General features: G+C 34.9%; 1 protein-coding gene across 1 annotated transcript; it reads right to left on the bottom strand.

The window, feature by feature from the left end:
• Positions 1-22,175: 22,175 nt before the first annotated feature.
• Positions 22,176-52,417, bottom strand: LOC145681343 (uncharacterized). The gene is made up of 4 exons (XM_081752999.1): positions 52,296-52,417; positions 46,633-47,212; positions 45,151-45,870; positions 22,176-22,322 (listed from the first exon to the last, which is right to left on the bottom strand). Exons 1-4 carry the CDS (start codon positions 52,415-52,417, stop codon positions 22,176-22,178), a joined length of 1,569 nt encoding a protein of 522 aa, XP_081609125.1.
• Positions 52,418-72,089: the final 19,672 nt, after the last annotated feature.

Below are 72,089 nucleotides of genomic sequence, written 5' to 3' on the forward strand. Positions count from 1 at the left end.
ATATGAAATTTAGAATTCCTTATGCAATAATATATTTGGTCTAGGAATTAATTCGTGCGGGTGGACAAGAGATAGCGCAACGAACGGAGCGTCCCACAGTTCCGTGTATCCACACATGTGTTGCAAACCCCTGTCATCGCGTATCGTTCGTAGTATAGGGCAGTGGATTAAAGCGTCAACAACACCAGTTTGTAGTTAAGTGAACATGGCGCAATTTGTGCCTGATGAAGTGTTTTTGCGGGGTGTCCTGCTGCATTACTTTAACATGCAGAAAAGTGCGACTGAAAGTCATCGTATTTTGGTGGAAGTGTATGGTGACCATGCTCTAGCTGAGCGAACGTGTCAGAAGTGGTTTGCACGGTTTAGAAGTGGTGATTTCGGCTTGGCAGACCAAGAGCGAGCTGGACAGACAAAAAAATTTCAAGACGAAGAATTGACAGCATTGCTCGAGCAGGATTCGTGTCAAACGCAGGAACAACTTGCAGCAGCATTAGGCGTTGATCAAACAACAGTCTCCAAACGCTTGAAAGCCATGGGAATGATTCAAAAGATGTCACATTGGGTTCCACATGAATTGAAAGACAGAGACGTTGAAAGACGAAAAACCATTTGCGAATTGCTGCTTCAACGACAGAGCAGAAAGGGGTTTCTGCATCGAATTATTACGGGTGATGAGAAGTGGATCCATTACGAGAACCCTAAACGAAAAAAGGCCTGGGTGAAACCAGGTGAACCAGGTCCATCACAACCAAAACGAGATATTCACTGTGCAAAGGTTATGCTGTGCATATGGTGGGATATGAAAGGTGTGGTGTACTATGAGCTGCTGCAACCGGGTGAAACTATGAATGGAGAACGTTATCGACGACAATTAATGCGTTTGAAGCAAGCTCTGGCCAGAACACGACCAGAATGGGAGAACAGACATGATAAACTTATTGTTCAACATGATAACGCTCGCCCACATGTCGCAAAACCGGTCAAAACCTATTTAGAAAATGTCGGATGGGAAGTTTTACCCCACCCGCCGTATTCACCAGACGTTGCTCCTTCGGACTACTACTTGTTCGATTGCATGAACAACGATTTGATTGGACAGCGGTTTACTTCTTCAGAAGATATCGAAACATGGGTCTCTGACTGGATCGCTTCCAAGGATGAGGACTTCTTTCGCCACGGAATCCGTACATTGCCTGACAGATGGGCGAAAGTGGTGGCTAGCGATGGACAATATTTTTCTTAAGGTATTTATGTATTTTGTGTTTGTACTACAGCTTCAATGTGTGCGTACCAACCGCACGAATTAATTCCTAGACCAAATACTAATAAATTCGCAAATGTCTGTCTATATGCAGTTAGAAAAAATTAGAATAAAAATATGGATGATTAATTTGCTTCATTTATTTTAAAAATATATTTGCTTTCACACACTGAGAAAAAAATTGTAGGTGGCGTACTTAAAAAGATAGGTTACATAGGTTACATACTTAATTCATATAGTTTTTGGACTTAACGTACAGCAGACGTATAACTAAAAACGCATGTTTTATAATACTTTCTGTATAAGTGTTCCATCTATACGTACTTTTCATATGAAACAATGTAGACGGTCAGGATCTCACATACAAATGAACGTATATAACATATAGCTGACGAATGTAACATATGTATGTGTACATAATATACGGAAGAGTATTACATGTGAGCCATCCTGCAGCGACATGATGTAACACCTAAGGGCAATGTGTATGTAGCATATAGATAACGTGTGCTCCGTATTGATTTCTGTAGAAGCAAGAAGATACCGTATATTTGTACAATATACCGCTGTCCGGAAAACGGATCTTTCTCAGTGCAGTTTATTATAAATATTCTTCCTTTGCTGTAAGCATTGAACAAATTTAATACCGAACCTCAGTTCCGTAAGTGGGGCTAATATTGACCACTACCCTGTTTATTAAACAAACATTTACATTAAAAGCAGCTGTACTAATTACATTTCGATTTAGCAAGTGCTATGCTCAAAATCTTGTCTTTTATTTTTTTTATTTTTATTTATTTTTATTTTGTTTCTAATTATTTTTAAATAAATAAGCAAAATATATGTCATATGACTTGAAACGAACTCATTCCACCAGGATCAAACTTGGCATGTTGCCAGACCTTGAACTGTTAGACAAGCATGTAAAATAATATGCTGTGCAGGCCACTGATCCCCGAGTTTTAGGCCATCACGCGTGGGGCGTGGACTTTTCACACTTTCTTGAAACAATTTAAATAAATATTTGTTTTAAAAATCAATGATGGGCGATTGTTCATGTAGGAGATGTTCTCGTCTAGGATTTCTAATGTTTACCATAGTACGTGCATATTAAGAATTAATTTGGCTAGTTTTGCACGTACTTTATAATTATAATCATTTACGAAGCATTATAATATTTTTGCAACGTTGTATTATTACCTTCCTAAAAACAAATGATGTAATAATGTTATTGGTTTTACATTACTTGTTGTTTACTTAAAACTTCCAATCATTTTATTTCTTTTCTACATATACATTTTTATTTTACTCTCTATTTTTATTTATATTTCTTTAAACATGTATTATGAATAAAATTTTATAATTTTGTAAAAGTATATTAGGTATGATATCTTACTTGATGCTAAAACTAAAAGATATCATGTTAGCTATGCAACTATTTTCTTTTACCTGACCGACTTCCAACTTGAACCTTGAATCTAGCGAACCTATATATTTCCTGAAAGGCTAAGGCTTTGTCGAGCAAGTGCCAAAAAAAATTCAATTCCTTGCTCGGAAGTGACCCCACCCCTTCAAGGTTGGAAATGTATAGAACAACTTGACCTATATATATATATATATATATATATATATATATATATATATATATATATATATATATATATATATATATGAAGCCGCGGTGGCTCAGTGTTAGAGCGTTCACCTCTGGTGTATGGGGTCCCGGGTTCAAACCCTTCTCCCGCCAAGTGAACTTTGTGGTGGACAAACACCGCGTGCGTGGGTTTTCTCGGGGTTTTCTCGTTTCCTCCCACTTTCTTCATTCCACCATTTCATTCATTTCTCATGATCACCGTCTCCTTTAGCCTAACCGCCTAAACGTGGGACGTAAAACACAGATTTCATTTATATATATATATATATATATATATATATATATATATATATATAAGAAAATACTACGCATGACTAGTAGTACGTGAATGTAATGTGTACTATTCAATTACATCAAGGTAATAAACCCAGAAAAGTGATTATTTTACTATAAATATCCTATATTAGTGAACATCATTATCACACCGTACAGTGATCGTGAGACAGTGTGAGTTACGTAGCCCTCACACCTTAAAAACAAAGGCCAAATCCTGGCAGCACCATCTTGCCAGAACCGTGAGGTATGAGTTACTTGACTCTCACACATAGCCGAAAACTAAATCCAAGCTCCGGCAAACAATATCCATCCGGAGCCTTTACCCTCTCATTACCTGGGCCTTGTCGTGGTTAGAGAGCTTAAAACCTGAGGGGTAACCAATCGGGTTTATATAGCTACGAAGAAAGAGTGTTCGAAGTTCAAATAACCACCACTATTAGTTTTCCCTACTTAGTATAACTCAAAATCTATAAACGTTTCTGCACCGTGTTAACTATCAAACAACTCGTCTAGATGAGCAGTTGACGAATATATAATGAACGTACTGATGTGACAACATATAAAGGTGAAATCCTGGAAAATATAGAAATTGAATTAAGTACACCGAATGTGTCACATCTACCCATAACAATGAGTCACATTAGTTGTGATATCAAATGACTTATTGTTGACTGGACATTAGATATGCTTTTCTCGATTTTATATGTTCACGAATATAGGATATTTATAGTGAAATAATCATTTTTGGGTTTATTACCTTGATATGGGATATAATTGGGTAATGCATATTACATTCTTAATCTACTAGTCACGCGTAGTACTTTGATATATAGGATACATAGATCAAGTTGTTCTATATATTTCCAACCCTGAAGGAGTGGGGTCACTTCATGGCAAGGAATTGAAGCTTGTTTTGGAACTTCCTCGACAAACCCTTTCAGGAAATATATAGGCTGTTTCTAGATTCAAGGTTCAAGTTTGAAGTCATCTTTAGTGAGTAAACAAATCTTCGGCGAATGATATGTTTTACTTCATAGTTTTGTTTACCTTTCAATATTTTGCCTATTTTCGCATCACAAATATTGACTTATATCCAATTGCAACAGAGATTCAAATAAAAGTGTTTAAAGTTCATAAAATTAAAAATAATTGTCCAACCCCCTTGCAAGGATAATTTATGAGGCTCAGGAATGAAGTAACAGAAGAATAAAATATTGAAACTATTGTCAACATTGATTAAAGAGGAAGATCCTTTTGTTATTCGTCTCTTCAACAGAAGTTTAGAAAAATCTATCGAAACATAAAGAAGATTAAACATGTAGAATGATTATATATGCTTGCTACTGCAAGAAATATACAAAGGACGAAAACATTTCGACACTGTTCCAGTTCTTTTCATAGATTCCTCCTCTTTTCCCCTGCCATTTTTACACTACTACTTCGAATTCAAGTAGTTTTCCATTCTGGTGCTTCCATTTATAGTACGTTCTCCAAACCATGACTATAGGAAAAATACGACCTGTTCCCTTATTTTGACACACTTTTGATGTTGTAATTTAATACTTCCCTATATAATTAACATATTCTGTTAACCTTATGCTTACATTTGAATTACGTATGTGATATTTTTAATCATTAACTTTGTTTTTCACTCATGTGTTAATCTTTAAAATAAAAAAAACAGTTAAAAACCATATTTCAGCAGTTAATAGAGTGTCTTTATAATTAGTGGTTAGTTAAGCTACTCCATAATCTGAAGTCTTCTCAACTGAGAGAATATGGTTACCTGATACTAATTTAACGGAACATGGAATATAAAACCCTCTGACGCGGTCAACAGACATTTCTAGAGTCCTTTGAATTCCACGGAACTAACTTCTGGTTAGTTTGTTCGTTCCTAACCTTCTCTACCTCCACGGAACTAACTTCTTGTTACAAAAGCAACAACTAACAGTTCGCCAACAAATTCTTAAAAAAATATATTCATTCTTAATAAATTTGACCATTTTTCGATTCTTTTTTAATGTGTGTATCAAATTGAACATGTAATTATATGTTATAGCAACTGTATTTTCTTTAACTTGAATTTGGTGATGTAAAGTTACTGTTAGCATATAGTACAAAAGTTATGTCAGCGTTTGTGCCAGTGCCCGCAGCCAAGTTCAAGTCGCGCTGCAAACTAGTTTTACATGAACGATTACGTACACAAAAATGGTCATTTTCAAGACATGACTGATGAGTAACTAAAAATGACAGCAACACCACATTACACACAGTCACTAGTAACAGGGCCGTGCCGTGGGCGTGGGGCCAGCGGGGCGACGGCCCCGGGTGCCGAAGTAAGGGTGGCGAAAAATTCGGTAGAGAAAAGGAAAAAAGATAGGAAAATTGCTTGGAATATATGTATGGGAGCGTCGTCGTATACTCTCGCCCGGGGCGCTGATTTTCCACGGCACGGCTCTGACTAGTAATGACATTTTGTACGAAACTATTAAATCTTAAAGTGTGGAGAACAATCGGTAGTTGAGATACGGGCTCCACAAACTGTGTTTTTCGTGGTTCTTGGCTGGCTTACTATCTAACTCACTGATATAAATGTTTGGTATGTTCATAACTAGCTAGAAGTACCGACGTTCGCACATTGATAGAGATAAAATTAAATGAATAATCCGAACGTACGTAAATTCTAAGATTTTTTACTAAAATGTTACAGCATTTATTCTTCTCGTGGTGCATATTCCTCCTGAACAAAAATGTATGTCTCCTAGAGAAAATGTTCATCCGTAGTACGGATAACTTCCCCCTCCCTGTAGATTTTTTCATGAGGATACAAACAGGAAACAACTCTCATTTTGTAGACAAAAGTACTACAATTAAGAATCTTGTTAAAGACATTGATTTACCAAAACTCCATTACATAGTGTCCGTTCCTGTCCGTGTGTGTGTCTGTCCGGAAGACAGAATTATCACAAATATTACTTGATGGATTATCTCCAAATTTGTTCATTATGGAGAGGGTCGAAAGTTAGGAATTGAATCGATTGCGGAGAGAATATTCAAACCAGCATTAATAGCAATAAACAATTACCAGTCTTTACTTTGATCACTAAAGAGATAAAATGGTAACATATACATATGGAGAAGTGGTTTTCTGAAATCGATTAAGCATCTGAAGAGTACACTTTATCTTTATCCTTTACTCTCTACTAAAACCGGAAGCAGTAGAAGTCAACTACAACTTTCGGTATCAGTATCGATCTACGCAGACCAAAAATGATAAGAGATATCGAAAAGCATTTTAACCCTTTAATTGGCAAGCATTGATAGCATTACCATTATAATTGTTGAACAATTTTATGGTTGAACCATGTCTTCGTAAGTTTTAAAGTACTTTTGTACTTTGGTTACAAACTACAGGATGTTTATTTCAAAGCAACATTGCCATAAAACAGGTCTTATGTGTAGCTACTGAGCAGCATTGCCCTATTATGGTAAAATATCATAAGAATATGGTAAAATATTCTCAGTAATTAGCGCCAGTCTCGTTGAAATGCTTTCCTACAGGGCAAGAAATCACAAATAAGAAACTAAAAAAGAACGTAGGAGATAAAGTTTCTACAATACTGAATTTGACTGTACCCTGTTGACGAAAATTAGAAATACCTAAACAAGCGGCCCGCAAATCATGCATATAAATATTGTATGAAAACGATAATGCCAATTAAATGATCATTGAAGTTATAATTTTTGGGATTAACGCAATAGAATGCGATGTTGCTTGAGAGCAACAGTACCAAATAAAGGGTTAAAAATAAAACCGATTTACTCTTCTAAGAATAGGAAATATTTTCTGTCTCAACCCCTATTTAACCTTTTCGGCCCTGGCGGTACACTATATTTCAAATTTAATATACTTACTCTGGAAGATTCAAATGGCTGATTTTTATGTGTTTGCGTTCTTTGAAATTATCTGAATCATTTTCCGCTATTTCCCTAGTGCTTTCATCTATTATTAGGAAGCTACGCACAATACTTGTAGGCTCTACCACGATGGGCAAAATTCAGCCATGTAGGCTGTTTAATTTTTAGCGAAATAATAATTTGCAGTAAGCAATTGTTCTGCTCTTAGTGATCCATTTCTAGTTTCTAAATTACATAGAATACAATGATATTTTCTATTAATGCAATTTTGCATTTTCAAACATGTTTTACATAAACGTGTACGTCTCATAATTATGTAAATATGACAACAGCAATCAAACTGCCGATTGTATTTCATTTGTTAAGTTTAAAAAACGCAATAATGCAAAACAAAAATAAAAATCGATGAGTAAACAAACAATCAGGGCTGAAAGGGTTAAACTGAAAGTTTCACATATAAGCCTCTTTTCGATTTAATATTAATTGCTATAGAATAAAAACTGTAATAGATAGCGAAAAGTTGTTTCCTATGGCAGAAAATCGACCAGTTTTGGTTTTAAGGCTGTTCGGTATAGAGTGAAAATGGTCGTAGATAGTAAGAATTATTTTCTGCAGTGAATTAAACATCTTAAGAATACAGGGCGTCTCAAAAGTCCCTTGACCTAGGGTAACTCTGTTACTATCAGAGTTACAACAAAATGTAAGAAAAATGTCTGGAAAACCGTTCCCAAATATGATGTTTTTAATCTAGTGAAGGAATGTTTTAAATCGGAAGAGCCGTTTGGTCTGTATGCGTCCAATATTAAATGCGTCCAATGTTAAATGAAAATGCAATGTTGCCATTCACCTAGTCCCACAACATAAGTGAATGAAGTTACTGTCTTTTAAACTAACTTGTCGATAGCTTTTGAGACACCCTGTATATTCCGTTTTCACTCTAATCGCTCCACTACAATCACAAGTGGTAGAAATTAGCTACAATTTCCGTTTCAATACTAATTGAATAAATATCACGTCAAACAAACCACTTCTTTACATGGCATGCACGTGTCACTAGATATAAATCTAAGAAGTAAGTCCATGTTTGCCCCTCAAACTCAGTATTATTATATATTATAAAGTAGTAGTGACGTCTATACCCTATCCGAAGGGGTAGTTTGTGATGGTATAATTATATACGTATATAGGAATTCCAGTTTCTTTCTAAACAAGCACTATAAAATGACCTAAAACGCCTTACTCTTATGCAACCATATATATTTTACTATAGTGTGGGTTGCGGTTCATTCCTACGAAACCATTAGCTTCACTCTTCTTCGAAGTGAAGTCTGTAATGCGATTACTAATGATTTAATAATGGATTACTATGACATATTAATGGTTTACTCATAATATTGTAGTTAATTATTTAAATATTTGGAGATTATATAAAATCCCATTACTATACATAAAGTTACAACTGATAATTACATTTTTTATGATAAATGTTCAGAGTAGGCTACATTTCAAAGGAATAAAATATAAAATTTCCAAACCCAAAATAATGAAATGTCATAGATTAATTACTATAACAACGAAAGAGACCAGTAACTGATGACCCAAGATGAAGATGTCATAATACCGAATGCAAATGCAAGTATACTTAAACGACAGATAATTCCTTGAACACATTAAGACATCTTATATATCTTCTATTGCGCAATTAAAAAAATACATATACACTTTATATATTATATAATACACAAATAATAAATGTAGGCTGTTTAATTTATATATATTAAACATATATATTACTTTGCATAATTTAATGCCTACATAAACCCTTAGGAATGTCAAAATCCCTTCGTCTTCTGTCCTTCTTTCCCTATATGAGCACACACTGTACCCATTCACATCTTCTGAACATATGAAGTGATAAATCGTCAAACAAAATAACTTAACCATCCTACACACACACACAGACACACACATGTTGTTGCAGCTCCAAGATTTAAGAACACTGGAATTCTCTAAATGGCAATAGTATATGAAATATTTAATGGGATTAGTTACTACTCCCAGGAACGCTACTGTTCAAATGTTTGACCTAGAATGGAAGAAAAGAGTGGTGGGTATTTCTCTAAGATGTCAAGACAAGACTTTCGAATTTTATGCAACAGTTTGACTTCAGCAGAATTCTATATGAAAGGTTCAGAAGGAAGAACACAGGGATACGTAAGGACATAGCATACCTGTAGGTGGTACCACCGAGGTACTATCATTTCTAAATAGTAATAAATATATATTTAAAAGACCATAAATTAACACTTTTATTCTAAAGATCTTTTTATTTTAATAAATAAAGCTACGATAATTGAAGAGTTAATGTTCATTTAGAAGTGTTTTTGCTTGTCATTGAAGTTTACCGCTCCTTTTCATCGCCGAAGCTTTGTGAAACATGGAGTTACAGTTTAAGATGAACATTATTCACCATAATGCTTTCAATGTTCTCTCACTGAAAGTCTAATCTGCGACCACAACTATTAGACCTCGGACGCGGAAAAAGGAATTTGTGCACTTTTTGTTATTGCTGCTAAAATAACTAAACTAGAGATAATTACTATTTCATTATTACTCAAAACTCTGTTCAAATAAAAGACATAACTTCAGCTACCATAATTCAATATTCAAGCAATAGCTAGTAAAATTGCTACGTCTCCAATGCGGTTAGAGAGAGCCGTTAATATACCGGCGTTATAAGATCGGACATTCTCATAATAAATAACTAAACAATATGATACTAATCCTAATCCATCCCAGCCAAGGAGGATTCTAATTAAATTAGGAGAAATATTTAACAACACTATATACAGAAAGAAGATTATATTTGGTAATACTTAGAGGGATTAAGTTATAAGGTGTGGCCATTGCTGCGGAATCTAAACAGAAAAATATCAAAAGCTTAGAAAACTTGAAGCAAAACTACGATGAATATGGGATGAAAATAAATGTTAGACAGACCATCGTAATGGATATTGAAACGAAACGGTTTCTTTTAAGCACAGAAGTTAGAAGGAAAGAATATAGAACAGGTGGCTATTCTGGCACTTAAAAAGATATATTAGCGAAAACATCAAATGTTATGCGAAATAAAAGCATAAATAGGAAAGGTGATAGAAGATTTTAGAAGAAAAATCTATTTGTCGGTCTTTAAACCAAGAATTTAAAAATTACTTTTCAAGTATCTCGTGCGGAGCGTTGTAACTCTTCGAGGCTGAAAAATTAGGCCTCGACAACGATAAAAAAACAAGGGTATATGATGCTTTCGAAATATGAGTATGGAAAAATAGAAAACATTGAGTTGAACGGAAAACGAAATGGAATTGCTATATACCTATATTACGTTAGGAGTGAACAAAGCTGATTTAATTAAAAAGAAAATTGGTTAGGGCATTCAACAGAAGGAACTAAAAATCTCAAAAACAAAGTAAAAGACTACAATCGATGGAGCCAATAAAATGAACAACTGCTACGTGAAGATAGTTGAGTAGCATGAACATGGAAACTTCCCAGTTTGCTGCAAGGGACGTCCAAAGGCTGGTGAAATATCTATCATAATAATGACATTACATTTCCACAGTTCACCTATTTGCATAGATTTTTCCAAATTTTCTAACACCGTATTACTTTCTCACTTAACAGTCTTATCTTTATTGCAGAATTTTTTGCGTCTCAAAGACAGTCTTATTTGTCGAGAGTAATCACTTGCGCTACTAATATATGCTTTATTCTGGTTGACCTTGGTGAAATGCATCTTTTATGGTTATGTACAGTCTTAAAGAATGAAGTTACACCAAAGAAAAATAAAATGATTTGTTTCTTTTCCTTCCTTTGCTGCATCGTAAGTGCATACATGTGGGTGCATAACCTGTCCCGCTTCTTTCTCTTCACAAACAAACAAAGAACTAACGAAGAAGAAGACATATCTAAGCAGAAAAGTTTGGTCATGTCAACATCACCTGGTACTCGCTGAGTCAACAGTGTTCACTTTCACTGACGATAGCAGAAGAAACACAGCTGAGTAAATTTAGTAAGGACTGAGCAAACTTTCATTATCCTCAACCTGAACTGGCCTTCCATTTCTCACAAATAGCTACCTTACATTTTCATGAGTGAAAATGGGATACACTTTCTTGTGAGATTAATGATGCAACTACAAGGTATCTACGAAGTTTGAAAGAAAAGTAAGAACACATTACCACCACATAACTTTAAACCTTCTCGTGTATATATGGTTGGAGCACAAGCTTTCAGCACAAGAGATCCGGGGTCAGGTTACAAAGTTTTTGTTCTCAATATGTCCGGATAGAGGTTCTCAGTCTTCAAAATATTCTTTACAGTATTCTGTGGAAGACAGACGTAAACATCAGTAAGTCTCATGCATTTCTTAACACTGTTTAAGTAATAGTCTCTTTCCACTTGGGCGCAAAGCTGTCTATCGTCAATTGACCTTGTTTTCTAAATTTTTATCAATTTTTCAAATGCATTAAATACGTTTTAATCTGCCTGATGATCTTCACGAGATTTGCTGCAGCTTTCTTCTATGTCAATGCCTTTTGCGAACTGAATATTTTGATATTAATGAAATGAAATGAAGTTTCTAGTATAACGCCCCATAATGATCCACTGAGCATTGGGTGGCGGTGATGAATGCACCCTTCGGGCACATCCACATAATGAATATTTTATCAGGTTCAGAATTATTACCTACTTATATGAATAAACAGTCAAACAAATATATGCTTTTCTCCAAAATTAAAAAAAAAAGTAAAATATTCAAATCTAAAGTTGTAACCTAGCGTTAATTTGCCAAAAAAGTGATTGAGAAAGAAGGACAACCAATATTTCAAATATTAGGTTTATAACATACAAACCGTAGGTTGATACATTTAATAACAAATAGGAAATAGTTACTCCCGAAACAGAAAGTTCAATTTAACATATAATTTTAATACTTTTTCAACAGGTTCTGCTTTACAGTTAAATACGGAAAGGCAGCATATGAATAATTCACGTATGAATATAAAGTAACTTCTTATACTATGAATGAGTAGAATGACAAATAACTTAACAAATTTAACAAATTCAGATTGATTCCTTCTACTTCATACTTTCGAAATTTCTCCAATAAGTGATGTACTAACATGCTCGATTATTCTCACAATCATTCGAAAATTATAACGTTGTATATAACACTTGAAACAGTTTCCACCACCACGCCAAACATTCACTAGCCTCACTTACATACATTATTTTCCAATAACCCATAAACTTTAATTTCAAGAATCTGACTATAAAGTCGCTTCGTATGGACTTATCAGCCACGAGACAGAATTCCCTGTTTTCTTTTGCCGGTTATATTGATTGCTTCCACTTTTGTATTCAACTAAGTGTTGTTGGCTGTGATAAAATTTTAAACGGAGAATCTTAGTTCGATATAACTCCGGTATTGGTGCTGTTCCCAGAGGTAAAGCTCTATAAAGATTACAAACATTTTTATCAGATCGTTACAAAAGCCCGTTTGGTACAAAGAGGGAAAGCGCAGCTACTACTCAGCCACTCAAGTAAGCGCTCTAACACTAAGTCACTCGATAGTGATACAAAACTCTGGATTGGAATAAAATGGAGACAGGGATTTAGTATGCCAAATAAACGAAATAGCTGCATAAGATGGGAGAGGAACGGAAGTGAAAAGGGTAATATATATCAAAAATAGTTATTCATGATAAGTTTAGTACACCTCATATTGTGAAAAGGTAGAAAGGATAAATGTATTGGTTTCCAAGATATGACCATTACAGTAGTATTACAAACCGAAAATTATCAGAGGTGTTAGGAAATTTAAGAGTCCCTATCACTGCGAAATTAAAATACCGCTAATTTTACAATAATTATGTGATATCTTCAAATAGACAAATGATAATCGAAAAGTGGATCAAGACCTCCCTAGACGATGTTATTTTGCATGAGGTACCGTTATCACGAGTCAACTAGTAGCTTTCCGTTTGCTGTTATTTAGAAACGCTAGATTGGAATAAGTGCCGATTTTCTAAGTGGCTGGAAATCTAAAGCATATAAATGAGTCGTAATAACAGTATCTCACGCAAAATAATATTGTCTACGTAGATCTTGTTCCACTTTTTTATTATCTTTTATCTATTTGAAGATATTACGTAATTACTGTAAAATTAGCGGTATTTTAATTTCGCAGTGATGAGGCCTCTTAAGAAGTGTTATGAAGGACTGGAAATAAACATTGAAAAAACAAATCATTGCTGATCTGAATGAAATGGTGTTTGAATGATTGGAGAGATAAACGAAGGACTACTTTCAGATATTAACGAAGGTCTGAATGTAAACAAGAAATAAAAGCGAGGAAGTTAATTGCAAAAGTAAAGGAAAGTTTATTTCGTACGTCATCAAATAAATAATGACTAAAAAGTCGCATCAAATGTTGCAAGCTGAGTAAGTTAACGGAAGATATGGTTGTTTCGTAAGTTATACAAACTAATATGAACATGTTGAGTTGAGTTAACTTTACCTAGGTAGTTTAGCGTCCCTTTCAGCAACGAGGCTACATGAGACGTGGACCTACTGATTAACGTAGAATCCGAACCACATGAGCTCCCGCCGGGAATCGAACCCGGATCTCCCACGTCAAAGGCGCGTACTAAAATGAACATATCTGTGTTTGTTGCGTTAAAGATGTTAAGTCCAAAATGATGTAAACGTTTGAACTTAAAAACATTTTTATAATACTTTACGAAGAACAACTTGTGCAGAGATTAAAAACACTCAACACTTCGCCAGCAGTATAAAGCGCTTAATAAACTTTGTCTTTTAAGACTTTAAAAAAGCAGAAAATTTCCAATGCCAATCTTTGTCAAATGAATACGATTTATAATTTTGGATTTACCACCTTTCTCGCAGCAAACACAGATTATCATTTTGAACATATCTGCTTTAAATAGAAACAAAACGATCCGAAAGAAATATTTGGGAAAAAAGAAAACGAAATTAACAGAGATAAAGCACATCAAAATTCGGGGAAGAAATGTTAGAAGTTATTCCATTAGAACAGAAAATCTATTGAAACAGTTTTAACACATTATAAGAGTAAAGAAAGAATTGTGTGAAATAAAAGTCATAGGAAGTAAAGATAAGAGAAACGTGAATTTAAAAAAATGTATAAAACAGTAAAAAAAAATAAGGTTTTCATGGGAGACGGACTCCAAAGAAGAATCATAAGACTAGCACCTACCTATTCAGGTGAAATCAAAACCACTGTAATGCGTGCAATACTGTCCATTGGGAATCGAACCCATGAATTCCTGCAGAAAAGGTGCTCGTGAAGGAAACTCAACACGAAGTAAAGAAAGGAACACAGAAGTAAAGACACAAGTAACGAAATAATTTTAATGTTTGTATGTTCGTAATTGGTATCGTACAAAAGTTTATTTGTATAAATTATATATTCTAACTATTTCACTAATTGAATTGTCAAGTATTTTAAATATTTTCATGTAATACAAAAATCTGCTTTTTTTCAAAGTGATAATCCTAATCTTGAGCCACAGAGTTAATTAATAATGATTAAACTTCAAATGATAGTAAAAGAAAAGCGTCTTATCCACGTCTTTTAATTTTCTTTTCATTTTTCTCCTTCAGCGGTCGTAAATATATCTTGAAAGTAGTCATTTTGTTAACAAGGAAAGTTAAATGAAACGTTAACAGTGCGATAAAATTTAGGAACAGTTCGTGGTTATGATGAAAGTTAGGCGGAACGGTAGCAATGAAGACAAGAATATATAAAACTCTAAATAAGAATATATATAAACTCAGTAAGTGTAATATTAGTGTCTGGTTATCATGGAATTAACCAATTTTACTTGCTTTATTGCATGAAGTAAGAAGGATGTCTCTGCGAGCATTACACGTAGATTTCTTCACCCAACGATATTGCAGCATATACGACTATGACACAGTTTGAGTTTTACATAAAGTTTATTTTGAGACATGCAATGAGGTTCAATGATTAAACTTTTCAGTTTTCATCTCCTTATGTCCAATATTCAAGTGCCCAAATAGAGCACCGTGTTTCGGTAATGATCATGTCACAACAATATATTTAAAAAACTACAACTCAGTAACTATTTGTAATATTAGCCTAGTTTTCACGAAACCAACTTTTTGAGTATATTACTTGTAAATTCCCCTCCCCACAACACCCCATACCACACCATGACTTCCCATTTGGAACATTCCATGAGATCTAATAATTAGATTTTCCCATTTTCACCTCCAGGAGTCCAAATAATGCACACAATGTTGACGTCACAAAAATATATAATGGAAATCTCAGTAACTGCTTGGAATATTAACATGAAATCTTCACTATATTATCCCATTTTACCTGTCCTTTCATACAAGATGAGAATTGTTTCAGTAGGGTTTTTATTGTATTTTACCCTACCCTATAGCACCCCAGAACCGCACCTTGGCATTCCTTAAAATTTCTACATACATTTTCTCTAGTTTTAATACTTAGATTTTCCAGTTTTCAACTATTTACATCCAATCCTCCATTACAAAATGATGCAGGCACTGATTGCGTCATAAATAAATATACGCCGTTATATCTTAAGAACTGTTTACAATATTAAAGTCGGATTTTCGCTAAATAACCAGCTACACTTCGTTCTCTTTTAAATGAGATAAGAAACGTTTCACTGAGAGTAATAATTGTAGTCTCTTCTACTCCACGGCACCCCACAACTCCGCCGTGAAGCCCCCATTTTTTCACAAATTTTTTTCGGGATTTACAATGAGTTCAAATAGTAAGATTTTACAACTTTCACCCCTTTATACCCAATACCTAGCATCCCAAACTCGGCCGTTTTTGGTCGAAAAATGGTATATTTTTAATCGGAATTTGCAGCGTTTTCTTAATAGTGAGCGTCGCACTCAGTAAGGGCTAAGAAGGGCCCTTTTAGATGCAGCCAATAAAAATTAGAGAGCGGGAACTTGTGTCTATGGTATTCTAATTTTGTAAATTTTACGCAATCGAAACATGACAGGGACATGAATTCAGAAATATCTTGGATAGTTTAAAAAAAAGCATGATATGCAGAGGGATTCGAACTTCCTATGTATTGCGCTCTCGGCTATGACCACCAGACGGTTTCATAATGGCTTCTGGAAACCGAAATAGAAGAAGTGAATCTTCCACAGGACAAGCACGTGATCTTCAATACATATTGTGCACATACACTCAAAAATTGAAGTTTTAAAATTCTTGATTAAATCCTCCATCATGGTATATGAATTTTGAATAAATTGATGGGTGTGATGTCTCAGGATTTTATATTCCCTCTGGCTGTACACTTCATTTCATTATTTTCCCCTTTATCATCCCATTTCATTTTGCACGTCTCCTTTAGCCTAAAAGCAATAACAAGGGTACATTAAGCTACAACTTATCTTTTTAAGAAATACTTAATAGAGTTGGAATACTATATTTTTACAGTTGGCAATATTGAAAGTAATATGTATGGCTTCTTATTTCTACCACCAAGTTAAGAGTGGGGAATGATGAGCCTTGCCTCAACGGACCGAGTGCAACGATACTGTAACTTGAATTTCTACAACATCGGCATTTCTCAAATTAAAAATAATCTCCAGTAATTCCCATTACCGGCCGGAAGGGAACTAGCAGGTGAATGCAACAGAGTGACGAGTTGTAAAGCATAGACGCAATGAGGTAAGCTTTATGGATTGCATCGTCTCAGTTGAAGCGAGAATTCTAAATTCACAAGTGTAGCCAATGCTCTCAGCGGAATAAGGAGACGGAACTCTAATGCTCATTAATGCAAGCTATCAGAAACACTAATCCCTGTCAACTGCATTTGCATTCAGGGTTAAATTAATTTTCTGTAGAATATTGGAAATTGGGAGTGTTCTCTATTGATGATTATTTAACACTACGTTGATCAACCAGTTTAACTCAGCCTTTAAACAATGAAGACGAAAACTCTACAGAATTTTCAGTTGCCACATTTCCTTTGCACAAAGCATCCACAAAACTAATTGCATCCGTTATAAACACGTCTAATCTGCTTATTATATGAATTAAAAGAAGTGAATAACTTCTAAATATTTTATTTACGTGCTTCTTTTAATTAAGAATGTAATAATGCTTTTCTTAGCTATTTTCTGCATTTCTTCATTCCCTTTGGATTCCACTCGAAACGATTATTTCCTCCCCCTTCCAGAAATAGAGTATGTCACTGTTAGAAGTATGAGCGTCAGGGTTAAGGAGAAGATAAACAAAAATAGATTCAATCTCCTACTTTACTTTAAAGCAAAGCTATTTAAAGCAAACATCATTGATACACCGTTAATAAACAGCATTTGATACTCATAATGATTATCATCTTGATCACATTGACCATGATTACACTTGATATTAACTTAAATTGTTGTTAAACCAAGATTATTTCAACCTGTTGATAGTTACATATAAACATCGATCACTTTTAGTATTCAGTAAAATTGTCACATTAGGAAACCAGGGGGTAGGGTTGCCATATTACCCGATTTTAGCGTGTACCACCCGATTTTCAGGTCCTATATTTGTCCCCCGTTTAATAATCTTTTAATCACGAAAAACCACCCGCTTTTTTGGATTGGAGAAAGATCTAAGACTACTTTGTTGATAAAAAGTGGTTATATTCACAACTCAGTTGTTGAAAGAATATTTCCTCTGCTAAATATCTAGCGGACAGTTGACAGAAACAAAATGAACATAGAAACTGTCAAATTACTACTACTGTTTTGTGCAATATGAAAGACGTATCATGCACAGAATTTTATTATAAGATTTTATGCAATCGAGATTTTTTTTAAAGAAAATTAAATGGAGAAAAAAAATATGTAAAAATGTGGCATAATCATACACATTTTGGTTCAACTCATGAATACTAATGTATGATCTCGTGGATGCGTATTTCTTTGATGACTATTCTGTCAAGTTCAGCTGAACAATTCTATGTTTTTACTTAGCCTATGTGTTCACCTAGTCTTTATATATTCAGAATCGATTGCATATTGAATTACTGTACCCTTTAGCATTTTGTTTATAATCAGATTCATTATTAATATTTTCAACAAACTTAAAAGGTTCGTTACTGAATTCTCTATGTCTGTCCGTCTGTCTGTCTGTCTGTCCATCTGTCTGTTATTTGCGGTTTTTACAATTTTGAACCCTGCATTCGATAGAGCATCAAAAACTATCAGAGAAAGTGATTAAATTTTTTGGGTCACTCTTACCATTCCCGAGATATTGGCCAAAAAATGCCGACTTCCAGAGATTTAAGGAGCCATATCTCGGGAACCGTAAGTCATAGAGAGATCACATTAGTGTTGATCAATGTCTGAAATGATGGTAAATAGTTTGATACCAAATATTAATTGGTGGCCACTGGCCAACTGGCCACTGGTTTGGCATATTGGTACCAAAATGTTTATTTTTCTCTCAGGTATTGATTAACACCAATATCATCTCTCTATGACTTACCGTTTCTGTGATATTGGCCAAAAAACGGCCAATTTCTAGATATTTAAGAAGCCATAGCTCGTAAACCATAAGCTGTAGAGAGATGATACTGATGTTGATCAATACCTAAGAGAATGGTAAATAATTTGGTACCAAATAGTAACTTGTGGCCACTGTTCAACTGGCCACTGGTTTGGCCAATGACCAGTTGGCCGGTGGCCACCAATTATTATCGTTACCAAAATGTTTACCATACTCTTAGGGATTGATTAACACCAATATCATCTCTCTATAACTTACCGTTCCCGTGATATTGGCCAAAAAGTTGACAATTTCTAGATATTTAAGGAGCCATATGAAACGTGAACTTTAAAGTGAAACTCGATATTGGTGTCTATTTCGAATGAATCTAACATCCTGAGCATGAATATGAGGTTCAAGTTGCCATTAGCTCCCCGTAAGTACCTCGCTTAATGATACCTGAAGATTCACTGTGAGCTGTCATCTAGTAGAGTAAATGTTATCTACCAGGTATACTTATAGTGCCCAATCGAGGTAAAAGCACCTCAGCTGCGAAGAGAATAAACATCAACAACAATATGCAGTATAATGTAATGTAATCTTTGTTGTGGTGTCCGTGGCGGTATAGAACAGTTCGCATTACATTTTCTTATATTTCTTGGATGAAAAGTTTCTCTCATTGAAATCTCGATTTCAATCAAAGGGTTTATTAAATTATATTCTTGTTGATGGTTGTTCTTTTCCCAGATGAGGTGTTATCACACTGATTGGACACTGCCCTATAGGTATATGTAACAGTAATTTTTACATGACAGCCCACATTGAGGCTTCAGGAACTCTCAAATGCATGCCTTACCAACGGGGAAGAGGTTCATGAACACATTCCTATTTGTAGAGTTCTGAAAGGTAAACCAATAGCCACTGAGAAAGAAATGCAATTGAGTTCTGTTCTTAAAATTCCTTCTGACAATGCGGAATTTTTGGTTCGGGCAGAAAAGCAATTGGTTGTGGGTTCCACGAACACCCCCTTGGTACCATAAGAGTTAATATCTATCTTACTAAATTAAGCTATAGTGTACAGGGTTTGTACGGAAAGTCGTAGGACTGAATTTTTTAAAATATATATATACACAATTTTGACATATCGACTTAAGAGTTTTCAAAATATGCCCCTTCTGCATCAATACAGCGTTTCCAGTGACTTTGCCAATCATTGAAGGCTTCCTGGGAAGCACAAACTGGAATAGTGTTCAGTTCCCTAGTTACGGTCTTTTAAATGGCCTGGGCCGAGTCGTGGTGCTGTCCTTTAATGACCCTTTTCAGTCAGAGGAAGAGGAAGAAGTCTGCAGAAGCGACATAGGGCCTGTAGGGTGGGTGGGAACGTTGTGTGATGCCATGTTTGGTCAGAAAGTCCATGACAGCAAAGGGGGTGTGGCTCGGGGCATTGTAGTGATGAAGCTTCGATGATCCAGCGATTGCTGGACGGACGCGGGCGACTTGTTTTCAGAGTATTTCAAATACTTCCATGTAGAATGCAGCACTCACAGTCTTGACCAGGCAGTACAAACTCTCTGCGAACCACTTCTTTGCAGTCAAAAAACATCATCATCAACAATTTCATTTTCGACTTGCTCATGCGGGCTTTTTTCGGGCGACCCATGGCATTACTTCCATAAGCAGTCTTAATCATGTCATGGGTCTCACTTGTAGTTTTAACCAGTTTGACGCACAATTTCACCGCGTAACGCTGCTCTACAAATAATTCATTGTGGAGACGACAAAGCACCTTGAAAGAAATTCACGTTAAACTCGATCTACACTCCCTGAAAGCTTAGAGACGATTGAGAACTGGTGCACTGGTAGTTAATACCCCACCACCACCCATCCAGCGCAGTAACATTCAACTCTTTCGGCGGAAAAAAATCAGTCCTACTACTTCCCGGAAAACCCCTGTATATCACTTTATGTTTTCTGCAATTAACATAAACACTATAAAATTTATGTTACAATGTTTTCTTTTTTAAAAATGGACTCCTTTTCTTTAAATACCTCTTCAAGATGTTCATTACAATACAAAACAAATATTTATCATGGACTGGAATTGTTTTTAATGTTATATATCAATACATGAGGCAGGAAATGATGAAACCACCTGATTGCCCAGCCTGTCCTACCACAACGGTATGTCGCATACTCGGTAGTCTATTGTGTGTACGTATGTTCAGTGTCCTAAGAATGTGTATATTCTTGGCTTTGATCCTTCATTTGTAACTGTCATTTTCAGTTTGATATTGATTACACTGGGTAACAAATTTTGACCAACTTTATGTTTATCTGATTTCTTTTCTTTTTTAATATCGGTGGGTGGTACTAATAACGTGCATAACATTAGTTTTCCAGAAATGTCAAAAATTGTCTTAAAATTCGTCTTTAACCCTTAGAAATCGGGTAATTTGTAGACTTTTCCCTCCATTTTTCGTCAAAGCGTAATAACTAAGAAACCATTTGCCCTAACACAACCGCTTATGTCTTGCTTTTTAAGCAAAGGAACAGGCTTTTAAACTGTGTAAGTTTATTTGCAATATTACATGTGAAAGGAAATTTATTCAACAAATTTTGAGAAAATTCTTAATATTTCATCAAAATTAAGTATTTTTATTTCAGCAGTTGGCAACACTGTTTGTACAGTTAGTCAAATTACATAAGATATTTTTTTTGATCAGACATTGATTCTGTAAGTTTTAAATTGGTATTCACGAGAGACACAAAATGTTGGGGACAAAAATAGAAATTTGGTTATGAAATCAACTGGATCGTGACAAAGAAAAATAAAAAAAAGTCATTTTTCATTTCCGTGTAATAGTTCCTAACCTTTATTTACAACTAAAATATATTACATTTCTAACACTTTTCGTACGCAGAAGAAGGGAATATTAAATGGCTCTTCTATATAAGCCGCAGTTTTGGCCCGGTTTTGATTTTTATCGAGAAATTTAGAGCTAATTGCTATCTTACAATATGGTTCACTGAAGAAATTATGCAGAATTAACTTAGTCACTATGGAGTACAAACACAGCGTACAAAATAATAATAATTAAAAAACTTAGCAAAAATATATCCATTTTCACTACAAGCACATAATGCATAACATTTTAAAAATAAGCACGCTTGCTTTCTCGCTTGTGGGAAGCTGATTTGTCATCAGAAATCAATGTTCAAATGTAATCAATCTCCCATCATCGCGGTGTCCCAACGCCCTTGGTATCTTCTTTCCATTTGTTCAATGTATTGATGAACATTCATTCTTTCCATTGTTTTCACTCACATCTGCTAAATTTGGACGGAAAAAACAAAAAATGCAATTTCAACGACATTCTGTAACCCAAATTGCGATATAGGTCAATCAAAGAATCTATTAACTCCCTATAATTTTCACTCCACTCCTATTTTTACCAAGAACCTTGCACTACCGTCCTAAAAGCTTCCCAAGTACTTCTTTCCTCTCGAGTCATTCTATTCTGAAGTTCTTCAGACTGAAGCATCACACGTATCTGTGGGCCAGTAAATACGCCAGCTGTGATTTTAGCGTCCGTTAACTGTGGAAACATTTATAATGCTCTAACAAACTGTTTTACAAGTTCTAATTTTATGTGGAGTGGTAGCAGTAAGATTTTTTCTCTTTCAACTAAAGGTTCATGTATGACATTGTGAGTGCCAGGAAGTAAATGTTTCCTTTCTGGCCACACCTTGAGTGTATAATGACAGTCAGTAACTCTGCTATCCCAAAGGCAAAGAAAACACGAATATTTAGTATTGCTACTCTGAAAACCTAGAAGAAAACCGATCATTTAAAATCTCCTCTAATATCCCATTTATATTTTTGATACTCAATCTTTTCCAACAATAATTTCACGTTTTCGTAGTCTTCCTTCATGTGAACTGTGTGTGCAAATGATACAGAGGGATTCACATTTCCATTGTGCAGAAGAACTGCCTTCAAACTTCTAGATGAACTGTCTATGAAAAGACGCCACTTCTCTGATTGATGTGGGAAACCGATAGCTTCAAATAGACCACTAACGTCATGACAATAACACACACACTTCCTTCCATTTTGAAGAATTGTGAAAAAGTCTTATGCCTTTTCCTATATTTTGATATTTTACATGTTGGAAGGAGAAAATTCGACTCATTTAAACGTGAAGCAAGAAGTTCTGCCTTTGATTTGGGAAGATCTAAATCTCTTATCAAGTCATCAAGTTCTTGCTGATTAAGCAAATGTGGTTCCTTTTTCCTGGTTTCATGCGAAAAACTAATATTAAGATCGGAAGATTCCTCTGGCTCTCCTTCCGATGACAATATCTCTGGTGGTTTAGGTACGGGAAGTTCGTCACTGTGTGGAACTGGAGCAATGAATGAAGGTAAACTGGGGTATTCTATTTTTCTCCTATTCTTTCTGTTTTTATAGTGTGTCACGTCAACTGAACAGAAGTAGCAGTCATTGTAGTGATTAGTAGGCTCTCTCCAAATTCGAGGAATGGCAAATGGCATACACTTTCTGGTTCCCCGCAACTAACCTTCTAATGTAGAGCTTCAACTACCGCAACACACATGAGGAACCCAATGTTTGTCTTGATCACCTACGGGCACTCGAAAGTAAGCTTCATATGAGCACAGAACTTTGTTCCAAGCACAATGTTATATTTAAGTTGTTTGGGGCTTATGTAATATTCACAAACATAACAAAATGAGTCTGCTGACATTTTATCTTCCACACAGCACGTAGTAAAATTAAATCAAATGCCACTGATATAATATAGTTACCACTATAGTTACTCGATACTGTATGCAACTGTTTTTTTTTTAATATTGAAGGGGTAGGAATTGGCAGGTTACACTTTATTAATCGATTTTCATTTCAAAATTGATAAGTGTCTCCTAACCCTAGCCATTAGAGGGTTAAGCCTTCTCTTCGGCACAGAATTTGCAACTGGCTATCCAAGTAGTGTCATATAGAAATTTACTGACTTTACTTAAGTAAAAGTTAATATTTCTTGTAAAGGTAAGGGGAAAAATAAGAAATAATATTTTTCTAGAGAGTTATTTTCATTCAAAATAAATGCTGTATTCAAAATTTATAATCATTGAACGCATATGTTATAAAACGGAACTTGCTAATTAATCCACAAGAGTTTGTTCTGTGTTGTCAACTATGGACAGCCGAAGTAAAGGCTAAAATTCTTTCTCTAAAATGGCGCTCTTGAACAAAAGACGATTTTGTAAAATTCCTTCCAAACAATCGACATTTGAGGAAAACTAACACCAAATTCGTAATTAGCACGCCAAAATCATTCGGTAAATGTAAAATCATTAAGATAAACAATTTCTTGTTGAGCAGTGTTATTATAGAGCAAAAAGGATAACAGCGATAAACGGCTTTTTAACATGATCCCAATATCCAAGGAATAACTTCCATCTGTTATCTTACTTCTTTGTTCAATTCATAAAAATATTGTGCGTTAACGTATGTTCGTATAAAATATTGTGTTGATTCCTACTTTTAAGAAAGAGTTACACACAGTTGTAATGAGGATAAGCATTTGAGACACACTGTACTTAGATTTCCGTTTATTCAACGTTACCATTTTGAATAACTTGGTCGCTGTCGTCTGGAGAGAAGAAATGCTGGAGACGGGTGAAGCAATCGTCTGCTGAGCACCAATTACTTGGTTTATAAAGGCCATCGAGTTGAATCAGCAGGAGTTCAACGATTGCAATCAACAGCTCTCAACCTTCTACGGGATTTCCTCATCACCTCCCTCAATGAACTCTGTTATTTAGGATTTTGTCCCTACTTTGTTTTTCCCGTATGGTCTCAAAGATCTCTGCGCTATTCAGCTGTCATGTTACAGTCATATTGACTTCTGTTAAGATTGTATTAACTGATCTCATTCTTCATTAATTCATCCAAGCTTAAGCAAGTTTGTTCTTCGACTAAACAATGAATTGTATGTATATCCATTTAAACATACCTTTCGTAAATCTTATCCAGTTCTGATTAAATTAGGCATTGTTTTATTAAGACTTAGGAAAATTCTGCTATACGAGGGGTAAAGTGAAGCCAAAGATGAAACTTTCATATTTTTATAATAATATCGATTTTTACGTCTAACTTTCGTCAACATAATTCAATTTTAATGCAGTACGTTTAATATTTTCTTTGAGACATCAAATCACCTTCTCATTTGTAGTTGAAATAGGTCAAGAATAAAAGGAATTTAAAGACCAAAATTAGCCCCAAATTTCAAGCTTCTATAAGTAATACTTAGTATATTAACAAGATAATTTTCCATTTTGCAAAAAATATTCGAATTTATGAAATATAATGCGTATTTTCATTGAGATTGGCAATCATGTTCATAGATTTGTGAATGTGTCTCTTTCAGAATATACAAAAAAATAACATATTTCATACTACGTTTCGTGAAAATCGTCCAATGTTCATGTAACACACATTACATGACGTAACACATGATGTGACACGTAATACATGACATAAATCAATTTGCAGCTACATAATAAATCTCTAAAATTACAAGTATTAGAATGTTTGCGGTATGAGCATTGTTTTTTGCATTTTAGTCATCGATTTCAGTTTGCTAGGACATTTGTAAAATATATATATATATATATATAAATATAAATATATATATATATATATATATATATATATATATATATATATATATGTATGTATGTATGTATGTATGTATGTATATATATATTTCCCTATGGAAGTATATACTGTGCCTAGGTATACAAAAAAGCCTCTATTTAATTGAAAAACTTGTGTTGTTTATAGTTTTATAGTTTACATTTCAGTAAATGCTGATGATGTTTTATCTATAAACTAATACACATATATACTATATACTGTATATAATTATTATTATTACTGCAGTTTTTTTACGAAGTTACACTTAAGCAAGTAAGAAATTCGACATACGAAAGATTCAACTGAACTTACGTCAAATACTAAATGCTTCTGATACACATTAGTTATGTAAAACAGAAGTTACTGTGCAAGAAAAGTACAATTCGGTGGGTTTCTTTTCTCTCAAACACCAGTATCAGTACGTAACAATCTTAAGACCATCGAGAATCTTACTTTTTTCGTTATTCTTATCCTATAATATAAATCTATGTTCGGGCCGCGGTGGCTCAGTAGTACAGCGTTCACCTCTGGTGTTTGGGGTCCCGGGTTCGATCCCAGCCCCCGCCAACTGAACTTTGTGGTTGTCAAACACCGTGTGCGTGGGTTTTCTCGGGGTTCTCCCGTTTCCTCTTACTTTCTTCATTTGATTCATTACACATCATCACCTTCTCTTTTAGCCTAACCGGCATAATCGTGGGATATAAAACTCTAAGATTTCATTTCATTTTCATAAATTTATACTTGGTTCTTTTTTTGCTTTCTCCTTGGCCATATTTATTATGTTAATTAATTCCAGTTATTCCTAATGTTTTCTGTTTCTTTATGTTTTAATAGTCTACGGAAATTATTCTTGTGTTTATAATCCTTCCTCATCTTCTTTTTTCCTTCCTTCTATTTATTGCTTTAATATATTTTCGGGTAGAATTACAATAGTACAAGTGTTTTCCAACATGTAATATGCGTACCTACCTTTGGTAGTACGTGAGCCACTTTTTGTGTATTTACGACTGATGCTCGTATTAATGTGCTTGGGTGGTACGCCAGTTGAAAAGCTTGAGAATCACGGCTCTACTATATCTTCACGGTTTCCACATTCAAGGAACCCTATATTTATACATATCGTTGTTCTTAAGTTCAGAAAGAAATTTGAACAAATACAATCTAGTACTATCTACGCCATTTTCTGATAGTTTCTTTCTTAACACAAATGTAAGAACTAACGATAATCCACAAATGTTTGATGCCCTTGATTCACTTCCAAACTTCTCTACTTGTTATAATCAAAGCTTAAGGATTTCTGCTTGTTAGTGAAGCTAACAACTTTACGAGTAAATTTCCCACCCGTTGATATCATTTAGTTTGGTATCTTTAATTTACTTCGATATATATTCTTATTAAACCGTGAAGCTGCATCTTATTCATTGACAGATACCAAAAAATAAAAGACTTCATACTCGACAACTATTAATCCAGTGCCGACAGCTAAATCAAAACAACTTTTCCCAGTTGGATAATTCTGTTTAATTATAATAATCTTAATTTGAGTTAAAGTTTTCCAGTTGGCTTACTTTTAGTTCTTTGTCTCTTTCCTCTCCGATGACAAAGAAAGAAAAAAGGCATCTCATCCAATTAGGAGTTTTCTGCTTTAATTTATAAGTGCGAGGAAGCGAATTACCAGAATGAATGTCTGAGTATATGTGTATGTGTGTGTGTGTGTGTGTGAGAGAGAGAGAGAGAGAGTGTGTGTGTGTGTGTGTGTGTGTGTGTGTTTTAGACAAAATGTAATTGAAACTAAAGTTTGGGTTTAGGCTCGAATCTCGTTTATCAAAAGGACTTCCAACGGTCTCGCTTGTTAACAGTTGTTTGGAGTTTGCAACGGATTTACAACTTGCATCATTCATAGTTCTTTTGTTTTTAAAAAAAGAGTTTCTAACTACTAAAGATGTTTGTAGGAAGTTGAATAATAGAGGTAAAAGAATACGATGTAAGTAAAAAATTATAATCATATGTGAGCATGTTGAAAATCAGGGAAACATTTCTGAATTTCTTTACTCGCTGCTCGCTATTTCCGTGTCTAAGTACTGATAGAATAAAATTAGCTGAACATTGTCGAGATGGTACATAGTAATATTTAGTTCTAATTTGTGCCATGTATAAGTAGGATAAGTCTTATAGAGATGGATGTCCGTCTATTGATATGTGTCAGAACAAAAATAGTTTTCTGATAAATTTAATCCTCGTATTTGTCCCTCCCTTGAAACCAGAAGATATAGAAATCGACTATTTTTGGTATTAATATTGATCACAATAAGAACAAGAACGGTAAAAGATAAAGAACTTTTTTCTATAAACTCAGCTTATCACCCGTATCTCTCCATACAGGTCACAACCACGGGGAGTCTACTGAGTCTGGGTCCCTCAAAACTTCCTAACTCAACATGCAAGGTATCTCAAAAGTCCCCTGACAGAGGGTAACTCTGTTATTATTAGAGTTACAACAAAATGTAAGAGGAAAAACCATCTCTAAATATGTTTTCAATCTAAATTGAAGTAATTTTTTAAATAGGACGAACCGTTTGGGCTGAACACTCTTTATGCGTCCAATGTTAAAAGAAAATAAAATGTTGCCATTCCCCTGGACCCACAACATAAGTGAATGAAGTTACTATCTTTTACGCTAACGTGTCGATGGTCAGCCCATTTTAAACATGCCTCCTTTCACCATATTTTTACAAAATGTATCCCGGTTCAGGTAAACGGCAACATTGCATTTTTATTTAACATTGGGTGCATAAAGACCCAGCACTGTTTTCAAACGGCTAGTCCTATTTGAAAACTTCCTTCACTTTAGATTGAAAACATCATATTTGGAGATGATTTCCCCACTTACATTTTGTTGTAAATCTGATAATAATAGAGTTATCATATGTCAGGGGACTTTTGAGACACGCTGTAAACTTGTACATTTCTCAATAAACCTATACTTTAAAATGGTGTAGCACAAAAGTTTGTTGTTACACTCTTAATCTATATTCTTTCTCTTATAAAAACATTCTGGTATCATTTTTCTCACTTTTTCTGAAAATATAGGTGGAGGTATTTTACAATTACTTATCGTCTTTTTGGGTGCAAATTAGTACCAGCTCAATACTAGGTGGAAGTAATGGCTTGTGGTATTTGACCCGCTCCCAAAGCTTAGCTCCCCCTCTACAGAAGTTTCTGGATGCGCACCTGCTCTGTACTGAAATCAAAAGTCTTTGAATACTACTGCAACTTTTGGTTGTTCAATACTTATCTGATGCAGCAAGTACGGAACTATAAAGCAATTTTAACTTATAGGGCAAAAATAGTTTCAATCTCGGTTCCAATCCCTGAATTAAAACCAGAAGTGAGAGAAGTTATTATTTTGGTGATAGAACAATAATAGTAACAGATAGAAACACATAAAACAGACGGTTCATGGATTCAGGTTTTTTTTATGTGGATTCAGGGTTCATAAAACAAAGGGTAATTTCCTCTCTTAATATTTACTGAAACCGAAAGTGGAAAATTTCACTACAACTTCCATTTTGAATATTGATTTTCAAAGTAAAAAAGGCAAGATATGATGAGAGGTACTTAATTTTTATTTATTTAGTTTTATTTTATTTATTTTTAGAGGCTGAGTCACATCTTATATCGTGTCGATCCAAAATATTGAGAAACCGTAAGATGAGTGCCATATATTGCATGGAAGGGAATAATTTGTACAAAATGTATCATGAAATTTTATAATCTTACCAAACTGTGTAAGTAAACTTCCAAATGGAAGTTATCTTTTTATCTGCTTATTGTTGATAGATTTCCCCAAGCAGTGTGATAATTTTCAGTTTTCAGTTTCTACCGTTAAGTTTTCAGTTTCTATCATTAAGTTTTCAGTTTCTACCGGTAAGTTTTCAGTTTCTACCGTTAAGCTTTCAGTTTCTACCGCTACGTTTTCAGTTTCTACCGGTAAGATTTCAGTTTCTACCTCCAAGAATCAGCAGCGAATGAATTGTTGATGTGGACTGCGACATACTAGAAAAGGTTTAGCAGGAGACAGACCATCGACTTGAGGTGTGCCATGTTAAGCGAGATGCTCACATAAGAACACTTTTGATATGCTTTAATGAAACTTTGACACTTTACCTTTCTTAGTGCATGTCTTACGATAGCATATCGTCCCTCCTCAGGCAAACGGGTGTATCTCTTTTTTTTTTTTTTTTTTTGAAATTTTTCAAGAGACAAGTTTAAAGGCTTTATCAAAATTTATTCTATCGTGTTTTGTTAAAATTTAATTTGATCTCATAAGTTACATACCTGAAACGAAGAAAATCAAAACTAAATTTTGAAAGAAGAGAATAGAATAAATAATGAAAATAGATTTAAACTTTTCTCCTGCAAGAGCTAAGAAAATGAGATACGCCCTTTTGTCTCAAGAGGGACGATATGTTTTATTAGATTTCACGGAATAAATTTCTAAAATCGGGTCCATCATTTTGAATTACTCTGTACTTCCAATCGGCCTTCTTTCTTCAAAGTAAGCGACAAAGTATCACAATCATACAGCATAATAGGCATAATTATCGTTTTATATGTTTCGAACTTCGAACTCTTCAACAGAATTCGTTAAGCCGAAAGAATTTGGACTGGATAACAACACGAATTCACAGTTTTCAGCGTATTTGTTGGTGGACATGACCTGGTCATTCGTTACTAACTAATAGTTTTTATTTTCTTGAAAGACTTTATTTATATACTCATCTAAATATGTGTAAACAATCACTGTTAACTATTAGATTGTATCTATATTTGTTTTTCTTTGTGTTAAGGGTGACACACACACTTCTTGTAAAACAAAGAAACATTTTGTTGAGGGCGGAAGGGTTAAAGTGTTGAGCACATGTCTTCATAGAAGAAGAAGTGTTTTATTATGATAGTTATGGAATTATGTTTGTAAATGGGTTTAGGTTGGTATCTTCAATTATTCAGGTAGAAGTTAAAGATATGTTATACTTGTACTAGAGAAAAGTGATTATTAATTTTAATAATTAAAACATAGTATAATGTACTAAAAGAAAAGTATAGAATAACAAATGGCGCAGTTGGTACCTTTGTTCATAGTACGAATAAATTGGTTACATCGTACACTGCAGTAGTTTTCACACAACCTTTGAAAACAACACATAAAAAGGGAATTCAACAGCCATAGCGTGGAATCTGCCCTGGAAACGTGACAGGATTTTCAACCAGCTGGATAGAAGTTTTTCACATAGAGAGTTTTTTTTTATTCTTCAACTCCTTTATTACTATTTCAAATGAATGTTCTTCTCTCGTCGGGAGGAGATGCAACAAAATGCCAGGTGTCAACAATAACAGGTGCAATAATAAAAACAACACAATTCATCCAGAACAATGAACAAACTCTATATAAAAAAAAGAAGATTGGGTCGAAATAAATTTTTAGAGAAACGAAAAGAATCATCAAAACATTTCCGTGCATCAAATGTTGGGAAATGAAACATGTGTTTTCAAACTCGGATGGCTAGTATGTGTTTTACAGGTTGATTCACACATTAAATCTGAAATGTCAAAACAGTTCATTTCGTTGTATCTGGAGAAAGATAAAGAAATACATAAATAAAGAAATACACATGTAGATCAAAAGATAATGATTCTATCCAAGTAATCTTAAGCACGCTCATATCATTCGACCTTATGCATTTAGGGAGGGTCAGAAACTAAGGTTACAAGGCAGCAGTGGCGTATTTACGATTTTGTTTCGGGGGAGGCTTTGCTAACTTTCGGGGGGCTTTGCCTGAAAATGTGAAAATTCTGCAAGATATTTTATATACTTTACTATAGTGAGTAAGATCTCGGCCCGGAAGCCCTCCTAAATACGCTACTGCAAGGCAGATATTTCTGTAGTTTCGTCTGTTATAGAGGAATGAGGACTATGTGGTAATTTTACTACACGGAGTTGGCAACTGTGCAGAGTTTCAGTCACCCGTCACTTACGGCGGTAGTTGTTTATAAACAAAAATGCTGACTTGTATGGAGAACTAATCTCAGGAACAAGTCCGCTCAGTTTTTCGATTTCTGTGGGTGAAACATGTAACCGCGGCTGAAATTCACCGGCAGTTGGTAGAGGTTTACGGAAAGAGTATAATGTCTCGTAAGCATGTCTCAGAATGGTGTCGAAAGTTTGCGACTTGTAGAGAAAACGTCAGTGGCGAGGAGCGTAGTTGCCCGAACCAGTACAGCATCAATGATTTTAAACGCAGCTGGGACATCATCGATCACACCCCTACATCTCGAACCTTCGTTCAAGTGATTGCTCCAAGGGAATTTCACCTGTTCACTTGAACAATGTTCTCTTGAAGAAGCACCTAGAAGACTGTCACTTCTCTTCAGACGAGGAGATGAAACACTTTGTGGAAACGTGGCTAACTACGATAGGACATAATTTTTAGCAGGAGAGAATGTTTAAACTCATCCCACAATGCGATAAGTGCTTCTACCGATATGGGGAATACGTCGAAAAATAACCTAATGTATTTATTATTTGTTTTCTGTATTAGTTATAGAAATAATATAAGTTATATACGTTTCTCTGCAGGCTTTGTAATCTTACTTTTCGATCACTCGTCATACTTATCCAACTTCGTTGAAATTTTTTGTGTGTTTTCTTCCAAACTTACGAAATAAGTTTACTGTTTGGAATACTAATCCATAAAGAACAACAGAAGGAATTGATCATAAGTTTCAGCACAATTAATGCCACAGAAATGTTACTTGCCAATGACTCAGAAAGTGCCGTTGCCGTCTATACGGTTTTAACTTGCTGATGTGTAGTGATAGTTTCTTTTAGCTTTTTTATGCCAGAATTCATTGCCTCCTAATTGATGTAGATTCATAGTGCACCAACAGTGCAATTTCCAGGGCCGGATTTAGCACTTTGGCGCCCCTAGGCCCAATAATTTTTTCCGCCCCCTAGTCTGGTTAAAGTTACTTTCCTAAAAACCTTTCTTAAAAAATTATATCAGGCCTATATGTTAATTGCTTAAACATCACTTCACAGTGCCAATACCATGCGTACCGCTCAACGACATCCCTGCAGCCAGTTCTCCAGTGTTTGAAATCAATGTTGTAACGAAGTTAATGCATAATGTTGAAAAATAGTTTAACTTTACCATTATTTGCTCCAATGAACTTCAAAATCAGAATGCTTTATTAGCCTGATTTTTTTTAATCAATTCAAAAAATATGTTAAGTTATGGCTATTTATTTTTATTTCTAGATATTTTTTATTTTTTCTCTCGGCCGTGCGCCCCCTGGGAGCTTGCGCCCATAGGCTCCGGCCTACCGGGCCTATTGGGAAATCCGGCCCTGGCAATTCCTTACCCCCATCGGGAAGTGAACCCAAAGCTTCGCGCACGAAAGGCATACTAGTTAGCCACTCGACCTTGTGCACGCTCAATATGTCTCATGGAACAAGAATATTAAAATATGCTAAGCTTTTCAGACTATCTCGACGAATGGGAGCAACTACCTCTAAATGTCAACTCTTCTAACAGACAAGCTGACATTTTTCAAAAGTGATTAAGTTAGAGAAATGGCTTTTTCTTGGAAGATGAAATACAAGCAAAGGTTGAAACAGATCGCATCTCTTTTGTGTTACGCCTCCATAGCGAGTTTTGCATGAAAGATCTCATTCCACCTTCAGACCTACGCACACAACAATGCGTAGGAAGGTTCTTTAAAATGTTACAACATTGTTTTCAGCAGGATAACTGTATTAACAAGCCTCAGGAAATCATTAAGATTGATTGTTGTTGTTTTAAGTTAACATCCGACACGCTCAATAGAGGTTAGCGGCTTTGTTGCATCGAATAAAAATAATCCAAAGAGAGAATACTGAAAAGTGTGAAGCGTGCTGGTATTGTTTAATACACAAGAAATGACCTTTATAACGTAATTACGTTCAGATTTCCATAAAATTAACAAAGTCCCCTGAGGCACTAATAGTTTTCTTACGTAGCTATAATGTAGAACGTTGATGTATAAGCTGGACGTTACGAAAGTTGCATGTAACTGTTACGATTCAACACAGTGGTGCCCTCCCCGTTGGTCTGGTGGCTATCACGTACACCTTTGGTGTAGGGGGTCCCGGGTTCGATTCCCAGGTGGGAGACACTTTGTAATTTTAACTGCCTTCGAAGTTTCTGTGTTCGTGTCTCTGTAGTAGTAGGTTAGCAGAAAAACGAGTTAAGCTAGTATAATAAGTAAAAACCTAGTAATAAGTAGTTAAGCGAGTTAATGAGGCACGTTCAGTGAATCAGGGGTATCTGATTCGATCCTAGCTCGCGCCAAGTGAGTTTTGTGGTGGACAAACACGTGCGCGTTTTTAGATGTTCTGTCGTTTCCTCCTACTTTCCTCATTCCACCTCTTTATTTATTTCTCATCACCACCGTCTGCTTTAGCCGACATGGTGTAACAGTCGAACGTAAAACTCAGATTTTTGTTACGACTCAAGCCAATACAGTATCTGACGAGTGAAGAGTTCACCTCTGATGCGAGATATTCCTCGTTCGATCTCCGATCATGGGAGTTTGTGGTGCTTAATATAGTAAATTTTTCGTGATTCTTCCGTTGCCTCCGACATTTTCTGTCACTTCTTTTGTGATCATTCGCTTTCATTAATCATCCATCCTCTTCAGCCCGAATGCTATAATAATGTAAAATTAAACTTAAAGATTTCGTTTCTGTTTAGATTCAAATCTTGATTAAATATTGAGATTTAATTAGGATTAACTAATACTCTAGCTTGGCACAAGATCTTATTTCCAACACATGTAGCACCTGATTCAAATAAAAAGTATAACGACTTTAACGTTCGGACTCATATTATAATGTACTGAGTGTGCCAAAACTAACCTTCCACTTATTACATTGTTTCATGTTTTAGATCTATTTTTTTTCAAACAATAATTACGAAACCAGTCCTCTATAATCTTTTTCTAAGTTTTGAAACGTTATTAAGTTATGCCGTCGTATAGCTATCAGCAACCACAAACAATTTAAATCAAGTGGTAAGAAAGTGTATGCTAAAGCTCAAATGCAAGTGTGAAATTGTAGAGCAGGTACATATATCATGGCAAAGAGCTTCCAGGCAATTATAAAGGTAACCAAGAAAGTTCTGACGGTTTTTCACCCACCACATTCGAACATCGATATTTCACCTAAAACGTACCTGAAAGATGAAAAGTAGTCCTCATCAGCATCGACACCTTCTGTCAATGTTCTGGAAGGCCATGGATTAAATCGGTGGGCCGTGAAGCAAAGAAGATACCAAGTGCTTTTGCACCTCTTCTAGGGATTTGAACTGGCGTCTTGTAAAATGATTGTCCAAGGAAAGGAGCATTTGATAATCGGACAGTGCACTGTTCAGAAAGTATGGCGGTTACAATAGTGTTTCCTATCCAAGACGTAGAATGGTGTCCTGGTTCATCCTAGCCATGTGGGGCTTAGCGTTGTCCTGTAACAGAAGGACCCCTTTGCAATTCAGAAATACTGGCTCCAGGATTTAGATCTTTTCTTTAACACTGCTGTTCAACTGCTGCCAGTGCACAACTGCTTCATGCTCTGCAGCGGCGTTTGACCCCAGTTTGAACTCGTACAGCATACACGCCCTTATGACGCTGTGTGGATGTCCTATGTTCACTCTGTTCTTACGCAAGTTCACGGTGTAACTGAACTGCCACAACCAGTTAGTATGTTGGATATACGCACACCAACAACTGATCTTCGCCTTATCTCCATTCGAATTCAATTCACGGTGTGAGGGGCAACGGAACATACATCTCCACAAAAAGAGACAAAACTTTCTTGGTTATGTTTATACTTTACATTAAGAATTGAAGAACTCAATTCCAAAAGAGCCTAAGTCAAAAAAAGTAAGTTTTTCAGGAGACGAATATTTTGTGTGTGTTTCCATCATTTTATTTCTGTAAAAGAAAAGTAATCTACATGAAACAAACTTTTCGTAAAATAACTGAAATAATCATCTATAGCAAAAGTTTTATAAGTGCTTTTAGGCATGAGTCAGAAAATAACTTCAGAGAATACCGCTGACTACGGACATTTTGGAAAACAACGTTGTTTTCTTTTGCTACAATTAATTTGACTTATGGAGTTTTGGCATGAAACCCTGTTCAATATACGCAGATGCTGAAATAGAACTTAATAGAACCAATATTTCAAAATAGACAAAAATTGACTTAGGCTCTTTTGGAATCCACTCCTTCAATTCATATGAAAGAATAAGTTCGGTAGTTAAGCTACAGAAATCTGGCCGTTCTAAGGCTATGATAAGATAATCGGATGAAAGCGTCTCTAAGATTTGTGAACGGACGACAGAAGTGTATAGGATGTAGTACTATCGACTCCATACAAAGAAAGTTCTTGCGAGGTCTAATGCAAAAATTTAAATTGAAAGCATACCTTCCACGACTGGTACATGGTCGTTTGGAAAACAACGCCAATCGTCGATTACAATTCTGCAAACTGATGTCAATTCGGTTTGAAGTCACTACTTCATAAGATAATGTGGCCAAATGAGGCTTGTCTCAAATTGTCTGGTCGCGGCAACATGCATAACTGCGTGTATTGAGCTAATGAAAATACTCCTGTTACTATTATTTGTTAATTGAATCAACCTGCATCACACTGCGGAGTGTATTTTTACGCATTAGCATTTAGCATTTTTAGATTTTGATCTGAAGCTCGTTTGGCGTAGGGGCAGTTTTACCGGGGCCCTTTAGACCTGAGTCCTTCTTACGTGGCTCTATTTGAAGCAAGAGTTTTTTTGAATCGGGTCATCTTTTCATCTTTTCGCGGGGCCCTCTTGACCAGGTTCCTTTTGACCTTTGGCTCTTTTGACGCGGGGTCGTTTTAGCTTGCGACTTTCTGGCTTCGTTCTTTCGTGCGGATGCGGACCCTTGTGACATGGAATAAACGAAAGTTACGTCTGCTAGAACCACTTAAAAGTGTAAAGAAAAACAGCCTTATGCAACCCATCACACAATCCTGTTGTGTGGGTTGCATAACATTCTAGTGTTTGAGACTCATAAAGACTACAACCAAGATTCTGTTAGTTTCACACTACTGGACCTTATAACAGTGTAATTTTATTGCATCCGCTTGCCCGTTCGTCCATCTCTTACTCCATATGATAACTGTAGAATGAAAGCGAATTTTCAATTCTTTCTTTTTTGTAATGGAGATCTACAGTGATTTTCTCTGTGCTCAGGTTAGACATTTTTGAGCTTAAAATGTAAAAACACCGGGACCTAAAATATAAACCTCAAAAAATGTTGGTGAGGTTAAAGCCTCACAGTAGGTGGGAGACACCTGACACCCGGTAGCTGAAAAATCGCCTTTTTTTCCATGGTCTCCTGAGAGCAAGGACTCAATTTTCCACTGTCTCACGATACGCTATGACCCACGCCCCGTCAACTCATGGTCTTTTACGACCTCCATGTTAGGGGTGAATTTGTTCCCTTTTATGAGCACTTTTAAGGGGGTGTACTCGTAGAGCACATTTTAGGGGGTGTACTAGTTCCCTTTTATGATCACTTTTCCACCCCCTACGAACACATAGAAGAGCAGAGATAACACATAAGAGTACGTAACACATAACAAAGGTGTACTCGTTCCCTTTTATGAGCATATTTTCCAACCCCAGCAGAGACTATGAACACAGGGGTGTACTCGTTTCAACCCCTACGAACACATAGCAAGGTACGAACACATAGCAGAGCAGATAATAAACACAACCACCTCCAGTTTAGGGGTGTATTCATTCCCTTTTATGAGCATATTTTCCAACCCCTATTAAAACACAACACAGATTACATAGCAGATCTAATACGGCTTATTTTCCAACCTTTATTTTACTATAACAGAGACGGACATAGCACAGGGGGGTGTATTCATTTTCTCCACCCCTAATTGAACATAGCAGAAATTACATAAGATTCATTCCCTTTTTCAACCCCTACGAACATCAGACTACGTAACACACAGCAGAGCAGATAACAGATAAGAATACGTAACATAATAAGGGTGTATTCATTCTCTTTTATGAGCATATTTTCCACCCCTTTATTTTAACATAGCAGATTTGTTCTCTTTTTCCACCCCTATTTGAACATAGCATATAATACATAAGTACTCGTTCTGTTAGAACCTTCCCTCCTCCTTTCTCATCCAGGGCTTGGGACTGGCAATGGCGGAGTTAAAAGGTTAGGTTATTCATTTTGTAGACATTTTAGCAGAGTTTAAAAAAAATAACGACGTCTGGTTATTCACACACATATAATCTCATGTCAACCACCATCACGCATACATGGTTTACGGAGAACTTAATCTCGCGCCAGTGACCATCACACATACATGGTTTACGGAGAACTTAATCTCGCGCCAGTGACCATGGTTTACGGAGAACTTAATCTCGCGCCAGGGACCATCACACACACGGTTTACGGAGAACTTAATCTCGCGCCAGTGACCATCTCAGAAATGAATAGAGCATAATATCATTAGCATCAATAGTGGTAAATGAGAATTTGTTTAAGAAATTGCGTAGTGAATAACCAGACGCACGGCATGTTAGATATAAAAAACAATAATGTCCACAAAATTGAGATAAATCACCTTGAATTCGTCTATTATTCCAAGTATAATACAGACAGTTTCGTTTTAAAAACCTTATATGATGTTGTATATAGGGAGGTATACCATAGCTATCGAAATACTCTCCCACACACATATTAGTTATATAAACAGCAACCCAATGTTCACCAGGCTTATCACTAGAATGTGTATTTATAATTATGGCTGCTGGAAATGTATGAATAAACAGTGGTAGCTCATCTGCAGCATATACTCCAATAAAATGATCTTTAGGCAGATTTTGTTGTAGCGCCTCATAAAGTTCAATTGTATTTAACATTTTTTCCCTTTAATTAATATATATTTTTCTCTGGAAATCAATTTCTAATTCTGAGGAGAATTCACCGTAAATAATCGCTGTTACAGGAGATGGCAGTGCTTCTTTAAAATGTACCTCTAGGCGTACACTTCCTTGCCGTTGCGGACTAGTATGAAATGCAGCACTTGCGCTTGAATCAGGAGTTAAATCAAACACCAGTAGAGTATAACCATTAGGATATTCGGCGAGTGAAATATTATTACCTTGATTAGAATAATAAATACCTGAACCTGTAAATAACGTGGAATATGCTTGTATATATAGCTTATTATCAAAATCAGGTTGTAGTGGTTTGGAAGGCACAGGCGTTCCATCAACATACAATGTAAAAAATGACATATTAAAATGTTGAAAATTGAACGGATTTGTCTGATAAGTACCATTAAAAGCAGTATTACTAACAAAACCAATAATAATACGTTTAGGCACTATGCCTGAAAACAGATCTGGAAGTGTACTATCCATAATTCCTTGTGGCAGCGTTTCAGTCTTCACCTGCACTTTTGTTATATGATATTTTACTCTAAATTTAGGATTTTGTAATACTTTATTTTGTGCTATTTTAACGGCCGGTGACACATCAACCTTTTTCACAAGCAATGTTGCATCTGTAATTACAACTTTTCCATCAGCATCTGCGTCACCCATTAGACAAAATGTAGGTTTAGCTGGAATTAGTTTAATACGCAGTTGTACACCATTCAGTAAAAATTTCTCCTGATTAAATATATCAGCATGAATATAACCCAATAGTTCAAATGACTGACTTAAAGTAGTGAGAAGAAAACGTTGTTTAAATCCTACATTACTATCGGCCACACTGTCCATATGTCCTGCAGTATCTTTAAACCACATTGATGTTTGAAGATGCGTTGATTTAGCTTCAGCATTATAATTTAGTAGTTTTTCAATATACGATCGATATGGATATGTGTGTGAAGAGTAGGAAATAAGTTGATTATTTAAATATAATTGCAATTCACTGAACATTGCATTGAGAAAATCATTTACAGGGCCGATTTTCTTATCGGCAGAAGTTAAATTAGAACCATCTGATTTAGTAATTTTACCTTTAATATAAAACATTGTGTGCGATAAGTCAATATAGTCATCCCCATGACCGGGGACAACAAATTCTATTGGTGCATTATCAGCTATCGAAGCCACAGGCTTATATGGAACTATTTTATTACCTATAATACTGGTTTGAGTGGGTAAACCAGCAAATAAATCTAATTCTGATTTCATACACTCACACTGCATTTTTCTCTCTATTAATATTCACACATGGTAAAATTTATAATACCGTATTACGTTTGCGAAAATGTAATTTTACACATACACTGCCATGTTGGAAAGGAAGTGGATTACCTGTACTATCTCTTAAATCAATAATAATTTGATCAAATTGTTTACGTTGCACAGGGACATAGTGAGGATTGTCAAAAATATGTACATTATTAATACCATACTCTGTAATATTTGTATTTATAATTCGTAACAATGGAGCTATGGTGTCACCCACCATTTGTGGCTCTACAATGTCGCTGTAAATATACATAAGTGTAGGTAGCGATTTTTGTAAATCAGGTGGATAACGAGCATGATGCACAACTGCAATATCTTCTTGTTGTATGTGATCAAAGCCTAGTATTCTGGCTAGTTCAGGAGATAGACGTACTTCTATACGCCTCTCTTGATCTTTTATTACTCTACTGACTTCGATTCGTTTTACTGATGCTTTAACTTTTAATTGTAAATTTAATATATCACTTTTATGATTAATTTGAGATAGAATATCATCAACATTATAATAGTGTCCTGGTAAGATTTTAGTTATGTTCCAGCTCTTTGTATTCATGAGACGGTAATAAATATTATTAGTATATTTGGAAACATTCTGAAATGAATTTGTATAATGTACTTCAACAACTGCCGTCTCCCACTCACCTTTCTCTAACACCAATGGATGATATAATTTGGTAGTATAACATGACAAAGTATTTTGTGGAAAATACTCCATAGAACTGTTACTCGGTAATGTAAGATAAAAGCTAGTCTGTTCCATATTAATCAAAAATATCACCCTTCCTTTTCTTTTTACCACCAGTCGTCTTTGCAAAATGAACTTTTCTTCGTTTTCTTCTTCCAGATCCTTCCAACACTTGATTTATTTTATTTTGAGCTTTAGTTTTTAAATTATTTTTAGCTTCTTGCCAACGTGATGTTAATGCTTCGTCAATAGGTCTATTATCACTTAATACATCTCCAGCTACATTAATTCTTGTACGTAACAATTCTTTACCAACAGTTTTTGCTCCTTGTTTAATTAACGGAAATACACTTCGAAATAAACCACCTAAAAAACTTCCAATACCATAACCTTCTTGATATGGTGCACCCCTATACACGCTATAACCACTTCCTGCTTGATGCGTATAGTATTTAAAGTATGGATCATTCATTTTCCTATATACACAAATATAACAGTCGTTTATAATATTGTATTGTGGCTAAATGTTTTTCAAATGCGACACAGGAATCCATGAATTAAAGGAAGGGGGGTACCCCCGCCAACGAACAAGTACACGTTTACCTTTAGCTTCTAAAATTTCGTCTATTTCATAAAGTTTCGGCAGAGGCACTCCTTGTAATTCCTCTTCGTAAAATGTACCATCAATTACTTCACCATTTAAGTCCTCCAGCACATAAACCACTTTCTTTTCCTTATGTATCAGCTGTTTTATTTTAAATATTTCTACAGTCCACTTTTCCTTGTACCCTTTTTCAAAATGTCGTTTTGCTTTAGTAATGCGCACAGTATCACCTTTTTTATATTTTGCAGTGTTAGTATGAGGCATTGGTTTTATTAATTTATTCCAAACTTGTTGAAAAGTGTCCTGGTTCACACTGGCGGGTGGTAATTGATGAGCTCTATGCGGTCTAGAATTATATGCCTGAACAAGTTTCGATAGCACATCTATGTATCGGTAAGTCTTCTTGGCTGTAAAATATTTCCACATTCGTTCTTTAAGAGTTCGATTAAAACGTTCCACTACACTTGCCTTAATATCGGGATTTTGTGTTGTGAAGAATTTAATATTTTGCTTTTTTAAGTATAACTGAAACGGTTTATTAACAAACTCTGTACCTTTATCTGTTTGTAGACGTAAGGGTCTACGCCGGGTAGATGCAAATATTTGCTTAAATGCTTTTATAATGTTTTCACCAGTTTTTGTACGTACAGGCACAGCCCAGGCGTAACGACTAAACAAATCAATCACTGTTAAAATATACCTATTACCATCATTATACTTTTGCAGACTTTGCATATCGTTTAAATCAGCTTGCCACTGATCGTCGATATTGAACACTAAATAGGGATTACGTGGAAACTTTTTACGTACTGGCTTATGCAGAGTATAAGTCGACTGTTCTTTTACCCACTGTTGCACTTTGTGTAAAGGAATAGATTTCTTCACAGCTCTCCATAATGACGTTGCGGTTGAAAACGAGGCAGGGTGTGAAGGGTTATAATAAATAGCGGCCAGCTTCTTCATATTTTATAATCACACCATCTGTTGACAGCTTTACGTTTACGTGGTGGCTCCTCCTCCTCCTCTTCTTCTTCCTGTTTTGGATCAGCGGCAGCGGCAGATGATGTCAGCTTACGAATATATTCTATACGTTGTGGGTTGCCTATATACTCTAAAGGTATATTGGATTTTGCTAACAGTTCAGCGAAGGGTTCCCAACCTGTAGGGGGAATATTTTTCTTGCGATACCTGACAAAATCTGCTATTAGATCTACTATATTAGCTCCAGGAATTAATTTATTATAAATATTAACATTACCATTGTCATCCCAATGAATGTTGGAATTTTGTTTTAATCTACGTAATAAAGGTCTTGCTTTACGCAGACAATTTTCGGGGAGAGTAGATAGTATTTCATCGTCCTCCTCCTCCTCCTCCTCCTCCTCCTTCTTCTTCTTAGTACCAACACTAGTTGATGTTGTTGCAGTAGGTTTTTGCACAATGTGTAAATATTTTTGTAACACGTCTTTATAGCGTATCCATTTTTCTTCAACACTCATATTTTTATTATTTAAAATATTTTTCATCTCATCATCTAAATTAGATATAGTTTGATATTGGTGAAATTTTTCTGGTGCAATTAAAACAAGCTTTTGTGCATGCTGCATAATTATTTAATTAAAGTAGATAGTATACCTCCAATAATAGGTGCAAGCAAAGCAGTAAGAAACCCACCTTTTTGTACAATTATTCGTTTTTTCTTTTGTTTTAATGATGGACCTTTTTTCGCTAAATACCTCAATTCCTTTCTATACCTTTTTAATCTATTTTTCTCTTTTTTATTTAACGGAACATTTCCCTGTAATACGTTATAGGAACATTCACAAATAGAACGAATTAATTCGGGATCAGCATTTTGTAAAATTGCTTGGCGTACTTTGGGTTTCGCCTTTGCTAAAAGTTTTAGTAAATGTGCACTCTCTTTGCTAATCATTTTTTTTCTTTTTGTAGCTATTATACTAAAATTGAGTATTAAAATATATCAGGTATTGAGATTATTTTTTTACCGGTACATAAACATAATTGTAAGAATCTGAGGGGAAAATTTTTGTTCGAACCCGATGTTCGTCGGGAGTGCTCTGTTTTAAATCAAAAACCAAATAACTATGAGGATCTCGCGTTGCGTCCTGATAGGCCTCCTGTACAAATTTTGTGTTACCAGGATATAATTGGCGTGCTAGATAGTTAATTTGAGCCTGGTCTCTGGGGTTTTTAAAACATATTATATAATGGCAATTTAATGATATGTCTCGCATACCTTTAGCTTGATGAAACATATTTTGTTATAAAAATAACACTTAAATCTCGGTGGTGGCTACCTTTAGTAAAAAAGTCAACAATTCGTGTATCACATTCTCGCATTAAATCGTCAATAATTACCAGATGGGGGCCAGCTTGTGCTGGAAAATCATCTATTTTGGGGAGCCCTTCTTTAAATGTACAACCTGAGGATAGAGTTTCATACAGAGGTTGCCACTCACCATAACACCATACTATATTTTTCCATTTTTCGGCATAATGTTTTAAAAACTCTTTTACAAAATATGATTTACCACACCCAGTGGGGCCAGCTATAATACAAGTAAATGGATGTTGAAACTCCATATTCTGTTACACCACAAAATAATTATGAATATAATAACATATTATTATTATTACTTTTCAGGCATGTTTACAACTTTACATAATTGAGAACAAGTAATTATGGTCCGCTGAATGCACGGCAAATGAAGCTGGAGTTTTCGCCATGTACAAACACAGAAATTTACCTGACCATTACTATCGTCATCTGACGAGCGAATAAAACACTGACGAGTACCTTTAAGAGTATCTGACAATGATATTTTATAATTTTCACTAATGAAAAATTGTGTAGGCAATGAAGAATTTGTAACAGCATTAAAGTAGTTTTCAATATATGAATAATATGATAGAAAAGTATACCACTCATCAGGTGAAAGACGAATACGATCAGAGTACTTATATAAAGTGATAATAACAGAAAATTCTCCCTCATCATCGTATGCTAGACCAACACATACCTCGAGTTCATTGAAATAATAATAATATTGATTTAAAATTTGATTATCCATTTTTTTTTACTCTCTACTTAATTAAAAACTATCGTTTCTACTAATACTGTATTTACCCTATTCGTATAACACCATACTATATTTTTCCATTTTTCGGCATAATGTTTTAAAAACTCTTTTACAAAATATGATTTACCACACCCAGTGGGGCCTGCAATAATGCAAGTGAAAGGATGTCGAAACTCCATTTTCTCTCTCTTCTATATTTCTTCAAAAAAATAAAATATTTATCAATCACCCAATAACAGAAACTAATTCTAGTTGAATACGATTTGCTGTGACAGTATCTTCAACAAAAGTAACTTTAGAAAATTTACCCTTCACAACACATTCATATAGATATTTACTTATTAGAGGAGCAAGTGTAGAACATGAAGAAATTGCTTCATCAATACATGGGAAATAGTAACATATTTTTTTCCATGTAGAAAAATCTATTTCAACTCTACTATTATCATCATTTGCACAAATATACATTAAATTATCATCGTCATTATTAGCGTCAAGTATTACTTTCGTTTTCTCACTTAGTGCTTATTCAGTTGCATTCTCACCTTCTCTAAAATAATCATTTATATACATGGAATATGATAAAAACCTGGACCATTCATTAATTGATAACACAATACATTCATTAACAATGCGTAATTTTACAAACACATAAAATTTATAATCACTACTATATTTCAAATATACACAAAGATCAGTGGAATTATCAATGAAGTAAAAAGAACTTAAAAGTTGTTTTTTATCCATAATTATCTATTTACACAACTTATTCTTTTTTACAATAGTCTATTTCTCTTAAAGCCATAAGGCACTGTATCATAACTTCCTTCAACTCTTTTGCGTTTTGTGTGTACCAATTGATAGGTTTTCGTTTCCTCTTTGCTGATAATTTTGATGTCTTTTGTGCGAGCAATTTTGCAAGGGTTTGACACACTTACAGGAGGGGCATCCTTCAGAACCATATTTCTAATTTGTTCGAAATTCACAATTTTCATTGTTTCACTATTTAGAGTAATTCCCCTCACCTTACAACAGGTCTTTGTTGTACCTCCGCTGAATACCTCATACGCATAATTTTTGGTCCCGCCGCTACAAAATTCATTAATATATGCATTGGGACCTACATTATCTATTTCATTTTTTAACTCGCCGAAATAATCCCCAAGAGGTAATTTTATGCCTCCAGCTCTTACTATATAAATGAGACTATCCGTATCCATATATAACACATCTTTATTTACCTTCTCTAAATAACTGTATAATTCTAAGCGACCATGCATAGTAGTATACGCAGCCAATATTACATTAGTATTTTTTAACGGAATAATTGCATCATCCAAAATCTTGTAATTTAATAATATTGCTTCTTCATCAATTGGAATTACCTGTGTTATCTCAGCATTACTGTCGGTTAATTTATCATAAAATATGGCAGGTTCTCGAATAATTTGTGTGTGCGTCATATTATCATTCTGAGCAAATTTGCCCCATAAACAATTCAGTGCTAATTTGCAAATACTTTTTCGTGCTTTGTTTTTATTACCAATTTTCCCTTTGTCTAGTTGTACTCCTTCTCTTTCATAATATTCCTCAATATATTTACTTTTCTGTTCTTCACTTTTACACCATTTAGGCCAACCATGAGCTTCTGTTTTCATCTTCATGAACAAATTTATATAATTTGTAAATAAGCCACCTTCTTTTTTAACAGGATCATATTGCACTACTTTATATTCCCATACCTCATGCATTTCTAATATTTTATAACCTTTCTCTTGGGCTTTACGTACTTCGTCCACCACCCACGTCCCAGTGAGGGCCCTCTCCGCATCACTATGCTCACAGTCCTCTGTATTTAGAGTGTCCGCGCATCTGCGACACAGAGGGAACAGAAGTTTATGATTGCTGCGATACGGTAGGACGGGATGATACAAATCCCGGGGAGGAAGTACTGTACATTTTACGATACCCTCAAATTTATCTATTGCAGGACAATCGGCACCCACATAGATTTTTGGGTGCCCTATGGGATATTTTTTCACTTTGCAACAGTAGGGGTATAACGAAATGACGTCCACGTAGTGCACCTCCTCCCCGGGGGCAGTCTTATAGTAATATTTAACAGCGGAACATCGCCCCCCATATAGAGCATCTCTAGGTTTGATAGGATCTTTTCTACATAGGGGGTGATGTGCCACCAATTCTGCAATTTGCGGATTTTTACGTAGTTCATTCTTCCATTCACACCCCCACATTTCATGAACTACGTAGCCCAAGTTTTTTAAATGATTAATTTTTCTAATGGTGTTTTCATAGCGTATTTCAAGAGTGGTATGCGGATCATTATATATAGGTTTATCACGCCCTACTTTAAAACATTTAACACATCCGTGATAGAAACAACCTTCATATTCCCATACATGGATCTGTTCATCTATACGTGCATAACCATCTACTTTTAAAACACCATTTAGAACCATTTCCTTTCCATTTGCTGCGTGCTTGATTGTAATACCTAGTCTTTCTTGTTCGTAAACCAACCATTGAATCGCTTCGATGGACTGTTGATCTGACCAACGATAACCATTATGAGGAATAATACCTATAGTCTGTTCTTTGAGAAACTTGCGTCGAAATACCAGATTACAAGCCGAGGCTATACTAATTGCTTCGACTAGTGGATTAACATCAGTTATTTGCTGGAATTCTACTACGAATTTAACACATGCCTTCCGTAGAAGGTTAACATCCATGCGACAATAACGAATTAATTCTTCTTTAAAATTAAATGTCTGATTTGAGGATTTTTCATACCATTCCATAAACTGTTTTTGTTCTTTTTCCTTCATATACTGAAAACCATAGAATTTAGGGTCGGGCATAGGCCCTTCATAACTTTGATTATCTTTCGTATTAAAATAGTGTGGGAAATAACCTTTTGTTTCTTCTATGTCAAATGCATCAGATAATTTTGATAGAGCCATCGGAAAGAAATTAATACTATCAATAAATTTTAAATATTTACAATCAATACTCATTATTTTACACCCCTTCATTATGACGCTTGGAGTCCATCGTTTCGCTGATATCATTGCACGCAGGATAAAATGTGCATCATATCCTTTTGCATTATGTGCAATGCATATAACTTTATTAATATTGGATGGTTTACTGCATAAATACTCCAGAAAATCAGTAACACACTCTTCACCATAAAAAATGTTTTCCTTTCTGTTGCAAATAGTACATGAATTACCCTCGCTATTCTCAAGACAATGATAACATACTTGCTGAGTGATTACCAAATTAGGCACATGTTCACGGAATATTTCATCTTGCCTACACTCAATGTCATATAATATCATCATCCATTTTCCTACGTTTGAATATTTTCGTGATTGCATGTAACATAAATGACGGTGGGGCATCATATTATCACAGTTTATACAGAATGTTTCCCCACACTGGTGAGGATTTCTATTTTTCTTGATAACATACGCTTTAAGACATATTTTACATACTTTTAACTGTGAGCACAAACCTGATTTTATATGATACGCCATACATTCGTTACCGTAAAAACATCTGTTACAATTATTACAATTTAATACTTCATCTGTCTTCTTACACGGAGGATTTTTTCTACATTTATTGCATAATGCCTTACAGTGCCCTATATGCTTTTCTTTCACATTATATCTCTTATGGCATGTTTCGCAAAAGTACCCACAGCTAAATGCAGCACATAAATTGGTAATAACATTGTAATGATTATTTATCAGGAGTAAATTAATTTTCTTCTCACCACCGATGCCCTCGAAAAATGTTTTCTCCCCCGTCAAATCGTCGTACACTGTAATCGTATAATCAGTTAAATATGATTGAATTAGTTTTAATTCAGGTATGCCACCACCATGCATCAAATTAACGCCAGAACTCTTACACAATAATTTAGCTTCTAAAGTCATAAAGTTCTTTTTTTGATTATAATAGGGTTGAGACGCATTTTTATTCCCTTTGTTATCAATGAGCCCTTTAGCAACTACAAGGGCGTGAGCAAGGCAACTACTATCTTTATTTTTAATAACGACTATACCATTGCATTTTTTCATATATTCTTCATCAGAGGAAAAATTTTGACTTTTCCTCCCTTCGCCTATAGGTAAAGCCACATGATGAAAATCAATAACAAAACGATCTTGTTCCATAAATTTTGCATTTGACTGAATGACTCGATTCAGAGCCTCCCAGACGAAGTCTTCACCGACATTCGCTGCTTCTCGAAATGAAAACCAAAACGATCTATCTGGATTATTCTGATTCCATAATGTCAGCCCTACCTGATGGTGGGAATCTACATCCTCCATCAACATATTCAATAGTTGAGCAATTCCACTTCGCAACCAGGTAATTGGGTTTTCCCCTTCAGGGGTTCTCGCAAGTTGTGCAGTTATCATTGTACCATTCATTCGGAATTTTTTGTACTTTCTAGTTATTTTGTTAATGATTGTAATATTACTAGAACTTTCCATTTTTTATTGCTTTATTCTATCAACTAACAATTATTTCCGCTGTTTGATGCTTTTACTGTAATTGGGGCTGTTCCCACTATAGAACACCAAGAAGTGTTTTTTCCAATAACGTTTTAGTGATATTTTCTAAAACTGAAAATAGTATTCTACCAACTAGCAATTATTTACGAAAACCTATATCTCACGTATTTCCGCTGTTTGATGCTTTTACTGTAATTTGGGCTGTTCCCACTATAGTACACCAAGAAGTGTTTTTTCCAATAACGTATTCTTCCTAACGGTTTAGTGATGTTTTCTAAACCTGAAAATAGAGAAAAGCAAATTATTACATTTCTTACATTGCAAAATCATCCAAAAAAATCGCTTATTAGGCGTATCCCACATAAACTAATATTTATGGAAAAGAAGATATAATATTCATAATTAGCATGATTGAAAACATCGAATATTTCATCAACCAACCAACTATAGCGCAAGTTATGAGGAACACTTAAAATCCGCATCGAAAATTTTGACAAAGTTCAAAACTAGCTTATTTTTAAAAAAATCTATATTCGGCTTATTTTTGACCGCTGTGACACCGGGTTTTCACGAACGTACTCAACACAACGTATATTTCAAAAAATAATTGGTCCTCGGTGAGGTTATGAGGAACACTTAAAATCTGCACCGAAAATTTTGACAAAGTTCAAAAAATGCTTATTTTTAAAAAAATCTATAATCGGCTTATTTTTGGCCGCTGTGACACCGGGTTTTCACGATCGTATTCAACACAACGTATATTTCAAAAAATAATTGGTCCGCGGTGAGGTTATGAGGAACACTTAAAATCTGCACCGAAAATTTTGACAAAGTTCAAAACTAGCTTATTTTTAAAAAAATCTATATTCGGCTTATTTTTGGCCGCTGTGACACCGGGTTTTCACGATCGTATTCAACACAACGTATTCTTCAAAAAATAATTGGTCCGGGGTGAGGTTATGAGGAACACTTAAAATCTGCACCGAAAATTTTGACAAAGTTCAAAACTAGCTTATTTTTTTTAAAAAAATCTATATTCGGCTTATTTTTGACCGCTGTGACACCGGGTTTTCACGAACGTATTCAACACAACATATATTTCAAAAAATAATCGGTCCGGGGTGAGGTTATGAGGAACACTTAAAAATCCGCACCGAAAATTTTGACAAAGTTCAAAAAATACTTACCCTTAATTCACACTTAAAATTCACTTCACTGTTCTCACACACTGCACACGATGTTATCTTCTTGCACGCCGACGAATAACTGACTGAGAATTGCTTCGAACCTCACCCCTTATATAGTGTTCTGCTTTCCTCTGATTGGCTAAAATAAAACTCTTTTTCATTGGAGCAAAATCTACAAGTCAAGTATCTCATTGGCTAGAATAAAACTATTTACTATTGGCTCCGAACAAAAACGACTAAGATATGTGCTAAATATTTTCTACGTCCATTTTGGGTAGCCAAAATTCATAAAATGGCCCATATCTCGAAAACGGTCAAAAATATCGAAAAAATAATCGAAAAAATCCCCCCGTACCTCACCCCTTGTCGTTTTTAGACATGAGGAACCCATGGAACCATGTTTCAATCTTGTACGACAAGTGTGGGGGGCCACGGTGGCCCCGAGAAAAACTTCTCTTGAAAACTGTAAGAGATAGAGCAGCCATAACACATTGAAGTGCTGTTTCTCGTCTTTCATGGTTAATATTTTCTAAGTCCATTTTGGGTAGCCAAAATTCATAAAATGGCCCATATCTCGAAAACGGTCAAAAATATCGAAAAAATAATCGAAAAAATCCCCCCGTACCTCACCCCTTGTCGTTTTTAGACATGAGGAACCCATGGAACCATGTTTCAATCTTGTACGACAAGTGTGGGGGGCCACGGTGGCCCCGAAAAAAACTTGGTGTCCAAAAATCATAAAATGGCCCATATCTCGAAAACGGTCAAAAATATCAAAAAAATAATCGAAAAAATCTCCCCTTTATAAATCCCTTAGCCGATTTTACACATGAAGAACCCATGGAACCATGTTTCAAACTTGTACGACAAGGGTGGGCCAAGTTGCCAAAAAAAACTTCGGATCGTCATATCTCGAGAACGGTGAGAGATAGAAATAAAATTTTAACGGCATTCGATTTAGGATCATCAAATGTATAATCTACCCAAGTTTGGTAAACAAACATCGCCCAACTTTCAACTTTTTCGAAAATCGAAATTTTTTGCCTCTAGACCGTCATATCTCGAAAGCGGTAAGAGATAGAGCCACATTTTTGACCGGTCTTTCCAGTGGAGTGCACATATACAGAGTTTCAAAAACTCAGAAACCAGATGGGTCGAAATTTTGAAAAATTCGAATCGTTATATCTGGAAAACGGTGAGAGATAGAAATAAAATTTTAACGGCATTCGATTTAGGATCATCAAATGTATCATCTACCCGAGTTTGACAAACATCGTGCAACTTTCAACTTTTTCGAAATCAAAATGTTTGTCTCTGCTAGAACAAGTCTTCAATGTGTTAGATTGTCCACCACATCTGAGCCCTACTGTGTTGAATGCTCCCTTATTATCTGCTATGTTAAAGGAAAATATGCCATACTCTTTTTTTTTACCTCTGCTAGGGGTTGAACTGGTACACCCCTCATAAAAGGGATGTAATATCTGCTATGTTCAAATAACGAGTACACTCCTGCTATGTTAAAATAGGGGTTGAAAAATATGCCATACTCTTTTATTACCTCTGCTATGTATAAATAGGGGTTGAACGGTTGTCTACTATGTAATCTGTGCTATGTTTGTAATCTCCATGTATTCTCTGCTATGGTAAAATAAGGGGTGGAAAAAGTATGTAGTCTTATGTATTATCTGCTATGTTACGTACTCTTATGTGCTCTTCTATGTGTTCGTAGGGGTTGAAAAATATGCTCATAAAAGGGAACGAGTACACCTTTGTTATGTGTTACGTACTCTTATGTGTTATCTCTGCTCTTCTATGTGTTCGTAGGGGGTGGAAAAGTGATCATAAAAGGGAACGAGTACACCCCCTAAAATGTGCTCTACGAGTACACCCCCTTAAAAGTGCTCATAAAAGGGAACAAATTCACCCCTAACATGGAGGTCGTAAAAGACCATGAGTTGACGGGGCGTGGGTCATAGCGTATCGTGAGACAGTGGAAAATTGAGTCCTTGCTCTCAGGAGACCATGGAAAAAAAGGCGATTTTTCAGCTACCGGGTGTCAGGTGTCTCCCACCTACTCTCACATATTTTGGATAAAAGGGCGTGTAAAAAAAACTAGAGTATTGTTGTCGTCCGAGAAGAATTGAACTTCAAATATAAGATTTTTTGAGACGAAACTTGAAAAACTTTTTGTTATAACCTCACATACTTGGATTATGAGTTTATTTATTTATATCTCTTTCACTCTTCCCGCCTCTTTCACATATTACTAATACATCTTCCATGACATTATAATAATTTGAGGGGCATACAAATACAGGGTAATAAATACTCTTTCTAACTTACTCGATATAAGCACTATTTGTGTTAAGGACTGTATTCCTTGTAAAACGTTCATTGTATAATACAATCCACTCAACTACAAGCTTTGATCCTTTCATCTTCCCTGTCTTTGGATGCTCTACCATATTTTACAAAATCGTCGGAGTTGGACTAGTGGTTTTGTCTCCATAAATCACATCACACAAGTAGCTTTCTCGACACAGAATCCACCACTGTCGCTTTGCTTGCTTACTTTAGTCTAATACGACACGTAGTCCTATTTATGATATTTTTAGACAAAACAAAAATATGGGAGGTATTAAACATTGCACAAGACAGATAAGTCCCTATCAACAATAATGTCTCACAAAACTTGAGCTAAAGCTTGGGAAAAAATATATCTTATTTATGAAAGTGGTGTCCTGAAGAGTCTTCATTGTAATGTTAAAACCAAGTATGGATAATGCACAACTTTTCGAAAAAGTTGTTTCATAGCTCGACAAATTCATTGAAGTTCATGAACTCACTCATCACAGAGTCGAACTAGAAACCAGCGGTTCAAAACGCATCTTTCATATGAATTGTCTTAAAATATTAAACCTTGCAAATTGTCTTCACCATTTGAAATACATTGTAAAATAATGTGTTATGCGAGTATGTAAAAGCATTCTTTGACAGATAAATGAATTCAGGATTTTGTAAAATTCAATATCTAAGAAATTGGAAATGTTGCTAATGTTTCTCCACACCAGATTTCTTTACTAGTTGAAACTACAAATTTAAAATTTTGTGCATACGCCGTAAAATATATGTAGGAAAAATTGAGAAACTCCAAAACTGTAAGTACCTATTCCATTAATTACATCAAATAAACATCTGAAAGCTATACGTTATACATATTTTCCCTCATGCTTGAAGCTGAAAGATGTTATTTTCCCTCATGCTTGTTTTCATAACGTTATTGGCACTCAAAATCCCTTAGAAAAGAAGTATGTTCACTGCATATGATCAATTCTTTAAAAGAAATACATTTAAGTGTAAAATGCCAATTTTCTCCGTCCTAATTGAAGTGGATATTTTAAAATGAAATATTCCTGTTCTGTAAATTTAAAAAGCGGACATTAAACATTCTGCCATAAAGTCCAGTGGTTCAAAAAAGATTTTATTCCTCCTTGTGTGTTCTCCATATTAATTAGTCTCCAGCCTATTCCAATTTACATTCCAAGCATGTTCCCAGCGTACTTCTATTTGTATCTTCGGTAATTACTGGTAACTACTAGTTTAGTTTTTTTATCTTTGTATGAGGGATTTGTGGCAGATTACTCACGATTGTGAGGTGAAGCCCACAGGAGGTTCGAATCCCTCTGAAAAACAATGTCAGAGGTTTTACTGTCCTCAATATTTCTGTGTTCATGTCCCTGTCGTGTTTGGAATAATTCGAAAGGACGTGAGGTGTCATTCGCGAACAATGTCACAATCAGGGAGAATTTAAAAAAAGGATTGGCAAAGCATGAAACTTGTATTTAGGAGACCCGGGTTTGAAGCTCGTCATGGCTATTAATTTTTCTTAATTATAAGGTATTGTTTACATAATTGTTATTGTAATTCTGTTATGTCTTTATTATTATTATTATTATTATTATTATTATTATTATTATTTTAAAAAGTTTATAATTATTCAATTTCAAGTCTTTTTGTTGATATGGAACGTATATGAAATGGTGAATTGCTTAAAACATTAATATTTTTAGCAGCAGTAGTAGAAGAAGTAGTAAAACCATAAGAAATTGCTGGGAAACGATAACCTTTGTTTTAGATCAATCGTATTTTTGATCCATACTAATGATATGTCTTAGGTATTCATTTATTGTTCGCTGAACACATTACGTTCCCAGACAATACGAATCAAGGCTGATACGGCTGACTTCACCTTGTGGTCGTATTTCGTAGGTCATTTTTCTGTTGCCAGTGCACTGAAGTAAGTCGTATCAACACTAAGACCAAGAAAAATTGAATATTTTCCATGCTATCTTACATTGGAAGTATCAACACTATATATTATTAAAAAATCCTTTAATTACGTAACGGGAATCGAACCCAGGACCACCAACATGTGAAAGCAACGCTTATCCCACTACTCTAAGACATTGCTGTTAATTAAGGGGGAAAACTTGTGGTAAAGTGTCTTCAGCAAATTGCACACTTTTACAATTTCAATGTTGTAAAACTCTTGCGTGCGCGGGCCACATATCACGTCTTCGCCAGCCAATGCTTAGAGATTTTTATATTTCCAATATCAAGTATACTGGATAAAATGTTGAACTCGACAATCTGCAATGTATATTAATGACTCTTCAAAGAGTATAATTGTAAAGAAATGCCCGAAGAGATATATTTAAAGTGAAGCTATACACATAACATTAGCCGCGATGCTAAAGCAGAATGTTAAACTTGGTCATAGCTAAATGCTGCAACAACATCCACTAATACTAATTCTATCACTCATTTTCAACAATTTACTTTGAAATTTAGATTTGAATTATTCTGAGTATTGTATCTACATTAAACTTTCAATTCTTTTATGACTGAAACAGAAGTTTTACAACATTGAAATTGTAAAAGCGTGCAATTTGCTGAAGACACTTCACAACAAGTTTTTCCACTCAATTAACAGCGAGTAGTGCGATAAGCGTTAGCTTCACATCCTGGTGGTCCTGGCTTCCATTCCCGTTAGGAAATTAAAGAAATTTTTTATCATGTATAGTGTTGATACTTCCAATGTAAGATAATATGGAAAATATTCAATTTCTCTTGGTCTTAGTGTTGACACGACTTTCTTCAGTGCACTGACAATAGAGAAGTGACCTACGAAACACGACCACAAGATGAAGTCAGCCGTATCAACCTTCCTTCGTACTGTCTGGGAACGTAAGGTGTTCAGCAAACAATTGATGAATATGTAAGGCATATCGTTAGCATGGGTCAAAAATACGACTGATCTAAAAACAAAGGTTATCGTTTCCCAGCAATTACTTATGTTTTTACTACTTCCACTACTACTGCTGCTAAAAATATTAATGTCTTAAGCAATTCACCATTTCATATACGTTCCATATCAACAAAAAGACTTAAACTGAATAATTACAAACTTTATAAAATATAAAACATGCAGCCAAGTCTCGATTTCCCACTAATAATAATAATAATAATAATAATAATAATAATAATAATAATAATAATAATAATAAAGAAAGAGCAGAATTACAGTACAAATTACGTAAACAACACCTTATAATTAAGAACAATAATGTTACGACAGTATTTGAACCCGAGCACTGAAATACGAGTTTCATGATTTGCCAATGCTCTTCTTTTTAATTTGCTCTAATTGTGGTATTGTTCGTCAGTGACACTTCGTGACCTTTCGACTTATTCCAAACACGACAGGGACACAAACACAGAAATATCGAGGACAGTTAAAATTCCGACCTTGTTTTTCAGAGGGATTCGAACCTCCAGTGGGCTTCATCTCACAATCGTCAGTAATCTGCCAGGAATTCCTCATACAAAGATAACAAAATAAACTAGTAGTTACGGAAGATACAAACAGAACTTTCTATTTCTGCACGTGTTGATACAATTCAAAGAATGCGAAAATAATGTCTATCGTCTTCTTTGGAAATTAGAAGTTAAGGTGACGAAGAATAGTAATATAAATCGGTACTATAGTTAAAAACGATGACGTAGCCTAACTTTGAAGAACGTTTTGTGATATTTTCTTCATTGTTTTTAAGTTACAGAAGGAAATCTCGAGTCAGTCATTGTGGCACTCACACAAGAACGTCTATTTATACGATCATTAGTATCTTGTGTATAATCTTACGTGCAACGACTTTAGCTAGCTAATAGTTTGATTGGAAGCTGCAGTGATGCTGTAGGTATGTGGTTAGCGCATTGAGCTTCTATTCGGCTTACCCAGGTTCAAATTCCGGCCTGGTTCAAACCTTTTCAAATGTTTCAACACATTGATTGTGACAAGCAAACTTTCCTCTCCTGAAAGAAAAATATGCTGGAATGAGGAGAATTCGACAAGTTTTAGCAATGGAAACAATGATTTACAAACTTATTTCCAGCAGTTGACTAGATTTGATGTTTTCAACTACTTTCAAGCATTTCCTGATTCATGCATATTCTTTATTTTTATTTCTCTAAACATACAATATATAAAGCAATAATACATTACATACACAGCAATATTGAGAATAATATATGGTGTTTATTGAACAACACGATCCGAATCATAGAGATTCATCTGAGAATAGAGAACTGTTTCGTTAGTCACCTACTTCACATTTTTTTTCTGGATCAGGGCTACCAATTGCTGTCAGTGTCTATAAAAGTTTCGTGTAAGTTAGGTTGCATCTGTCCAGGCGTTCTAACAACTGCAAATTTATCTGGAAGCCAAGTGATGGAATTAGAGCACTTAGGGGGAGATACATTTGCTGGTGGTTGTGCATGTTATACCGCTACTTATATGTGCACTGATTCAGTTTACTGAATTCTGTACTATCTTTGCGTTCTGGTCTTTGCATTCACTCATTAGGCAAAAGAAAATTCTACTTAACGGAAACAAAGTTAATACTTGTGAAAACTCTAATATTTCTTCATTTTGAACATTGTTACGTAGCTCTATCAGACAGCATGCCTAAATTCCTATATATACGGTTTCCTTATAATCTCAAACGATTTAATGTTTAACGCAATACCACAGAAAGCTAAACCTTCTGAAACTTGGCGATGGACCTTATGAATTCATCCATTCATTCATTCTTCTCTTGGAAGCTTTGCGCTTTGAACAGCCTTCCTACTTATTTCACAGCGCCTAAACATTCATTTTTATACATATTGGATTATGTACAATAATTTTTGTATCTGTATTTGTAGATGTGGGTCATTTCAATTATTATTTTATAAATACTTATTATTGTAATATTAATCCTGATCATTGCATGACCAAGTGGGGACAAGACATAATTGGCCTTAATTTCGTCATGTAAAATAAGACTAAATTAGACACACACAAATGCATAAAGTTTCAAACTGATTTAATACTGAAAAGATGATTCGAATTTATTATGAAATTGATTTAGACAGAGATACCATGTAAATTAAAGCTTAGGAAAAAATTATAATTTAAATGTTACAAAGGTAGTTTAACTTACATATGACCTAGTTTCCAACGCTGCTGTCACTTACGTAGTTGAACCAAAACAGTTGTAACCTGCGTTGTTATCAGCTTAGGTGTCTTAGCTTGCAGTGCCGGTGTATCGTATTATTACTAAAAATGGTGCAGAAAGTGAGTCCTGATTGGAAAGAGTGTGTCATAGATTTTTCCCACATATATTTTTGAACCAACGTAATGCCAAAATAGTTTAACCGTCGAAACGACCACAGCTAAAGATATTCAAACAAAGAAATACAAGTAAAGTCCATGCAGAAATATTCAACGTTATCACGAAAGCTGTGGCTTCAGGTGCTTCGTGGAATTAGTCGACTTGCAACCCAGCAGAGTCTACCCCTCTAACGTAACAAGGACCAGTCTTTAAGTCTATCCCAGCGCACTATTAACTACGTAATTTGTCTCCGTTTTGACCTGCGGTTCATAAGTGCTTACCACACCACACTGCTGAAATTAAGCCTTACTGTATGAAAGAAACTTGATGATTTTAAATTGATAGTTTTGCCAGCATTGTCAAGCCAATATGTCCATTTAGATCGCGAAACTCTCAGACAATTATTTTAAAATAAACATTTACTTTGTTCAGTGATTTCTTTTTGTAGTTCAATTTATTTTCTTTTTGTAGTTCAATTTATTTAAGATATCAAAGCTAATATGAACCAGTTACTTATTGATGTTGGAAAGGTTGTCATATTCTATCAAACCTGTTTCAAGTCACACGCAACGGTAAAATACGAGCAATTTGTGTTCCGTGATATCTCTTGCTAATCAAGTACCGAGTTTTACCTCAACTGTCAGGAATGTTTATCGCATCGAATCATAATTGTCGTCGGGTATGGTTACAGTTGGAAGTTAGAGAGGTGCAAGGCATACAAAAATCTGCTGGTGAAAGCTGTTACTTACCAGATTCTATCTTGACCCCAACTCATCCGTCATTTGTACGGAGTCAACAAGAATCATGTGTGGATCCACATGGAAAGAACATATAGCCATATGGCCAGATTATCCCTCTCCTTTATTATGATAGTGAGCAGAAATGTTTTGCCTTATTCCCTTCCCCACAGTTGTTTGAAAACGTCTGATGCCCACCCAATAGATTTCTGTGCATTTCGATTCTTAAAATGACGTCTGCAAAACACTCTATGGAAAAACCTGCAAGAAGAATGGGAAAGAATTCTTATGCCTGTGCTGTAACACAATTTATTGGAGTGAGAATACCGATGTCGTGGGACAGTGCATAATGCTGGTGGTCCGATCGAATACAAACGGTGGTGGCAAAATATTCTTTCATACGGAAAATACATTTAGAAAATCAGTCGCATATAAAATGGACAACCTTCTTTAAAACAGGTTTAAATAACTACTTCTATACAAACTTAATTTTCATTTCTAACTTCTCATATTCTTTATTCATTCAATATAATATTATGGCATAATACAGTATTATTTATACACCTGAAACTGTTTCTAATTCCTTTGCGATTCATGAATCAATAGAGACTTCGGGGACCTATTTTTATATAATATTTGCCTCTGTTTTGTGCTCTGTTAACGCTGAGTACAATTGAGACAAATGATGACCCTTGAACGTTTCTTAATACATCACAAAGTTATTTCCATGTTATAGAAGCACTCGATGAAAAACGCAGTTGCAGGTGCGCCTTTAAAAGAGTGTTTTTGTATTCGTATTGTAGGTGGAAGCTAAAGTCGATGGGCATTTTTGTATTCAGAGAAGATAACACGATTAAATCCAAGAGTCGTCGTGGATGGCCTTTTGCTCCGTCACAAAACAAACGATTGTCTAGCTGTCGGAACAGAATTACTCTGAAAGGACACACCACGCAGTGTTGCAAAACATTAAATAATTTCTTTCCCCTTCACCATCAGATCAATAACAGTAGCACGCTTTAATACAACAAACATAGAACAGAGACTATCCTTTTAATGACCACTCTATAATTTTTAGAATCAAATCTATATACAATCAGTAGTAAAATATGGTATATTCGTTTCTATTAGATTAATATAGCTAATAACTTCTGAACATACAGGGTGTCCGAGAAGTCCTTCCCTGATTACAGAAATTGATAACTCAGGCTAGAAATCAGATAGAAATATGAAACTGGTGTTGAATTGTTTACAAACTATAAACGTTTTTGTCTGTGTTAGGTTTGTTCTGTTTTACCAAGTCTCAATTTTTTTGTTTTAGGTTTGTAGTACGTAAGTAAGAAGACCAAGAAGCCATGCCAACCAACCAGGAGAAGGCACAGTGTGTCCTGTGGTACCATGAGACACGATCACCAACCATGGTGCAGAGACAGTTCCAGACAACATTTGGGAGGACTCCACCTGATGTCAAGAGCATTAAAGCCTGGTATGAGAAGTTCAAGAACACAGGGTCGGTTGCTGACCTTCCGAGGTCTGGTCGACCAAGAACCTCAGCAGACACGGTGGAGGCTGTGCGGCAGTCTTTTCTGAGAAGTCCTAAGAAATTGGTGCGCAGTTCCTCACGTGAATTACAGATGAGAAAAAGCTCTATCCATGACATCCATGACACGTGTACCAGATCTTGAAACCCTGCAGCAACGAATAATCACAGTCGTTGCATCGATCCCTCCAGTGATGTTGGCTAATGTGTGGATGGAAATTGAATATCGCCTAGATGTGCTACGTGCTACCAAGGGTGCTCATGTGGAAGTGTACTGATGTGACCAAAACTTTTATAGTTTGTAAACAATTCAACACCAGTTTCATATTTCTATCTTATTTCTAGCCTGAGTTATCAATTTCTGTAATCAGGGAAGGACTTCTCGGACACCCTGTATTAAACTAATGGAACATATTAACATTAAATCTTTAATTTAGATAACAGTTTACGATTATTTCCTTTAGTCTAAAGGAGATAGATGATTAATGAGCATTGTTTATGAGAGAAATGCTGAAATGAGAGTGTGGAAATGAACTGGAAAAAACCAAGAGAACTCACGAATACATACAGGCTGAAGTCAAACTAGGAATCCCTTGCAGAGAAGCAAGCTCTGAACCACTCAGCCACTGTGGCCCCTTCGTCTCATATAACTTTTTCAAACTATACAAAGAACTGTTTGCTTTACGTTAAAGAAAAGTGAATTAAAATGGGTAAACTCATTTCAAAATCAATAACAAAAGAAGGTAAAGGATGTGGATACACATTTTTATATTCACTGTACGAGGAACGATATTACTTCTGCTTTCCGCACCATTTTGTCTCGTAGAGCTCCTAAGTGATTATATAGTTAGCATACGTTCCTTTGGCCCCGGAGACAGAGGTTCGATTACTGGTGGGAGCTCATGTCGTTTGAACTCCACGTTAAGCTACAGGTCTATGTCTTACATAGCTTTACTATTGAAAGGGGAGCAATACTCCAATAGAAACAACGAATTTGTCTCACATACTTGCTTTTGACTGAGTTGAAGTTTAACTTTATCTTAACACAAAGGTATAATATGATATATGTTTGGCGAACCATCTGTATTTCCACCCAGCATCCGATCGTTAAACTGGATCCCTTTTATTAACAATACGAATGCTTAACAGAAAGCTGTATCCTGCGATTAGGGTTAGGGTCTCAGTGAAATATGATGAAGATAGATAGCATTATTACATTTGAGGAATAAAGCTTAACTAGCTAACGATCACTAAGTGTTTGAAACCAAACTTAATCTACAATAAGCAGTCATGGCACAGTTATCTCATTTCCCTAAAATATGATTAGTACAATACTAATTAGAAGAGCAAAGGAATATTCCAAGACGAAACATATGAATATCAGCGAAAGCATTGTATTTTAAAAGTATAGGGATCCCTGAGAAGAATCTGCTGCTCTGTTCCCATTTACTATACACATATACTATTCGGGTTAATATGACCTATAATTAAATTGTATTGGAAAAGGGCAAGGTTTTCAAACAATGACTAATTTATTTAATAGTATAGTGCTAGGAAAATATTTTAATTGTCTTTAAATATGTTACAATATATTACATGTACACTCATGTCCAAATGATTGTCGCATATCTATAACTGTTTTCTTGTAAGAATATAATTTGATAATAATTTTGCAGGATACTTTTAATACTGATGCCAAGTATATAATTGTTAAATATATATTTGTTGTAAATTCTATAGCAAAAGAGTTATAAATACGAAAATTAGAACGAGTAAAAGAAAATGTTGCTAAATGGACCAAAAAAATTTTTTTTTCGTTTTGTTGTTCTTATTTACTGCTCTTTTGACATGAAATTTACCACATACATGGCTTTGCCAATTATATACATACTAGCATTTTAAGAAACCGGACGAATTTGTTATCAAATTATATTCCTACAAGAACATATTTATAGACATGCGACAATAATTTTGGACATGAGTGTACATAGTTTCCTCAGTGGATAAAAGGTTACACCCGTTGCCTTATAATCAAGAGGTATCGGCTTCGATTCCCGATGGGGACACAAGTGGTTCGGACCCCATTTTGAATTGTAGGTCCCGTCGTTAAGATGTTTCATCATCCCATGGAAGGCAATAGCAAACCGTCATAGGTTCACCTTGCACAGGGACCTTCGGGTCAACACCTGCCTTCGCGCAGAAAATTTCATCATCATCATCATATGTACATTCTCTTGATGAAACCAAAATGTAGGAAATTTTGAATTAGACACAAATATTGGACATTTGCTAGTAGTTTATTGTATTTTAACTTGGAACATTAATTATTTTCACCTAAAACAAGATGGCTTATCGTGGTAAGAATTTTATTACTATGCAGCTCTTCGTATTCGTAAAGCCCACATGTCACTGCATTGCTCTACTGTTTTTAATCTTCACAAGATTGGTAATTAGTAAAGAGAATATAACACATTAGACACGCATAACACTTCTTCCTAAATTTGGTAGGCGGTACTATTGACAAGCTTCCATGAAACAATTTGGTTAGCGGTAGATGCGATCACACCACTCTTTATTTACGGCGCCGATAGTGATAAACACCATGAGATTAACAGATACGTTTCTTGCAAATAAAGCAAACCAAATTTGTCTTGATGTCGTTAGATGATGGACAGTATGTACACCTTGCACACTTGATAGGAACACCTGTTTCGGGTGTTATCATTATAGCTTCAGATTCATTATATCATTATAGCTTGTGCTCTGGTTACAATCCTTCGAGACTTGTCACTTCTCGGCATATATTGTAAAGATTATATTTCAGGTAGAATCATAGATTTTCCAAGTTCTGCTAAACACAATCTTTTCTGAATAGCTTACCTTGCCGCCAGCAAGTCCACAAAATAAATCCATAGTAAGCTGATACATCGATCATATTATACAACAATATCATTGGCCATCTGTTGGTTTTGCGTTTACATGTGTATGTGTTCAAAAGTTGATATAAAGTGTCTACAGCTCTTTTAGTTGAATTACAATCCAATTATATGTTGGGTTTCTTGTCAACTCGGTTGCTGATGTCTTTTGTGCGAAGAGTACTCATGAGCACAACGTTTCTAATTTTCTTAGGGATATAATGTACATCGGTTTTATTGTTTGCAAAATAAAACGACGGTGAATGCAGTTCTTTGTTTGACAAAATTTTCGAAAGTTCAGGTTTGTTTTTCCTTATTGTCCCAAGCATAGTTATTTTCTTTCCAAGCAGATTCTGTTCTAAAGTGAACGAGATTAAAAAATACACAAGTTACATTATGGCCAATTAGTTAGGAAACAAGATCGCTTACAACACGAATACCTTGGTTTATCTCAGGCTATGCACCGGGTTGTTTACATATATATACGTGTTGCTAGAGTACGTAAGATGTTTTTCCATCATATACAATTCACAAAATTTATACTGTATTTTGCCGGTTTACCTGGTATATATTGCTTGAAAGGGCAACGCCCTCTAAATTTTAATAATTGTTCATCAGCACTGACGATTTCATCAGACTAATATAGCTTAGAAAAAACTTCTATCCACTTTTCCCACATATCACGAAAGTAGATACACACGTTCTGCGAGAAATATAAGACAGCGGTTGAAAATTCACTTACACACTACAGAAAAACTTTTTCGGGTCATATTGACCCGAACAGTACATTAGTAATATATAGGAAAATTTCGAAAACCGTTAATAATAAAAGTTTGAGATTTTCAGAAAATATAATTTGAATTCAATAAAGCTAAGTCACAAACTTGATCCACACTACAAAAATTATCATAAATTTTGTGAGAAATCAAAATCCATTTCGGGTTAAATAGACCCGAACTGAACAGCAGAGTTAAAAATAGGTTTCCTTATACAGGGTCTTCCAAAAGTCCTGCAAAAAAAGTAAAAAGCTGTAACTTTGTAACCATTTATTGTATTTGTACAAAACTTTTAGTGGACTTGAAAGAAAGTCTGAAATTTCATTTCATTTTTTCAACACCAAACCTCCAGCTGAGCACCATTTACGTCCAAACATTGCTGAAGTCTTTTTGGGAATCCAAGAATGGCATTTCGACATTCACTGAAACGGCGCACCACACATTTAACTTTGGAGAATCACGAACATGTGTCTCAAATTCGTGTGGATTTTCAATTCCCCAGATTCTACAATTGTGTCGATTTACATTACCAGACACATGAAACTTGAATTGATCTGAGAACAGTAACTTCTAAAGAAGCCCTGGATCACTGTTCAACCGTGCAAGTATCATTTCACAAAACTCACTTCTTATGTCACAGTCTTCTTCCGTCAATTTCTGTACAAGTTTCAACTTGTAAGGCTTTGCCTTTATTTTCTTACGAACGATATTGTGTAGCATTGTTATTGGCACATACAGCTCCAAGGATTTCCGTTTCAACGATTTCTTTGGACTTCGCAAAATGCTTTTCTGCACGGACTGAATCACATCAACACTGGTTATTGGCCTTCCGCTACGAGGCAAGTCCAAGACACTTCCGGTAGCTAGGAACTTATTGTACCATCTCTTGATACTTGAACCTGCAGGTGGTTGTTTCTTATATTTTTGTTGGAATTTTCTTCTCACCAAAACACTACATTTTAACTCACAAAAACCACGCCGCCACACAGTGCGCTTTCTCTTGAGTAGACGCCATATTTGTCACGTGATTTGTGGTTATGACGTCAACGTTTACATTCGCTCATTGTTGCCAGCAAACATTTTAACATTTCCACTAAATATTACAAACAAAATACAAAACTATAAGTAGTACTTTCAAAGTTACAGCTTTTTACTTTTTTGCAGGACTTTCGGAAGACTCTGTATATGATACTCTCAGTTAATACCAACGGCTTATTTGAAAAGTAAAATTAAGACAGATGGAGTTAATGAAATGAAATCAAATTCTCTTTCTGATGAAAATTGATGCAAGAATATTTTCGTCTTACAAAGCCATGAGATATTTTAATAAAATAAATAAACAACTCGGTTAATTTTATAATAATGCTTTGGAATGCGCCCGTCATTGCGGTAAGGCTTGAAATTTATAGAAATTCCTGATTTTCATCCTTTAAGAGTACAACTTGCCAAAACGCTGGAACATTAGGTATTCTTAATGAAGGAGTTTATATGCCAATTTTAATCCACATTACTCTTTTGATTCATGGATATTCTATTCTTCCCCCCCCCCCAAAAAAGGGGGGAGATATTCTAAATCCCATTTACTTCCATCAGTACATATTTCAAAAACTCCATTAGGACACGTATTCTTATCCCTTGGTTTCGTAACAAAAGAACTTTTGTGACTTTTGGGTCCAAGTTTCACATCTTGGACATTGATGAGTGAGTCAATTCAAAAGTTTTACATAGTAATATTGATTATATATTGTTAATGAACAAACATTAAATCGAAGTTGTATGAACATAATTTGTTCCACAGCAGATATTAATATGAAACTGGCACGTTGCTTTTTGAGATTCCGTGCTTACTTATCACTTTTTTTCCAAACTGTACAAAACGGTGACTGTATGTCAGCATAGAAATAAACCTGAATGAGTCATAAACACCTGTGACGCCTTGAGTTTTGTCCAATATTAATTTTATTCTCCTCTAATTATTTTTCTTCATAACCTCTATGCATTATTCCTATTCAGTTATTATAATGTTTCTTTTATAATTTCATTTAGTATTATATCAATCTTCGTACGAAGTATATATATATATATATATATATATATATATACTGTATTCAGTCTTTGTTGCAATTTTGTGTTAGCTGATAGATTGGAACTATCGTATAACTAGAATTTTCATTGTCGTATTTGCTTTACTGGGAGCAAGGAAAGCTCATATAACAGAAAATCTTCAAAATGGGGACAGAATTTCAAAATAAATGAAGGTCAGTGTTATCTCTCTGTCTTTTTCGTTCAGGCACTTTCGCTAGCTATGAACTAAGGGAGCACCCATAGATGTTTATTTGGGAAAGTTCAGTACTATGTGGGACTAAGTCTATATAATATTGGCTGTCATTCTACAGCCGAAAAGTTGATAAGAAATTATTAAGTACTGCTAGCTACTTTCTCAGAAAAGAAACTATTTTTTAAGAAACGAAAGGGTAAACTTGAAACGTAAGATCAAATTTCAATGTGACATCAATCATTCTTTGCTGAACAAGTATAGTTTTATTTAGAAAGAGCACAAATGTAAGTCGAGCTTCGAAGCTTGGGGGTTCCGGGTACGGTGGACCCCCGCATGGGTGTGGTCCTTGAATCCAGAAACATATAGTTTTTGTTTTTCTGCCATAACTTTGTTTCTTCAAAATTTCTCTAGGTGATACGTGATAAAGGTAGAGGGAACATACTAATAATTTATCATTGTAATAAGAGACAAGTTAAGAATACTGGTGAATCAGTCAAAAATTTGTGTCAGTGGAAGTACTTTCTCTGTACTCCTCCACTTTGATCTGCGTACTTAACTGGCACTTGTTTCGATGACTTTATAATGCAAGGATCATGTTGGCTTACGTGTCAAAATAACGCTGTGATTTTTAGAGATCATGTAAGCAGTTAAATTAAAATTCCGAGTTTGGTGAAGTGGAGAAGGCGGATGAATGAAAATACAAACAGTACTTAAATACTTCGATTTCAATTTTTCATGAAAAATGTACTTGGATACAGAAACTGCGTATTGGAACCCATTTCTACAAGTATGCAAAAGGTATATTTGATTAAGTGATGCATCTAACCGACTAAAAGTAGTATTCTACATTATGGACTGTTTTGATTTCTATCTAGAAATTTGAAATCAACTTGTCTCATTCAGGATTGGGCACCAGGAGTGACGGGAATTCTGATTTTCTCCATTTAGGTTGTCTGTTGCCAGATTAACATATAAGTGCAACCAGCATACTTCTTTCTTTTAGCGCCTGTGCAGTAACGTGTTAGCAAACAGTAACTTTTTCCTGAATAATTCTATTAATTTTGCTACGGTCTTATTTTGCTTCACTGTAAAAATCTTTTGACCTCGGGAAGCCAATACAAAAGCATTAGTTAGCCAAAAGCATTTATGATGCTTTGTAAGTTTTTTTATTGTGTTGGTGAGGAAAAACGAGTATCATGTCTAACTGCTTAAAAACGAAGCTCATCCGTAACTTCGTGATATATGCCACCATCCTTTTATACACCATTTTTTTTTTTTTTTTTTTTTTTACAAGTGAGAACTTAGTCTCATCATATTTATCCGTATGTGTTTCCTATTATTTCATTGAATTAGTATCATTCGTACATACTGTAGACCTATAATTGAAAAAATTGCCTATCTGCTCATATTTCATAACTGCAGTGCTCGTATATATAGATAATATCCTTTCCACCTCGTTCATGCGACTCTAGATTGTTGACTTGTTTCTCGAGTAAAAAGTTATGCTTAAACAATATTGTCATTTATTCATGATTTAATTTAGTATTTATCATGAGTTTTGTTCCTTGATGATATGTGATGATATGTGATGATATGTGATTCCTTAATAAGTATATATTCTCTGTTTTCCATATATATTTTGATATTGCAATTGATAATGTTTGTAACGTTGAAGATGCTAATATTATAAACGCATTCAACTCTGATTTTGTGGAAACCACTGCCGCAAATCCCGGGGGCATGAGAGGGACATGCCTTTTCCAATGTTGAAACTGGGGGTAACTGCCCCCCCTCCAATAATCAGATTTGAAATGTGTTTTTTGGGGGAGAAATGTGATGATTTGTGTACGATATCCACAAAGCAAAGTGAAATGAAATTGATGTCCCCCAGAATAAGCCTCAAATCTGCCCGCCCTCCAATGTTGAAGACAACTGTGCTCCCCTTATTATCCACAGCATTGTTTTTCAACTTCATAAATACTTTTGAACATTGCTTTAAAAAAAAAAAAAAAAAAAAAAAAAAAAAGATCATGGGAACGGTGTTAGCCCCAATGTTGAGGACGGATTTGCGCCACTGGTGGAAACATAAATAATATTGGGCATCCGTTTCCAGCAAAATTTTTAAAATTTACAGGAAAGATATAGATAATTTGATCGTTTGTGTGCTTGATAATATATAAGGATCTCGAAAAATCTGTTTATTTGTTATATATAAGCGGTTATGAACATGGGACTATACGCTGAGCAGAGGGAACTACTTGGCGCAAGGTAACCAAACAATTGCATTGTGGGAAAGCAACGAGCATTTATGTTATCAAGATGGCGAATGTACAAAGGCAATGATCTAACAGTTTTAACATTTGTGAAGCAATACGTTGATAACGAGCAAAATCTTTTAAAAATTTGTGAAGAGCACGGATTAATGAACCTAATAACGAATTGCAAAAAATGTGGAAAGGAGATGACAGCGAAAAAACGTGGTGAAAGCGGACGCCCAACTTCGGAATAAATGCCAATAATATATTACGTATCTTCCGTGTTACCCCTCCCGGTATTTATTGACGATAAAGATATTATAACCATATTTTCCTCCTGTACCTAAGAGTCCGTTGTTGACGGTCATGTGTTTTTGTCTGTCTGAAAGGAAGTATAATTCATGTGAGAAATTCAATTATGGTTTAAACGCTGCCACATAGTATCTGGTTACGTTACTGCTATTTTGTTTATTATTACTGCCTATATAATATATTTTTCTTTATTGTGGAAGCAACAGGCTCGTACTTGTTAGAGAGCATTCTATCCCCACCGTCATTTAGTGGTGATGTATTGTTTTGTTAATTAAGTTTCGACTGTCTAGTTGTATTTAAAAGTTCATGTTAGTCTGTAACCGTAAAGTAGATTTTATATTTGTATGAGTACTGAGCCTGTGATAAACTACAAGCTATTTTGCTTCCTATGTTAATTAATATTCCATTCAGGAAACTACTGTGTACAATTGTTAATATTTACTCTGTTGATTAGAAACTGGAATTTCTCGTTTCCACAATAATTAGTGAGGCAACCCAAAAGCATAAAAGGCATTATAGCAATTTACACATATGGTTGGTACCTTCAACATGGTTGTGGTTGTCTGAGGACCCAGAAGAAACTAATTTTAAAACCATAATTTTAGAAAATAAAACATAATTTAAAATATACAGCAAAATTCTTGGAAAATTCTGTTTAACTGCAAGTTTAACATACTGTATTAATATTTTTTAAAACCAATATTTACAATGCGAAACCATTGAGAACATAACAATGTAACAATAAAAGGCTTACTTTTATTTTTGTAAACTTTTTGGTGTAATCCTTTGATGTGGAGGGGAAAAAAAAGGAAATGAAGAAAACTTCCCACCAACAATGAATAGTACACAAGAACTCCAAACTATATTTATATTATTGTATGTACCTCTTGAACTTGAGCATTTTCTGTACTTTTTGGTGGCATATTTTATTTTCTCTTTCTGTATATATGCATCTCTAAGGCGCACAAAAGTGATAGGAAAAGCTGACTCGATTAAAGCATATCTCTTTACAGTGCATGAAGTAGAAAGTGCATTAAATATGAAAGAAACTGGTTACATAAAATATTAATCAATAGATCAAGATATTTAGAATAACAATGCATAGCAAATATTATACATTATACACGATTAATGTAAAACAATAACTACAATTAACAATAAAGCATAATTTTGAAAACTAAACCATAATGTGGGTTGCTCTAATAATTAGTAACGTTTGGAAGGTAAAACAAAGCTTCTACATTCCTATAGGCAGTGGTGATACTTTATATAAACTATACTGAGATTTAGACTGTTCTGATAATAATGTTAACTATATTTGTGTCTTATTTGGTTCCTTGAAGCAAATATTATTAGTGTATCATACGATCGCCATCTTGAATTGTAAGAAAAGTGATGACAAGGAAATTCTATAGTGCATATTATTATCTCTCCATCGAATTACCACTATAGTTTTAGTGTTTACAATAGTTATTACGAAATTGCAAACTAATGTTCAGTGCAACGTGCTTAAAGGCCAAGGTCAAGGTCAAATTGGTTTAATTCAACGTTATCCCAGAGGCAGGTTCAAAATCATGCTTGGAAATCTACGACAATGTAATGTTACTAAATCAGTGTAATTTAATCGAAAGGTTACCCAATATTTTTTTTCCAATATCATAGAAATTTTCAGCATCGTTGACGTCTAGTATGTCAATAATATGCCAATATTTTCGACGTATATTCTTTGAGTAAGATGTAATACGTTCATAGATTGAATTGCTACATCGTCAAGAAGATGATAATCATACCGAAATACTATTACCATTTTAATCATTCCAGTTAATAATGTTGTCTTACATTTTGATTATTGTTTTAATTATTATTTTCTTTCTTCGTTTGTTTGTTTGTCAATATCCATTTATCAGTTCAAGTACAAATGTTGTTATGAAATACTACATGTGAATGAGGAACTGAAACTAGATTGAAGTTAGTAATCAATTTGCATTTTTTTCTTTCTTTGCATAGTTGATTATCAAATTCCACATTTCATTCTTATGTTTCGTATTAACTAAGATAAAAGAATTCGATAAAACGTTTGTTGAATTTAAAGAGGTGCTTCTGTTAAAAATCATGAGCGTATTTAACATATTTATAAGTTTATGTAAGTGCTTTCAGTAGAAATTCTGTTTATTATCGAGATGTTCTCATCTAGATACAGTAACACTAATAGTTCATTATTGGTGTGTTTTATATCCTTTTGTTCTTCTAGCACAAGTGCTAGGCAAGACTCTGGGGGTCCTGTCCCGATAGTTCCTATTCAGATCTCATTTTTCTTCCCTGAATCTTTGGTAAAATGATAAATCTATTTTGGGTTTTATTGCTATTATACTTAAAGCACCAATATTTACCTCCCCGATAAACACCACCTTTATGAAGACACTTATGTGTCGGGTGAGGAGGATTGCGTGCTACAGTGAAATTTAGAGCTATATGGTGGAAGTTCACTATCAGAAGGGCTACCCCTATCGAATTGGTCTAAATGGAGTAGCCAGACGAAGAGTTCTCTAGTAGCCAAGTTGGCGGAAGTAATAGTGGTTGGTACAACAACTTGGACATTAGTCCCAGGCATAGTCAGAGTGATTTTAACGGCTGAGATACTGCGGGATGAAATGCAACGGAAAACCACCACTCTATCTTTACCTAGTTTGCTCGCAGCAAAACGAGAACATATATACAATGATCTTTCGCAAGTCAAAATATAGTTCCGGAGGTAAAATATCCGCCCATTCGGATCTCCGGGAGGGGAATGACTTTAGAAGAACTATTGGACGAGAAAATAGTAAAGGTGGAAGACAGAGAAAGAAAGACAGGCAAGAGCAAAAGGTTTAGGATACGGATAGTAAACATTATAATGGAATTTGGGTGTGTGCTTTAGAAATACGAAAAACGTGGTTACGATAGAGATATCAAAATTTTAATCTATTTTGCATAAATTTCACTAATTCCACTAGCACACTGAAACTTATAATGATTTTGTTCAAAATTTTACTAGAGTATTAAATATGGTTATATCACTTACACCAAAATCTGATTTTATAATCCATCGATGAATCATGATAATTAGTGTTAAATGTTCCCTTGGATCACAAGTTGACATATTTGTTTCCACATAATTCCTTAATGCTAAAAGTTCATTCAGATCACACTTTTGGTATTTAGTAGAATTCTTTATAATTACTAGGATTATTTCATAGTCAGTCAAAATAGGAATTGAAATTACGAACTACACTCGTAGTTTTGTAACACCAAATGTCTCGAAAAACTATTCAGATAGAACTCCTATTCAACTTCAAATAATTTCACTAGTCACTTTTCAGAAAATACTATGAATACTTATAAATATTATGTCGAATATATTACAAATCACCAATTATAAAGATGTTGAAGACAAAGTCCTGTAGTTTCTCTGAAAATTGCACCATTTCAACGCTTAACAAGAGCATGTGCTCTCCATCTGTAATCAATTTTCCAATGACCGCAAGATCTTCCGTTAACTACCTCCAGAACAACACTAGTTCCTACTCTTACCACACATTCGAAGTGGCGCTAGTATTAAATGATTTTTTTTCAAAA

The sequence above is a fragment of the Thermobia domestica genome, chromosome 3 (genome assembly GCF_964235325.1).
Source record: "Thermobia domestica chromosome 3, izTheDome1.hap1.1, whole genome shotgun sequence".
Lineage (NCBI taxonomy): Eukaryota > Metazoa > Arthropoda > Insecta > Zygentoma > Lepismatidae > Thermobia > Thermobia domestica.

Excerpts from the sequence above, each read along its gene's own strand:
- LOC145681343 (XM_081752999.1), bottom strand. The coding sequence starts at position 52,417 with ATGGTAGAGCATCCAAAGACAGGGAAGATGAAAGGATCAAAGCTTGTA. Across the intron at positions 47,213-52,295 it reads ACAAATAGTGCTTATATCGA|TATTAATTTCTTTCCGATGG; the intron begins GTAAGTTAGAAA and ends ATTTATTGATAG. Across the intron at positions 45,871-46,632 it reads GTATAGATGAACAGATCCAT|ATGAAAACAGAAGCTCATGG; the intron begins GTATGGGAATAT and ends TTGTTCATGAAG.